This window comes from Quercus robur, chromosome 2 (assembly GCF_932294415.1).
Source record: "Quercus robur chromosome 2, dhQueRobu3.1, whole genome shotgun sequence".
NCBI classification, from domain to species: Eukaryota; Viridiplantae; Streptophyta; class Magnoliopsida; order Fagales; family Fagaceae; genus Quercus; species Quercus robur.
The window spans coordinates 55,494,302-55,566,390 of NC_065535.1; the positions used below are offsets into that span (position 1 = coordinate 55,494,302).

At 35.4% G+C, this 72,089-nt stretch overlaps 2 protein-coding genes across 2 annotated transcripts; both read left to right on the forward strand.

The window, feature by feature from the left end:
* Positions 1–19,496: 19,496 nt before the first annotated feature.
* On the forward strand, positions 19,497–41,152 carry LOC126714079 (uncharacterized). The gene is made up of 12 exons (XM_050414076.1): positions 19,497–19,662; positions 19,791–20,052; positions 20,193–20,247; positions 23,475–23,998; positions 24,310–24,343; positions 29,725–30,398; positions 30,498–30,546; positions 30,620–30,745; positions 38,193–38,297; positions 38,444–38,535; positions 38,928–39,081; positions 40,740–41,152. Exons 2-12 carry the CDS (start codon positions 19,871–19,873, stop codon positions 41,004–41,006), a joined length of 2,262 nt encoding a protein of 753 aa, XP_050270033.1. The 5' UTR covers positions 19,497–19,662; positions 19,791–19,870; the 3' UTR covers positions 41,007–41,152.
* A 5,510-nt stretch (positions 41,153–46,662) lies between these two features.
* LOC126700796 (protein RADIALIS-like 4) lies at positions 46,663–46,950 on the forward strand. Its single transcript, XM_050398984.1, has one exon. The coding sequence runs from the start codon at positions 46,663–46,665 to the stop codon at positions 46,948–46,950; it is 288 nt and encodes a 95-aa protein (XP_050254941.1).
* The last annotated feature ends 25,139 nt before the right edge of the window (positions 46,951–72,089 follow it).

A 72,089-nucleotide genomic window follows, 5' to 3' on the forward strand; every position in this document is an offset into this window, starting at 1 on the left:
AAAATTTTCCTAAAATGATTTATTAATTAAATTCCTTTATGCAATATAGTTCAAGGAATGTCTTTAAAACATTTATTAATAAACTATTTAAAAAAAAGTTTTGATATAATAAATAAATAAAATTATATAAAATAAAAAATAGTCACTTTTTTTAGTAAAATTTAAAAAAAAAAAATTCTTAAAATTAATGTCATTAGGACATCTATTAACTTTATGCTTAAAATAAATTTTTTTTTTAAAATTTGAAATACACTATTATCCTCAATTTTATCCATTTTTAGTACCTGAAAATGTTGAAATTCAAAATTTTAAATGATCTCTTTTAATTCTTAAAGTTTTTAAAATAAGAGCCATCAGTCCATATGTTCACCTCCATAATTTTCTTGCTTATTTGCCTATGAACAATGATTTGACATTTCTTCAATGATGTGGTAACTTATTTTTCATTAAAAATTATACATATGCAAATCCTAGGATCTCCCTGTCTTGTCAATTTGAAATGTGTATATTCAAGTCCAAAACCAAAACTCGTGATTAGCTCAAGAAAAAGAAGTGTTTATAAGCTCCACACACTACTAGATTGATAGAGTGGTGCCCACGGGAAATAAAAAATTTGCTATTAAGAGAGAAAACCGTAACCTTCACCTATTCACCCTTAAGCTGAGAAGCAAACAGAGAGTCATCATCCACAATGTTATTACTACCATAGTATAGATCTAGGTTGAAGCCACAGAGCTATCTTTGGTTTTGTGAGAGAATCAATCTTCAAGAGGTTCTTTTTGGAGTCATAGATGTAAGTCATATGGAGAATTCTATATAAAATAGTCTAAGAAGTTTAGAGCGTTGTGAAATTACATATGTAAGTACTATTGGAGTTAGTAATTAGGACCTTGGATATGTTTAAAATATAAAATTTTGATTTTAATAGTGGAATTTTCCTTCAAGTTTGTTGATACCCGTTTTTGATAAAACAAGCCCAACAACAGAAAGCCCCAATAGCAAGCAAAAATGAAGAAGAAGAGGTAAAAGCAAAGCAAAATAGAAACAATTGGGCCATAAAAGCCCAAAGAGAAAAGAAGGAAAGGAATAAAGCCTAGTGGGCCAGCATTGCAGGAAATAGCAGCAAGTAGGCCCACATGCACAATAAGAGATAAAAGCAAAGCAAGATAGAAGCAAATAGGCCATAAAAGCCCAAAGAAAGAAAGAAAGAAAGAGAGGAATGAAAGAGATGAATGAAAGCCCAAAAGGTCGATTTGGCAATCATGCCAAGCAAACTCACGAATCCAAGAAGGGACGAAAGAAAACAAGGTAAGCCCAAAGAAAGAAGCCCACGTCATTCTCCATAGAAGATAAACATAGGCAGAGGGGACATGCCGCAAGACGAAACAAAATTATCCAGCAATGACAAAAATGGTGTGGGAATGAAAGAAAACAAAAGCAAAGAGTAGTGGAGCAAGCACACAACAACCGAAGCACCACCAACTTGTACCCAGCCAAATACAAGAGAAATGGGCTCACGTTTAAGGAATTCAGAGGGTATGGTTTGGTGAAAGGGGGAAAAAAGCTTATTTTTAGTTTCCAGCCAGGACCTCTTTTAGGAAAATACTTTGCTAGGATGACATTTTGCCCAATAGAGGTGGTAGACGGCTGAGACCACTTAATGCATGCTAGAGAGGTAGGTAGCGAGATACTTAAAAGCCTTATCCATTCAAACAAAAGGGAGGGCTTATAGCAAGATAAAAAATAAAAAATAAAAAGGGAAATTTGTCAAAAAATGGATAGTGGAAGAAAGAGAATGCACTGGGCATACCCGGTAGTGGTAGTGGATGGGCAACCAATGGGTTGGTGGGCAGCCTTGAAGAGGTGTCCACCGCAGACCAGAAACAGTTGGTAAAATCCTAGGGGTAAAAAAGAGAAATCTCATAAGATCTGCCCATTATAAACAGGGGCAATGACCAAAAATAAGGAGGAACCCAAGGAAAGAAAGCATAAAGAACTAAGAGAGAAATAACAGAGAGAAAGAAAAGGAAAAGTGATAAGAAAAGAAAGAAAACACGGTAGAAAGGGCATGTATCAGTAGGAAATTTTTTCCCTCCTTCTTCAGCAAACCCATTTTTTGAAATCTCAAAAGCAGTGAGAAGTAGAAATTTAGGCCCATTCTTCAAAATGCACAACTTTAATGGCATAGTCCAACAGTAAGATTGCTTAGGTTTGGGTTCGGGCTCTTTTTAGTTCACTTCTGGCGGGAAGATTCCATATCTCACTCTCATTACAAACTTTTGCACACATAACCTTACCTACTAGAAACTTATTATGTTTGCTGTACAGTTGTTCTGCTGTAGCATCTTTATTATATTTGTTGTACCAATTGTTTTGTTAACTTAACCTGTCCGATGTAACTAATCCATTTGCTACGGATAACTTTCTACTATAAGGCATTTACTTTTAAGTCCATAAAACGTGTGTTAATGCTTGCGGAGTAAAATGCATGTGTATTTGTTTATCTTTGTTGTCTCTATTCTTGGATGCTAGGCTTGTGCACAAACTCGCTCATAGTGCAGTCCTGCTAGAATATTGGGCCAGACCCAACTTTCTAACCCACAGCAGAACGAGTTTAGGCATAGCAAAACAGGCTTCAGCCTGTTGACACAAAAAAACCACCTACAAGGTTATTGGTTAACACTCGCAATGGTTTTTCCCGTAAGTGTCTCCTTACTTAATAGGTTTTCTACTTTGTTATTTTAAAAACTCTATGGACTAAAAACTCTATGGACTAAAACCACTTATTTGAAACTTCATGGACTAAAAATGCTTAAGATATCAACTTTAAGAACTAACAGTATATTTCAGTCTTTTTTTTAAATCACTTTAGTTCGGGCACAACTATTTTTACACATAATAATTATAGATATCTGAACTTTGTTAAACCTATGGAAGGGGCGGAAGCTTGCTTCTGTAATTGACCTCATCAAGCATGGCAATGTGGAAATAAACACGTGTGCACTTGAAGGTGACATGTACATATACTTGTATGCATTGGGCGATTTCTTCTTTAAAAAACATGGAATCCCTATCAATCATTAGTATTTGAGGTGTTATTGGTCACCTATGCCTAATTGATTTTATTTTTAAATTAAAAAAATATGTATTAAAATCAAAGCTAAATTTGAGGATTTGATTATGTGCAGGGAAGGTGTTAGGAACCTCATAACAACCGTTCGTAGATGATTTACCTTTCTAAAATCATCTTCCATATGGTTTTGAAATTTGTTAGTTTTTTAAATAGGGGCAACTGTCCCAATATTGTTACACAAGTCAAGGATGGCATATGTTGATTGACTCCATTGGTTTTGCTTGTGTTGAGGTACAAATTTTCATATCTATCACGTGTCCTATTCCCATTTGATATTATCTACCCATTCATCAAAAGAAATTGGACCTCTATAATTATTTCTCATCTTATTACCAAAATTTGGCCACAATATAATCATCACAAAAAAGCCCAAAAGACTTATATCCAATTTTATATCACAATTAGGCAAAGCCCAAAAAACCAGCCCTATAAACCCAATACATACATCCCATTTTGTCCAAGCCCATACCTAAAGAGAACCATGGCAATATCTATCAAAACCCAATAACTACTTGGCAATATCTGTCAAAGCCTAAGCTAATTAATTTGCAACATCAGTATCATAGTTCAAGCTAACTATTTGGCAACATCAAAACCCAAGATAACTACTTGACAATATCAAAAGCCCAAAACAATTTCTTAGCAATATCAAAAAGCCCAAGATGATCACTGCTTGGCAATCAAATATTTTAAGCCCAGGACTATTATTGCTGGACACGTGATTATTTTGAAGCTCAATGTCACTTGGCAAATACTATGATCTCAAAAGTCCAAGACGAATAATGTTTGGCAAAACATATTATTTTATGTGAATATTTTACTTAAAGCTAAATACTAATAATTCTTGACAAATAAAATTACCTAGCAATTATATCATAAGCCGATAAAGATTATAAACCCATGGTTATTCATTTTATACCCTGTTACAAGCCCATGGAACTTATCTTAAAAATCCATTATAATAATTTGTCACAATATTTTATTTCACTAATATTTAAGCCCATGGAAGTTATATTTATTTCCAAAACTCATGACAAACATTATAAACCCATGGTGAATACTATTTACAAGGTAATCCATGACAAATATTATTTATCAAATGCTATAAAATAATTAAACCTATGTCAAATATTATTTATGAGAAACCATACAAATTACTGCCTAAAGTCCATAGAAATTAATTGTTAAGTTATAGATTGACCCCAATTAATTAATTCAATTACCCAAGTTGATTAATTAGGTCAAATTAAATGTAAAATCATGGAGGCACGAACAAATCACCAAATAAACTAAAGTACAGTAGAAATTAAATTGAAACGGTGATTTGTTGACTAATGGGAAAAACCTCTCACAATTAGTTTGATCTTGATTTGGTAGAGACTTCTTTCCTTTGCACAAATCTTAGTACGTGACTAACACATTTGCAACGAATCCTAGTACGTGACTAACTCCACGACAACACTTTTGATTGTTGTAGTTGATTTGCAGCAAGTTCACATAAAAACACCAATAAGATTTTCAATTGTTGGTGCCAAAGACTTTCCTTGGTACAGAACCCAAAGGCGCACAAGAATCGCAACAAGATCTCTTTCTTGTATAGGAAAATCTTATAAAGCTCTCTATGGTTAGGGTTTTCTTTCTCTACCACCTTGTTTATATAAGAGCTTAATGGACCTATTAAATGGGCTCTCCTATTCCTATTAGGTTTACTCAAACCATGAGAACAATAGCCAATTAGAATCCAAATGTTGTAGGCTATATTCTGAAATCTCGTAACTCGATAGATCAAGAGGTATCAAGATAGGTATCGAGCTTCATTAAATCTCGATAGATCGATAGGTATCGAGGAGGTATCGGAACTTGCAGATTCAGCTTTTCTTCACTTCTTTCTTGTTGCAGTCTTTATGTCATCAATAATACCACTTGATAAAGTCCTAAGACATACATTCTAGAAACTACTTAGAACTACCGAAATACAAGTAAAGTGCATTTTGTCAAAGGATATGCTAACATATGAAAAATATGACCCTAACAATCCCCCCTTTGACAATATGTGACAAAACCACAAGAATACATTGAATGTCCTTAAATACACTCTACTCATGATTACAAAAAAAAAAAAAAAAAAGTCTAATCTAAAAGATCTAAACCTTGGAAGTTGCTGCAAGAAGAATGCTCAGAATACTGACTTGGCTTTAACCTATCTTTCCTGAATGGAACTAAACAAGACGCATCAAGCTACTATGTGAAAAACATTGACAAGTTAAAAAAAAAAAAAAAAAAAAAAACTCTAGAAGGGAACCATAGACCTACATGAAAAATATGAAAACAAGATTCTATGGTCACAAAGGGATAAAAAAAAAATCAAAACATGAAACACACATGAAAACCATGCAAAAGAAGCTCAATCTATCGGAAGGTATCGAGCGAGGTGTTGAGGAAGACTTCGATAGATCGACATAGGTATCGAGCAAATAGAACCTTAGAAAAGGATTCTCGATGGATCGAAGATGTATCAAGAAATAACTTGATGTATTGGTAGGTATCGAGATGTAAAAGATTAAGATTTTTCAAGCATAAAGCAAATGCAAACATGAAAAAATCAACGCCATGAACCAATTTAGATTAAAAAGAGTTAAACATATGAATGAAAAACTTAGAGCTTAAAAACTCCAAAAATAATTTTCAAGAAAAAACACAAATTTAAAAAAAAAAAAATATATATATATATATATATATATATATATACTCACACTAGTACAAGAGTAATTTTAGATGGTCAAATTACATTGTACTTGTAAATTGTATCAAGAGTAGCAAAGATTACGAGTGTGTTTCTGTTTTAAAACATTTTCAAGTAAGCATGTGTCTCAAAATGAAAAATAAAATATAAGAGAATCATGAAAACTCACACACAATCATAACGATTTGATGGAGACCATCACCTTCGAGGTACATTCTATAACTCTCACACTTCTTAAAAACACGCTTGCAATCATATTACAAAGCATTTTAATTCTTTTTTCCTCTTCCTTTTTTTTTTTATCACATTTTTGCATATTTTTCCTTCAAGCACAATTTAGCATATCATGCATGGGTATATAAGAGAGAGAAAAGAAAATATCCTTTTTATTAATACACATTTTTCTTGTTGTGCAAGTGCTACACCTTACCGAGCACTTATTATAACCCCTTATATTGTTATTAAAATAAACGACATTGTCAAAAATCTGAATTAGAAACTAAAAAAATCTAGAGGGTGTTATGATTGATGTTGCTACATTGGGCGATAATGAGCTAATGATATGTTACCATGTGGCCAAAGAAGAAAAAAATAAAGACTGAATAGAGAACCAAGAGCTAATTTTGTGTTTAATATCTTCTAAAAAAATTGTGTTTAATAAGTTTCCTTGAAAAATATTTATTGTGGGGGTGAAAGGCCAGGGAGCCCATATCTATGTATATGTTGGGCCAAGGGCCCAATTCAAGGGAGAACCCCTCCTCGGCTAGGCTAGGCCAATGACAAAGGGAATGGTTTGCCATTAAGAGCGACACTCCGGATCATTCCATGGAAGAGGATAAGTATTAAGAAAGAAAAGGGAGAAAGGAAGGCATGGAGATATCTAAGAGAAAGCTGCTACAGACGCATTAAATGCTTTGCAACTAACTGAACCATGCTTATCAGCCTTTACAACCACTCCCAAAGACTTTAGGGAGGGGCTGATGGGACAAGTATCAGCACTATTAATCTAAATCTACATGTGGATGGTGGAAATGAAGGGAAGATAGTATAAAATGGAGGAGAAGGGAAAAAAGAAAGGCCCCGGGAGCAATCTGGGTACCAGACTTGTAACAAAATCTTAAGAGCAATATTTAAGAACCAACCTCCTTGGGTAGAATCCGAGGACGTCCTTCCTTAGTAAACTTTTGTTATCTTTCTTTCTTTATCATCAAAACCTATTGGTCGATCATCTAATTCGCAAAAGTCCAGGTTTCCAACCCATTCTCTACAAATTTATTGTTTGGAACTTTTTTGGGTTTAAGTCCATATCTCTGTTATGCTAGAAGCCCAAAATTATGACCTTACAATTGGCGCCGTCTGTGGGAACCTGGTGTTTTAACGCTTAACATACCGAGGCGATGCAGCGAGATATCAACCATTGGGGAAAGAGACCATTTTGGCCGTGACACATGCTACACAAAGGATTGCTCCATGCGGAACAATATTGGGGGCTTTTAATACCAAATACATACCTCGTGCCTCCACCAAGGGCCAGGTTCTCACGAACCTAGTGGCCGAGATCGCTGAACCCTCGTCAGATGAAATGACAGAAGCACAGCACATGGATGGAAAACCAATTGGCACAGTCTTGCTGCATAAGATCCTTTGTCCAAAATGGTACATGTTGATGGCACTACAAATCAAAGATGATCCGAAGTGGGGCTAGCTCGAACATCTTTTTAAAGTGCTTAAACAGAACCTAAGGCATGCCTGGGTCCTCGGACCAGACGCTTAGGGGAAATTAACGCTATGACATCTCTTTAAAGTGCTTAAACAAAACCTAAGGCATATTTGGGTCCTCAGACCAGATGCTTAGGGGAAATTAACGCTATGTCATCTCTTTAAAGTGCTTAAACAGAATCTAAGGCATGCCTGAGTCCTCGGACCAGATGCTTAGGGGAAATCAACGCTATGACATCTCTTTAAAGTGCTTAAACAGAACCTAAGGCATGCCTGAGTCCTCGAACCAGATGCTTAGGGGAAATTAACGCTGTGACATCTCTTTAAAGTGCTTAAACAAAACCTAAGGCATGTCTGGGTCCTCAGACCAGATGCTTAGGGGAAATTAACGCTATGTCATCTCTTTAAAGTGCTTAAACACAACCTAAGGCATGCCTGGGTCCTCGGACCAGATGCTTAGGGGAAATTAACGCTATGACATCTCTTTAAAGTGCTTAAACAAAACCTAAGGCATGCCTGGGTCCTCAGACCAGATGTTTAGGGGAAATTAACGCTATGACATCTCTTTAAAGTGCTTAAATAGAACTTAAGGCATGCCTGGGTCCTCGGACCAGACACTTAGGGGAAATTAACGCTATGACATCTCTTTAAAGTGCTTAAACAGAACCTAAGGCATGCTTGGGTCCTCGGACCAAACGCTTAGGTGAAATTAACACTATGACATCTCTTTAAAGTGCTTAAACAGAACCTAAGGCATGTCTAGGTCCTCGGACCAGATGCTTAGGGGAAATTAACGCTAATGACATCTCTTTAAAGTGCTTAAACAGAACCTAAGGCATACCTGGGTCCTCGAACTAGATGCTTAGGGGAAATTAACGCTATGACATCTTTTTAAAGTGCTTAAACAGAACCTAAGGCATGCTTGGGTCCTCAGACCAGACACTTAGGGAAAATTAACGCTATAACATCTCTTTAAAGTGTTTAAACAGAACCTAAGGCATGTCTGGGTCCTCGGACTAGATGTTTAGGGGAAATTAACGCTATGTCATCTCTTTAAAGTGCTTAAACAAAACCTAAGGCATGCCTGGGTCCTCGGACCAGATGCTTAGAGGAAATTAACGCTATGACATCTCTTTAAAGTGCTTAAACAGAACCTAAGGCATGCCTGGGTCCTCGAACCAAACGCTTGGGGGAAATTAACGCTATGACATCTTTTTAAAGTACTTAAACAGAACCTAAGGCATGCCTGGGCCCTCAGACCACACACTTGGGGGAAATTAACGCTATGACATCATTATAAATGTTGAACAGAACCTTAGTACACGATGGTCCCCTCGGATCACTTGCTTTAAATTCAACATTCTTTGATGGTTGCACAATTTGCAATATAGAGCACACGGTTATTTTCCTGATTATTTCTACATAGTTAACTTATTTAAAGTTAGCGGCCGGGTGCTATTGCTGATTTTGATAAAGTCAGGGTGACAACTTTTCGTTACCGTCAACAGCATCAATTCTAAGTCCCATTGGAGGGAAAAATAGCAACACACCCATTCATGAAATAATAATTGCAAAAAAAGGAAAGATTCATAAAGTAAAAAGTGCGGCACTTTTTATTAAATAAAGGAAAGGTACATCATATACAAAGCGGTTTAGGCAGGCTTGTTTTAAAGCTAACTATAATAAGAGAAAGCTCATAGGAATGGTAGATTCACAATCTTGTTCTAGCAGCAATCGAGCCAGTATGGATGGTACTAGTGATGAGAAAGAAGAAGAGGCAGAAACGCTTGATGGACCCCTTTTCTCCTAACTACAGGATGTTCTACTATCAAGGCTGAAAAATAGCAAACCTGTCTATCCTTGTCCTTGTTGATTTGCTTGATCAACCTTGGGTCGTTTTCACATCTGTGCACACATGATATATGTCGCCGGGTGAGACCCAAACTTTGTCGTACCAAAAATCTGATGCGATCTACACCTGCTTTGGGTCTTGGTTGAAGGAAGAGGGTCTTCTTTCTTGCTCGGTTGAAAGGTAGGAACGTCTTTGGCCTCCATTTCCTTTGCCTTAACTGCGTCATCCTGGATCTTGGCGGCATCATTGGTTTCTAAGGAGGGTTTGGTTTCCTTGCCCTTGCCTTTATCCTTGGCCACCCCATTCCCTAGGCTTTGATCACCATCTTGGCAGGGTCCTTGGGAATGCCTGAAGGGTTAATAATTTGAGATTCTTGCAGATTTCAAAGATCTGCAAATGAGGAAGAACGATTCCCCCAGGATGTCTTATATAGAAGGCGAAATCTAGTGGAAATTAATTCGCCCGAAATTCAAAGAAAGAGTTACCAGCGACATAAATCTCGCCCAATTTCCAAAGAAATCCTCAACCATTGGATCTGCATCACTTCGTACAGATATTAATGAAGGCACGCCTCGTGTACCGAAACGTCAGGAATGCGACTTGAATAGTTAAAAGACACCTCGCAATCAGAAGTGGTGTAAAATGGGCGCGAAGAGGCTACTATCACATCGAGATCCTTCTTTCCTCCCATAGAGTATGAAAGAAGAATCTCGAGGGGCTATTGTGGGGGTGAAAGGCCAGAGAGCCCATATCTATGTATATGTTGGGCCAAAGGCCCAATCCAAGGGAGAACCCCTCCTCGGCTAGGCTAGGCCAATGACAAAGGGAATGGTCTACTATTAAGAGCGACACTCCGGACCATTCCATGGAAGAGGATAAGTATTAAGAAAGAAAAGGGACAAAGGAAGGCATGGAAATATCTAAGAGAAAGCTGCTACTAACGCATTAAATGCTTTGCAACTAACTGATCCATGCTTGTCAGCCTTTACAACCACTCCCAAAGACTTTAGGGAGGGGCTGATGGGACAAGTATCAGCACTATTAATCTAAATCTACACGTGGACGGTGGAAATGAAGGGAAAATAGTATAAAATGGAGAAGAAGGGAAAAAAGAAGGGCCCCGGGAGCAATCTGGGTGCTAGACTTGTAACAAAGTCTTAAGAGCAATATTTAAGAACCAACTTCCTCGGGTAGAATCCGAGGACGTCATTCCCTAGTAAACTTTTGTTGTCTTTCTTTCTTTATCATCAAAATCTATTGGTCGATCATCTAATTCGCAAAAGTCCAGGTTTCCAACCCATTCTCTACAAATTTATTGTTTGGAACTTTTTTGGGCTTAAGTTCGTATCTCTGTTATGCTAGAAGCCCAAAATTATGACCTTACATTTATCATTTTTGAATGTTTATTCGATAATTAGATTGTTTATTACTTTCTTAAAAAAAAAAAAAAAAGATTGTTTATTACAAAACATTTGAGTATTTGTCAATCATACATAAAATCACAAAGTCACCGTTATTGCAAAAAAAAAAAAGGTACCAACAATTCTATTATTGATCAATAATGAAATAATAAAAGAAGAATATATATATATATATATATATTTATTTATTTATTTATTTATCTATGCTACTATTTAAGTAAGGGGCTTCCCCATTTGGATTCCTCATTTTTTTGGTTAAAAAATGCCATTACACCTCTATGTTTAAGTAAAGACAAAACTAAAGGACAATTCGGTAAAAATACAACTCTAACTCCCATTAAAACATTGCCTAAAAAATATGGTCACTCTCCTATTGATTTTAAATTGCTTTATCCACTTATAAAGTAGATTCTCAAAATAAAAATTATATATATAAAATAAAAGCACATTTTTTTTTTTGGCTAAAAGAAAAGCCTTATCGCACGCACAAAGCGTGTGTGATGAGACTAGTATATATATATATATATATATATATATATATATAAGAGGCTTCCCTTGTTTAAGAATCTTATTTTTTTTGTTCAAAAATGCTCATACACTCTTATGTTTAAATAAAGACAAAATTAAAGGACAATCCTGTAAAAACACAATTCTAACTCCACTAAAACATTGCCTAAAAAATAGGGTCACTCTCTTGTTGATTTTCAAATTATTTTATCCACTTTTAAATTAGATTCTTAAAATAAAAATTGTATATAAAAAATAAATATACAGTTTTTTTTTTTGGCTATCAAATAGGACCACTAAGTCCAATGTTTTGTCCTACAAATTAGGCTAATGAATTGGGTTTTAGGCAGATATTGAGGGTGTGCAATTCAACCCACAAATTTGATGAATTTAATCCGATGCAACCCAATTTGATGTCTTTGGTTTGCTTTTTGGTGGGTTGATGGGTTTGTAGTAATTTAATTTTGAAGCTTGGGTTGGGTTTGGATTAATGAAAGTTTCTACTAAAAAAAATATTATCAAAAACCACTTTATTAATTTTTTTTTAAATATATGCATTTTAAATTTGTTAATTTTATTTATTTAGACTTTAAGATTTAGTTTAAATTTGTTAATATGATTTATTTTAGTGATTAGGGGTTATCCTGGTCAAGGATCTATGCAACCCTGTCGAGATGAAAAGGGAGAAGGTCCAGATCCATCAACTTAGGGTGGGACCTAGTTGGATGGATTCTATTGTCCTATTCCTTAAGGACGACATCTTATCCTAGAAGAAGGGGGAGGCTGACAAAGTGCGAAGAAAGGCTCCCTGATTTTGGCTGTCCGAGGACCAAAAGTTGTACAAGCACTCTTTTTCTGGGCCATATTTGTTGTGCATCCATCCTAAAGCAATGGAGCCACTCTTGGAAGAGTTGCATGAAGATATATGTGGAAGCCATATAGGAGGCAGATCTTTGTCTCACCGAGCCCTTACTCAGAGATATTGGTGGCCCAATATGCAAAGCGAAGCACATGAATACGTGAAGAAGTGTGACCAATGTCAGAGATTCGCTCAGTGGGGTCTGGACATTGTGGGGCTCTTCCTCAAAGCAGCAGGAAACAGGAGATGGCTTTTGGTTGATACTGATTACTTTACCAAGTGGGTTAAAGCTAAGCCACTGGCGAACATTATGGACGTGGATGCCAAAAGGTTTGTTTGGAAGAACATTGTCACTCAGTTTGAGATTCCTCATACCCTCATCTCAGACAACAGACTTCAGTTTTATAACAAAGCCTTCAGAAGATACTGTTGTAAATTGAGTATCACGAATAGGCATTCCACTTCAGCTTATCCCTAAGAGAATGAGCAAGCTAATGGTGTCAATAAGGTCATAATGAATGGACTCAAGAAGAGGTTGGATTATGCAAAGGGCAAATGGGTGGATGAGTTTCCACATGTCCTTTGGACATATCGGACTACCCTTTGTAAGTCAACAGGGGAGACACCTTTCTCAATGACTTATGGGGCCGAGGCTGTGATTCCTTTGGAGACTGGATTCCCAACGCTAAGGACTTGCTTGTTCGCTCTAGACAACAACAACCACCTACTAGAAAAGAGCCTAGATCTAGTTGAGGAGCGGAGAGAAAATGTCATGGTTCAATTAGCATACTATCAATAGAGGCTTAAACAGATATATGATTCAAATGTAAAGATGAGACCATTAGCCCCTGGGGACTTGGTATTAAGAAAGGTTGTGGGTACTGCAAAAAACCCAGTATGGGGGAAGTTAGGGCCCAAATGGGAAGGGTCATACCAGATCACCTCAGTAACAGGCATAGGAGCATACTTCTTAGAAGATCTAGATGAAAAAGTTGTATTGCGACCATGGAATGTAAACAACTTGCGAAGGTACTATTATTAATGAAAGGGTAGCTCTGCCATGTTTTCATTTATGGCATTATGTGTTGCATTAATTACTTGTGTGGATATTAAACAGAATCTTAGTCATGTCTGTTTCCTCGGATCAAATACCTTGAGTAACTTAATATTCTTGATTATTTGTGTGGATATTAAACAGAATCTTGGTTATGCTTGGCCCTTCGGACCACATGCCTTGGGTAAATTAATATATTGCATCATTTCTCTAAGTATTAAACAAAACCTTGGTTATACCTGGCCCTTTGGACCACATGCCTTAGGTAATTTAATATTTCACATTATTTCTCTAAGTGTTAAATAAAACCTTGGTAATGTTGGGCCCCCTCAGACCATATGCTTTGAGTAAATTAACACTTATGATTATACAAGCCTACTGTGGAATGGGGTGCTAGGTGAAATTCAAAGTATGGTGGCCTTCTAGGGTTATATACCCTGGATAGGCATGAACTTCACTATCATTTGAGGATAAGAAGAAAATCCAAACGTGCACTTCATCCTTTGAGCTACTTACCTGAAGTATACAGTCTGTTTTTTGTTTAGGTTAAGTTACTAGGTGCCGAGTGCCCCGAATAAGGTAAAGTTATCCAGCTACATTGCTAACTACATAAAAGGTAATAGCTGGATTATTGGTTGCATGAGTAACTGTTAACTTTAGGGGTTAGAATATATCCTAATCAAGGTGACAACCACTTTTCTCATTGTTTACATGGGAGTAATTTATTTGAATTAGCAGCAATTCATTGGTATTAGCTTTTGTTAAAGTATGGGTGTTCACCCTTAGAAGCATCATCAATCTAAAGTCCCAGCAGGGGGTAAAGCAATAACTACAGCCAACTAGATACAGATATTGCAAGAAAAACAAAGTCTCACAAAAACAAAAGTCTGTCTTTTCATTGATTAAGAAAAGAGATACATCTTAAGCATGGCAATTTGCCATAACAAGAAGGAAATTACATACCAAGGAAAAAATATAATGACAATAAGTAAAAGAAAAAAAAAATCCTAAACTATGCCTTGGCTGGGGAAGGGTCATCCTTGCTACCTGGCTGGGAGACAGGAGGGTTGTTGGCCTTGGGATCAGCCTCCTTGGATTTGGGATCAGCCTCCTTTGCGTTGGAAGCAGCATCCCTGGCCTTGGAAGCGGCATCCTTGAGCTTAAGAGTAGCCTCTGGACCCTTGGCCTCTGGCAGGGGCTTGACCTCCTTGCCCTTGCCCTTATTCTTTAGCCAAGAACCACCCTGACCAGCCACCTTACCCTTAGCCACCTTAGCCCCTTAGCCTTGGTCACTAGCCTTGCTAGGCCCTTTGGGAACTTCAGCAGGAGGAAGAGAGGCCTGGGTGATGAAAGGCTACTCAGAGGAGATTGGTGCAGGGGCAACAAGAGGAGGGAGTGCAGCTGGAACTTCACGGATGTCTGTAGGGTAGTACATATTCTCAGCCTTCCTTCACTTGGAATCAGCAGGGACTCTTGCCCAGTTGAGTGCCTCTGCCCATACTTCCTAACAGTAGTCCCTACAAACCTTCGCCAGCTCCTCTACTAGACGGACCTCGGTCTCCTGCACCCTGAGAAAAGTGGATGCCTGCTTCGAGGCCTTTGTCGCTTCCTTGGCCGTTCGAGTAACCTCCTTAGCCTTCCCAAGTTCTGCCTTCAAGTCCATGACCTGTTGCTTGGCTGCGGCTAGCTCTATTTTAGCATAATGGAGTTTCTTGCGTTGCTCCTCAGCCTGGTCTTGGGCGTTCTTAAGGCTGGCCTCAGTGCTCCTTCTCTCCCTTTCCTTCGTCGTTAGCTTCGCGGACAACTTTTGGTTCTTTTGTTTCATTACACCCGGGGCTTTGCTGGTCTCGACGCGGAGGTTAGCCTTGACCTTGGTTTCATTACGGGCATCTTTCACCCATTCCTCAGCCATGAATACCTCCTGGACGGCCTACGCAAAAACAACAAGGGAATTCTATGTTAAAAAAAAAAAATTAAAAAAAAAAAAAAAAGAGGGGAGAAGAGGGGAGAAGGACAAACTATCATGACAACCTAGCATGGCAAAGAGCTTGCTAAGGCTAAGTCCCTCATTCATAAACATCTCAGACCTTAGTACTTTGTTGAGGTCTGCGACGTTGACGAAGTTGATGTAAGGGCCACGTATCTTTTATCTGCAAAAATAGCCGAGAAGCAAAACCACAGTCAAAACAATGAAGCCCTCCATCATAAAGAAACGAAATACTAAAGAAAAGGAGGGAGCAGCAAAACTAAGAAACTAGTGCCCATGTTAAAAAACCTAAACCTAGGGTACCCCATCTGGCTCTCATTCCCAAGTTAGGTAGTGAAGACCATCGTGCCATTCACTAGAGGCGATCAGGTAGTCATCCTTCATGCCCTTGTTAGACTTGGGGAGACGCAAGATGAGCCTAACCACTAAAGACCTAGACCTAAGTTAGTACTCTGAGTCTGCCAGCAAATGGCATTCGTACTTCTAAACGATGTCATGCTAGGTGAGGTTCAACCCTATTTGCTCATTGAGAGCGTTTACGCTACCCAAGACTCTAAACAGATTGGGCGCGCACTGGTGAGGGTAGATTCTATGGGCTATCAGGAAGTCCCTAGTCACCCTCTCCATGGGTAGCCTTATCCCCCTTTCTATGAAGGCAATCATGGGAATAACGACCTCCCTTTCCCTTTTGTGGGTAAGCCACTTGCCCAGAGGGTAGTACCACAAGGAAACGTCCTAGGGAATGTGATACAAGGCTCTAAACCCCTTCATACCAGTGGGGGATCTACTAAATGAGCGAACCTACCCATCTAGGCGGGCAAAGGAGAAAAGAGAGAAACTTATGTGAAGGCAGAAATAGAAAATAGACTGGCTGAGGAGAAAATATCCTAAGAACAAAGAAACTTATGAGAATAAGGACAAGAGTCACTTCAGAAGCTTCTTGAAAGCTTAAAGATCTAGGAAGTCTTGAGAGTTTGGAGATTTAGGAAGTCTTGACAGTTTGGAGATTTCAAAAGTCTTGGGAGTTTGAAGATTGGTAAAGTGAGAGAAATGAATCCCCCATGTGCCTTATATAGGAGGTGGAATTAGGTGGGAGTTATCCCGCCCAAAATTTGAGGAGAAATGCTAGCTGTAGGATCTTTATCTCACCGTAGGACGTGGAGAACAAAGCACCGCCTAGAGTAGTTAATGAGACGTTGCGGACTCCGAAGCGCCAGAATGGTTGCGAGGCACACGAAGTGACATTTTCATGTGTGGAAATCAAAGAAACGTGTAGAATTGATTATATAAGGTTAAAACCCCATTTTCCTCCTCGGATAAGAGAAGAAAAACCGGAGTTTTGAAGGGTTATTATGGGGTACAAGAATTCAAATAAGGTATTGGCGCCACGTGTCATACCTATGGCTGAGGAGGCCATCATTGCATTGAGGAGGTCACACGCTTGGACAATAAGGCCACGTCAATGGCACGTTACCAAAGGAGGTCATATTGTAGAGAAAGTGTTTCGGGGAGGGGGTTAGCCCTGACATGATTGAAGGGATGGTGGCTACCACCATATTTAATGCATCCCACCAAATTTCCTAGCTACATTTATGTGGAGAATACCCCTGAACAGTGCTGTCTTGGCTGCCCCAACTTACAAGGGGCTTGGGAAGGTGTCTAATGGGGCAGACACTCAAGTAGTGGTCTGGACGATCAACAAATGAAGGGTCAAGATCATCTAAAGGGAGTATATAATGGAAGAGACCCTCTAGGGGGAGGAGATCGAAAAATTTGGAGAGAACACATTGTAGCAACAAGAACTGAAATTGCATCTAAGTCCAAAAGAACTATATTCAAGAATCATTCTCATTGGACTTCACCGAGGAAGGATTTCCTTACTTAGAACTTGTCTTTCTTTGCTTTCTTAGTATCTTCAATCCACCATGCGTGTTACTAGATCCATTGAAACCTAGCTTTTAAGCCCACTCTCTACAAATTTATTGTGTTGGACTTTTTGGGCCTAAATCCTTCTACCCTTTAGGCTCAGGAACCAAAACCACACCCTTACATATACATATAAAATTATAATACAACTAGCCTCTAAGCACACACATTGTGCGTGCTTAGAGGCTCTTCAATTTTTTTGAGTAAATGTTAATAATTTGTATCTATTATAATTTAGAAATATATATTTTTATTTTTCAGAAAAATGAAAATGATAAACTTTAGAGATAAACAGTAAATGTAATTTTTTTTAAACGTAAAGAGAAAAAAATCCTAAATTTTAGGAGTTCTTTTTTTGAATTCAAAATGAAATTTATTATTTGACATTTATGACCCTCTTTTTAAATGAAGTTAATTTTCATTAATGAGAGTATTTTTGAATCATATAAAAGTCTAGGTGAAAGAGGGAAATCCTCTTATATATGGTATAGATATATAGTTATATCGAGTCTGCATGTTTACGAACACATTATTATGTTTGAGCTAGATTGTTTAAAAGTTGAGCCTAAACTTGTGGTTGAGCTTAACTTTTTTTTTTTTTTTTTTTGAGAAACAAACACACACACATACACAAGAGAGAGGGAACGAGGTTCTAACACAAAGACACACCACAACTCCACACAAAGGCACACCACAAGGGAGAGGGAACAAGCTTAACTTGTTTGTTAAACAAACGAACATGAATTTTTTTTCCCCTAGCCTAACTTGAGTCGTTTATAAATAACTTGGTTAATTTACAGTTTTACCTACCACTAACAATATATCGAGTTAACAAAATGTGAAATTTGTTATTAAATTTGATGTGTGGCGACATAGGTGGCTGCCTGACCTTAATCACAGCAAGATCATCTCCCCAAGAGTTGATTTATCAGTGCATCGAGTGTGTGATCTGTTCTATCTAGATACTCGAGTTTGGGACCCGGGTCGTCTTGAGAATTGTTTGATTCCATGGGAGGCAGATTTGGTGCGAAGGATACAGGTGTGTGAAGCTGAGGCAGAGGATACTTTAGTTTGGCCGTTGACGAATGATGGGGATTATAGTGTGCGGAGTGCATACCGCTTGCTGGTTTCAGTCGAATCAAATCTTCAGCCAAGTTCATCAGTTTTGGGTAGTAACGGGTTGGTTTGGAAGAAAATTTGGAAGATGAAGGTGCCTCCGAAGATTTGACACTTTATTTGGCGTGCTGCGAAGGATGCTCTGCCCACAAAACAGAATTTACATGCTCGGCACATCCCGGTTGGAGGAGAGTGTGATGGCTGTGGAGATCACACGGAGTCGATAATTCATTGTTTATGGTTGTACGATCAGGCGAGGTCGGTGTGGATGTCGCTCCTGGAGTTTCGCTCACTAGTGCAGAAGAAATGTCGGTCGTTCTGTGACTTATTGGAGGAAGTCTTCAGTGCTGGGCCAGCTAGGAAGGTGTCGTTGTTCGCTACTGTGGCATGGTGCATATGGCAGCGGCGTAACTGGTTAAGGGAAAACCAGTCAACGTGGAAGCTGCATGAACTTGGTGACAACGCCCAGCGATTGGTGGATGAATTTTGGAGCGTGAATTCTCAGGAGTGTGGCGCGCCTATTCCTCGGCACAGGGTGCGCTGGTCTCCTCTGCCAGTGGACTGCTTCAAAGTTAATTTTGATGCTGCGTTTTGTGAGAATTCAGGACTGGCTGGTATCGGAGTGGTTTGCCGGGATAATTATGGTCAAGTTATCGCGGCTCTTAGACAGAATCTGGGTCAGGTGCAGTCAGTAGAGATGGCTGAAGCTCTGGCGGCGCGAAGGGCTGTGGTCTTCGCCGGGGAACTGAGTTTATTTAGTGTCATTGTTGAAGGTGATTGCCTGGCAGTTATTCAGGCCTTGCGTCGAAGTGGTCTTTGTCCTCTGCTATTTGGTCACATTGTGGATGAGACAAAGCGTCTGGGAGCTGTCTTTAGAAGCTGTGAGTTTCAACATGTTAGGCGGGAGGGGAATAGATTAGCTCATAGCTTAGCTAAAAAAGCAGTTCTATCTGCAGATTTTGAGGTTTGGGTAGAAGAATTACCCGATTACGTGGATGGTGTTTTCCAGTCGGATCTACCTTGAGTTAGTTTTTTGTTTTTGCGTTGTAGTTCGTTTGTTTTTCTTTAATAAAATTTCGCTTACCTTTTTCTCAAAAAAATTTATTGTGTCCATTTTTCAAAAAAATTCAAACCCCAAATTTCACCCTAAAATTTACCCGTAGTATATCAATCACTTCAAAACAAAGATACTAGAGTAAAAAAAAAAACAAAAAGAGAATAAAGAATTGGGGTACAGCCTAAACGAAAGGAGCGAAGCTTGAATTAAGCTTCGGTCGCGCCATAAACCGTGACACTCTCTCAACACCAACAGTAACGCTTCACGCGCATCCCTCTCAATCCCAAGGTTCTCTCTCTCTTCCTTCTCTTACACTATTTCCCTGATGTTTCTCCAAACCCTAGCTCTCTGTTCCTTTGTAACAATTCTGCATTTAAAAATCCCTAAAAATTAATCAGACTTACTTTTGTTTGCAGATTTTAAGAATTTAATCTTATTTACATGCGGCGGAATTGGTTATTATGGCCGTTAATCCGCGAAACTGAGAGCTCCGAAAATGGTTCAATTGAATGCAAATTTGTTTGATTCCTCCGAGGTTAAGGCCGAGGCTGAGGATGGAATTTTTGAGCTTGAGCATGTTCCATTGTCACAAAGGCGAAAGCTTTTGAGGGCTTCAACTAAGCGCCATAAGGGTTTTGGTGGCATTATCCAAAATGGAAGCGAAACAGATAAATCTATGTCAGTTCTCTCTTTTATTTTGTGTTTTCTGATTAGTTATTGTTTGTTTTTAATGTCATTATAGATTTTATAAGTGTGGGTTTAGTGCTAGAAAAGCATTGTTTTTTTTTGTTTTTTTGGTGTTTTTGGATTTTATGCAGGCCTTGCATTGATGTCGTCGTGAAAAAAGAAGATTTGAACTGTGATTCATCACAGGTAATTTAGCATTGAGCAATGGATTTTTTTATTATTTTTTTTTCTGTGAATGAGGTCTGGTTCAAATGACACTTCCTAGTTTGTGGGTTTAAAACATATTGGATGCATGTGTGTAACCTACTGATAAATTTTAAAAAAGAGGGCTTAAAGTGTTTAAATACACTATTTGTCCCTTAAGTGTAGGCCATAGGAACTAAAATGCATCATTTTAAGTTTGTTAGGGACCAAAGCGATCACTTTTAATTTTTAAAGGACTTAAATAACTTTCAATTTCAAGGATTCAAATCACTCATGAGATAAATTTTAGGGACTAACAATATATATATATATATATATATATATATTTTTTATAAGTGGCTTCTCTAGAGGCACTTCAGCTTTTAAAAAGAAGAACCTACCCTATTAGCTTGTTTTGTAATGGGATTTTTGCTTATTTGTGAAGTAGCATGAGCTGTTCTAGACAGCCCCATGAAAATCTATCCAAGGTTAGCTTCTAAAAGCTGATACAGCTTTTTGTATTTTGGAAAGCTGCAGCCCTTCCAAACTTGCCTTTATTGTTTGAAGGTTTGAATTTTTTCATGTATTAGGAAATTCAATGAATGCTTTACTTGCTCCAGAATAAAATTTTGCTTTCCAATTAGTAACTATTGATTCTAAAGTGCTTGAATATCAAATAAAAGTCATCTTTTAAACCTTTTATAAATGGAGCCTCTTTTATGGTGGCATATTTTGTCATCTAAATTTTGCAGAGTGTAGAGAACTTTTGGTATTGAGGTTTTCATTTAATATATATTAGGGGTGGCAATATTTAACATGACCTGAGAACTGACATGGATCTTTTGTGGGTTAGTGTTTAGTGTAAATGCCTAAATGGGTTTGTGTCAAAGCGGGTCGACCTGCTTTGACATGATTAATAAATGGGTCAATTCTGTGTGGACTTGCTTAACCTGCAATCAACCCAAAATGACTCAATTCACATAAATAAATGTCATTTTATCCAACATAAATTTAAATTTAAAATATAGAATTGAGAAATTAAAAGAATTTAACTGATTATATTGATAAATTCTTAATTTTCTTATAAAAATTTTTTTTTTTGGGTCATTTTTTTAAATGAGTTAGAAATGGGTTGTGTATGTGTCAACCTAACAAGACTTGTATGTAGATCGTATTATGTGGGTTATATCGTGTCAACCCGCTTAATAAATGGGTTGTATTAGGGTTGAGGAGTTTTGACACGACTATTAAATGGGTCGGGTTAGGGTTGACCCATCTAGTTGAATATGAGACGAACATGACTTGCTAACTTGAATTGCCACCCCTATATATTGGGTGCTCTAAGACTTGATGGTCAAGAGATACTAAATAGTGAAAGCTTTCGATATCTTGGATTAATAATTCATAAAAATCGAGAGATTGAAGACTATGTGAATCATATGATAAGAGCATGGTGGATGAAGTGGAGAAGCACATTATGAGTATTGTGTGATTGTAGAATACTTATTAAGTTAAAGGGCGAATTTTATAAGATTGCTATAAGATCAACTATATTCTATAGTACTGAATGTTGGCTATTAAGAATCAACATATTCATAAAATGAGTGTAGTTGAAATAAGAATTTTTATTTTTATTTTTATTTTTTATTTTTTTATAAGTAGTTGAAATAAGAATGTTAAGATGGATAAGTGAAAATGCATGAAAATATATGATTCCAAAGATAGGGGTGACCTCTATTGATGAAAAGATGAGGCAGAGTCATGTGAGATGGTAATAAATGGTATGCCTTTAGATAGAATAGAAATGGGGGAAAAGAATACATCCGGCTGATTTCGACTAATCTGTTGAGGATTTATAGTCGATATCAAAAAATTGGGATTCAGGTGATAGCCTAATGGTAAGGACTTCCTTTGTGGTGCCTCATGTTGGTGGTTTGGACCCCACCTCCCTCTCCCCCACTATTCACCTATCAGAAAATAGCTGACCCCAACAAATCTGGGGCTAAGGTTTTGTTGTTGTTGTTTGCTATATAATGTTTTATTATTTTAGAATATGACAAATAATCAATCCTAGGAAAAGAAACAAAATGGTCATCAGTATACATTATGTTGTCTATAATCTTTTGTAATTGTTTATATGCTTCCTAGCCATTTAATTTTGTTTTCATGATTATAGGAACCACACAAATTAGGATAGGACTGTAATGGAAGTTGTTTACATTGATCCCGTGGTCAGTATATAACACCTCTCCCATTTGCATCAAGATTGGATATGGAGTTATGTATGCATGACCTATGTTCAGTGATTCATATAAAAGGTCTTGAAACTAAAATTTATATTCTGTTAGGCATTGCAAAGTAAAGTGAATATTTGTTTCAAGAATTTATTATATGATGATTGTGCCAGGTACTTTGGTTTGAACAATTTACTTGCAGTTGTTATAATTGGGTTTAGAAATATTAGAGCACAATAACATTGAAATGGTATAGAGGTCTTAGACATTGGTGAGAAGATAATTTAAGGCATTAAAGCATAGGATTGATTACGGCTACTTTAGTTGGAATAGAAGTTGAGCCATATTAATTAAAAAAGAAAAAGAATTTGTTGAGTACTCCGTTGATGAAATGAACCTTTAGTTTCTTTCTATTCCCTTTTCCTTTTTCCATGCATTGATAATATATTATTAAGTAGGTTTAAAAGGTAGAGCTTTTTGTTTCTGATAAGTAAACACAAAACAAATTTTATTCTAGTAAAAATAATAGGTTGGCTAATACTTTAGAGAGTTAAGAGTAGATTTATCCTTTATATTGTGGAAATTTATAAAAAAAGATCAATTGACCATGGGAGACAATGGAGACACACGGTCAACAAAAAGAGCGGATACCACATCTCTTGTCTAATTAAATTAATTAAACTGCTGAGAGAATTTTATGAACTCTAGAAGTCTTGGTAAATCATATAAAGAGCAGTTAAGAAATAAATGGATTGCTGATGAATTGAGGATTGAGGACAGATTTAGGGATGAATTCACTTTGTGAAGTTTGAGTTTGTTATCTATCGTCTCATACATGTGTTTTACTTACCCAAAAAAAGTCTCCTACATGTGGCTCCTGTCTCTCTCTCTCTCTCTCTATTTATCTATATTGTTTTTTCAGTTAATAGAATATCCCTTACTTATCAAAAAAAGAAAAAAAAAAAAAAAAGTAAATAGAATATCCTTGTTCTGCAGGGTGTTCTTCCTTTCCCTTCTGCTTGCTCTGCCAGAGTAGGAGATCAGCAATTGTCAAAGAAACAAAATTATGATAGTAAAGTTCCCAGCGGAGTTTCTTCTGAAGACCCAGGCTGCAGAATTCTGCTTGACTCTGCAATTGATCATTGTCTACAAAGTTCTACTTGCGGAAAATATGTGGGTTTGCCTGGAGATGGCAACCACCATGATACTCAAGTAAATGCATATCCTTATTCTGAGCAGGGAAGATGTAGTGGAGTTAACACTGATGATGTTGGAGAAGAGAAAAAACATGATGTCGATGATTTCACTTTGCACAAAAGTCAGACATTGCTGGTGGTTCCTGCCAAAATTAAGGTTGAACATTCTGGCAACTTGCTAAATTCATTGGGTAATGGTGTAAATGGCTTTGCTGGTGATGACATGTCAGCAGTTGCGGTAAAAACTGAAATCCCCAGTGACTTTCCTGATGATGATCTTGATCACATTGTGCTGAAAGAGCGGCGAAGGATGCTGCTATCAAGGTGCCATTTTGTTATTTACCATTATTATGTAGTGGTGCCTGTTTCTTTAGATACGTTATGAACTAATGATGTGTCCTTGTTGTCAATATGTCTGGTTTTCTAAGCACGTGTCTTTTCAATTACCTGCCACACAAAAACACAGGCATATATATATATATATATACACGCACATACATACATACATATGAAAATATGGTGTGTACATATATAGATGTATGTGTGTGCTTACGTATGTGTATATCTGTGTATTTGCATATGCATGTATGTAATGTAGAACTAATCAAATATGGTCTTTCTATGTTATTTTGCAGGAAACTGTTGGAGCTTGCTAACCCACTTCAAGAGGTAATTTATTTTTCTGCTATTTGATTGGTTGAAGATATTTGTAATTTGTGAGAAGTAATAGGGTATTTTTTCAATATCCTATTATGCAATTTTATAGTAAAACCATTGTTCTTTTTTTTTTGGTTGGAAAACAGGCTTTTTTTCCAGTATTTGTTTGCAACATCAAAAATAAGCTGGAAAACATTTTCCGATGTTTGGTACACATAGATAATCAATAATACTTTCTATAATTCCAACCCAAAACTTTCATTTATATCATGAATATAATATAGAGCAAGTGCATGAGTATATAACAATTAAGTTGCTAGAAATGGTTTGTAACACGTAGTCAACTCAAATTTGGGTTTCATGAAACCAATCTTAGAAACCAACAAATCATTTGCACCAATGAAATCAAGCACAAGCAGAATCAGAAACTATTTGAAAAGGTTGTTCACTGTGGGGAAGACTGGTCAATTTCTTTAGGAAGGAGGTGTGGGAATCGTAGTCCCTGCTGTCACCTGATACGCGAAATCACTGTCATCGGCTCATATCCTCTTACCTTTACAACATTAATTAATTGATTAATATATTTTTAATGTTTGGGGAAAAAAAGTAAAGGAGGACCAAAAAGTTGACCTGATCCCATGAAGACCCATCATGGTTCTAAAAAAATAGTGACCCATTCAAATCATGTAATTTTTCTCTGAACCTGAGTGTGTCAAACACTCAAACCCAAACATTAACCAACCCGACCCATTGCTAGGTCTACCTATATCTCAACGATGAATTTGAAGGAGCTAAATCTAGGTGGGAGGTTGGTAGTCAATTAACTTATGAAACCCCTGCTTCTCTCCCTTGTTGGCTTTGAGTTCCTTATTGACAACTTGAAATATGAAAAGGCCTGAACCCTAGCTTATTTGGGAAACCCTAATTTTATGGCTTTGAGGTGAAAGTGTAAGGTATGCATAAATATAAGTTTGGATTATGTTTTGATTGCTAATGTGTTGATAGCAGATTAACTAATGGTATACAGGTTTTACTATGTAAACTGGAGTTGGAAAAGGCATACGATCTTGTAAATTGAAACTTTCTGTTACATATGTTGGTGAAATGTGGCTTTAGCAAGCAGTGGAGGAAATGAATTATTTATGTCCACAGTTGGATTCTCTGTCCTGGTAAATGGGAGCCCTAGTGACCTTTTTGAAAGCTCCATGGGTTGAGACAAGGTGATCCAATTTCGCCTCTTTTATTTTTAGTGGTGATGGACGCTTTAGATAAACAGTATATAAGGGTTTTACAGTGGGAGGTCAAACAATGAGCCATTGATGATCTCACATCTTTTGTTTGCAGATGAAACTTTGATCTTATGTGGTTCTGATCCTGAGCAACTTGGGTATCTGAAGTATGTGCTGTTGTGTTTTGATATGGTGTCTGGCCTAAAATTCAATTTAAGCAAATTTGAGATGGTGAGCTCCCAAACATATCAGTTTTGGCTGAGATTCTGGACTGCAAAGTTTCTACCTTGCCTATGAAATATTTGGGGTTACCTTCGGGGGCTAGTTATAAATCTAAGGTTAAAAGAACTGATTTTGGAGAAGATGGAGAGAAGGTTAGCAGGCTGAAAGAAGTTATGTTTATCAAAGAGAGGCAGAATCACTTTGATAAAGAGCACTCTATCTAGCTTACCTACCTATTTTCTTTCCTTATTCCCTATTCCAGTAAGTGTTGCTCATTCTCCTGAGAAGTTACAATGGGGTTTTGTGCATGGAAGGGTTAGGGGATGATGTCAAATTTATTTAATAAACTGGAAGGCTGTATGACAGCCGGTCTGATATGGTAGTTTGGGTATTGAAAGCCTTGTACTTTTAATAATGCGCTGTTGGGGAAATGGCTTTGGGACAGCCAGTCTGCCATTGATACTAATTCTTTATGGAGAAATGTAGCAGCTACGAAGTGTGGGTGTATTTTGGGCTATTGGACTTCCGGCGTGCTTAAGGAACCCTACGGTGTGTTCCTTTGTGAACCTATCTGTAGAGGATGGGGGAGGTTTTCACAATATGTTGAATTTGGGGTGGGTAATGGACTCAAGAGTTTGTTTTTGGCTTGAGTTATGGTGTGGAGACTGGAGATGCAATCCTAGAGGATGCTTCTTTGATGTTGTATTACATTGTTAGAAATAAGGAGGTGTTTGTGGCGGATAATATGAATTGGAATTCTGGGGTACTTCACTGGGATATTTCGTTTACTAGATCTGTTAATGATTGGGAGGTAGGGATTTTGCAGTCAGTTCTTGGTCTTCTCTATTCATTTAAAGTTATTAGGGTCGAGGAAGACTGGATGTGTTGGACCCATACTAGGATGGTATTTTTCAGGTTTAAGTCCTATTATCGGGCTCTTACTACAGGTTTCCCTGGAAAAGCATTTGGAAGGCTAAGATTCCTTTAAATTAGCGTTTTACACATACAGCAGCTTGGGACAAATTCTTACCATGGAGAATCTTTGGGGCAGAATATGTGCCTTGTCGATTGGTGTTGCATGTGTAAGCAGTGGGGAGACCACTGGCCATGTGTTACTTCATTGCGACCATGTGCATGATCTTTGGTCTATGGTGTTTTGTCTTTTTGGAGTGCATTTGTTATGCCAAAGAGTGTGGTAGAGCAGTTGGAGTGCTGGAAGGGGGGCTTTGGTAACCATCATACTGCCGATGTATGGTCCTCATGCCTCATTGTGTTATGTGTACCATTTAGAGAGATGGATCTTTGTACTTTTGATGGGATTGAGAGTTTTTCTGTGGATAAGGCTCTCCAGTGGGTGTAAAGGAAAATCTTTGAGGGAGAGTCTCAAGAGGCTCTCTGGTCATGAAGCCACATTGAGAATCTAGAGAGAGTCTTGAGAGGAGAAGTAGAAAACAGAGAACACACACATGAATACATAACAAACTTTTCCTCTCTAAAAATTTCAACTTTCATTCTGAGTCCATTTGTTTTTCTTGTTTTTGATTTCCCTTTCTTTGAATTTGAAACACTATTTTGAGAGACAGATTGACCAAAATATTTTGAGAGAACAAACCCAATCCTGAGAGGGGCAACCCACAATCTGTACAGCTCCATCCATAACCCCAAGTACAAAAACCCACACACAGAACCAACAACAAATACATATCAAAAAAAGAAAAAAATAGAGTGTTTTTCTGTGGAGATAAAATTGTCTCCTTTATGATCTGTGTTTGATTGGTTGGCTGCCTTAAATGGCCATTTTTGTCTACCTTGGAGGATTCTATATTTATGTAATTTTAGTTGATGCTTTGTTGCATCCTATTACACTGCCTGTGTGGGGACCACTTTCGTTTAACTTTCAATAGAACATTATTACTTATATAAAAAAAGTATAAGGTATGCATAGACAGTTAATGCAAGGTATAATATGAGGGATGCAAGTGTGTTGGGCACCTTGTACTTATTAAAAAAAAAGGTTGTGTTGGGCACTTTGTAGGTTGATGCCTGGATCCTTGAGTCTAACACCTGCCTGGGCACTTGTGATGTGTTGGTTGGTGCTAAATTATAATTTTTTGGCTATGATACTTTGATGTTGCATGTTTTGCTTGGAAAAGAAGGAATGTTTTACTTACGGTACTTAATTGATTTTTTGTTTACAGAATTTTTAAAATTCACTAACTTTTGTACAAATGTGATAGCCAAATTGGAGACTGAATTTTTTAAATTTTGGAACTTTGTAAAATTGGAGACTGAATTTTTTTATTTTTGGAACTTTGTCTGCTCACATGATATTCATTTTAATGAAACAAAATAAACACAACAGTGTTACTTAAATGCCCTGAGATGGACCAAAGATGGTGGGTTCAAATTTAAGGTAATATGGGAAGTTAAATGGATTAATGCTTTAATTTTTTGAAACTCGCAACTGTTTTTGACATTTCTTGGAACGGAGCACCTCACCTATTTTGTGGCTGAGTGAGTATTATTTAGGCATTTATGGACAGAGAGGAATTTGCTTTGGAGAATTTGTTTCTATGCACATTTTACGTGTTGATGATGGAGTGACAACCCTGTACATTACTTAGTTTTTTGGATTTCTTTGATTCCATGTGTTTAGTTGTTTTCTTTTGTGTGTGTGTACATATGCATATACATACATACATACATACATACATACATATATGTGTGTGTGTGTATTCTTTTATTTTTCCATTATCTCTCTTTTTGTGCCATTAGTTCTCTCTTGTATAACTTTGATTAACCTGTATGGAGTGCCTTCGCTATTCTTTTATTTACTGAATTCACTTATCAAATAGTGTAAAAAGCTAAATTCTGCCTTTTTGTTACAAAAACTGTTTTAAAATGAATAAACTTGCCATAAAATTCTTCAATTCCTCCACACACTAGAGAGTGTTGGAAAAAATCTGAAGTATCTTAATGCTCACGAATTCTATGCTGTAGATTGTAATGCAAAACACTTATTCATATCCAGAAATTAGTAAATTATAGATAGTTTGTATATTGTTGCTTTCTTGAAGAATTAGTGTCCCTTCTTTATGCTTGGGTAAAGTTTCATTTGCAGAAGAGGATTTTATAATAAAGGGTCATTATGAAATTCACCTTTGACCTCAGTCGGCCTATATTCTTCTCTGCTGCTGTGGAGAAAGAGTTCTTGCTCAGCATGAACTTAGCTCAGAAGGTAGAGAAGAGGACTATATATCTCTATATTGCCGGTTACAATCACTATGATTGAGTAGGGTGACCTCTTGGGAAGTCCTTGTGTTGCACCCCTTTCTTCTAACTTATCCAAAAAAAAAAAAAAAAGATTGAGTGGCATGGCTTGCTTTAAAAGAATTATAAGACATGTGTTTTATAGTTTGTTCCTTTTAGTTCATGTAATTTTTCTTGCATATAGTATTGTCCTTTTTAAGATTCAAAAGATATATTGCATTTGTTTACTCAGTAAATGTGATCTTACTGCAGTGTGCAATCTTTCATTTTGCTAAATGAGCTCAGTCATACCTTTCCCATATATATAAATCTGTGTGTGTGCCCTTGCGCACACATGCTTGTGTTTGTCTCCCTTCCTTGGCTAATTAATTGCTTCTGTAATCAATATAAATTTATTATGTAATCCCCCTTCCCCCACTCCTTTCAAAAAAAAAAAAAAAAAAGAAAAAAAAAGAAAAAGAAAAGAAAAGAAAAGAAAAAAAGAATGGAAACAAAAATTTGGAGATAATATTATTTCTATATCTATGTGTGCATTGGTTATTACCTTGTTTGATTTTTTTTTTTTTGCTTGCTTTCTGTTTTCCATGCAATGCACACCAGGAAATATGTAGCTTGCAAATGTGGTATTACTCTTTGAAATCTTGTGTTTGCTACTGACTTTAAATTACACAGGGTACTTCTGGAGGCTTATCAGAATTCCTTAAACAACAGTATGCTGAAAAAGGGAAGGAAGACATTCATGTTGGAGAGTTAGTGCCTGGAAATCAGCTTGACGACAAGCCTGAAGTAACTGCTTTTGTTTCCTGCAGAACTTTGGTAACTGGTTCGTCAGATGACATTATTGCAGAAACGTCTTCTGTAATCAATCAATATTCAAGCGAATCAACTAAATCAGGTGATGATATGGAAATTCATGTAAGTGACAAGAACTCTTCAGAGAGAATGATGGTGGAGTTGAATTCATCTGAGGGGCAGGGTTATGTGCCTGCTAACACAAGTAGTGCATGTACTTCACTTTCATCAACCTTTGTTAAGGTCAAGGATGAACCTGGGGATAACAATAACTTACCTGACCCTGACAAGAGTGCTATACGTGACTTTTCCTTTAACAAGCAGCCATTGAAGAGTGAATTGGGAGTCTCTGATAAACTATATGGAGATGATGTAGACCATATGCCACTGCGAGACCGGATGAAGATGCCAACGTTGGTGGAAAATAACATATCGAGGAACAATGAATACTTGAAGAAAAGTGTGCTGTCTTCTGTTGGATGCAGCATTATTGCTTCAGAATCTGCTGATCCAATACGCATCAGCCGTCCACGGAAGAGAAAAAAGACTGTCACGTAGTTTCTGTTTTTGACGTATTTATATTAATTATATTTTCTTGTTCTAGCATTATTCCACTTTTCTTAGGGTTTTCCTGCTTGTTAATTCAATTGCAGTGATTCGGTTGAGTCAGCATTGGAGGAAGATGCTCCTGGACTCCTGAAGGTATATATAGCCATGTTATTGTTGCAGTTCCTGTGACATTTGGACGAGGATTAATGGAAATGTCAATTGGCAGGTGTTGATTGACAAAGGGGTCTCAGTTGATGAAATTAAGCTTTATGGGGAGATGGAGAGCGATGAAGCTCTTGATGAGTCATTTATTGAAGAGAGTTTTTCTGAGCTTGAAGCTGTGATTACAAAGGTGTGCCAACAGTTCTGAGATTTAGATGTATTTCTCGTCTTTGCCTTGCAGTTGCTCTGATAATATGATGTGGTTTTCTTTTACTTTTGTGGTTTCTCTGTTTTAAACCATATAGGTAAACTATATATGAAATCATCTTAAGGTTATTGTTGCTCTGAGGATGAAAGACATAAGTGACCAATTAAAAACTGAACTTGGTTGAAAGAAAAGAATTGACATGGATATGCAGATTTTTGTTAAGAAGAGATAGAATCATTGATGTTTTATTTTGGTGAGTATCATGTTTGCTAGAGATGGCAAATTTTTCTTTTGTCTATTCTAAGTTAAAATGAATTGGATTTATGGGCGAAATGTAATTTTGGCTTGTTTACCTTTGTTATGAAGTATATGCAATATTTTATGGAATCAATTTAATGAAATGAAAGAAAATTTGGGAGGGGCAGTCTCTAATTCATGTTGCATCTTTTTAATTTTTTGTCTACAAGATTAACAATCTATTTAAATGTGTTGAATAATAGGGTCAACTGTCTCTGGTGTTATTATAGTTGGAGTTCATTGTTCAAGTTCCTTTGCGATATAAGATCATTGTACGTATATCTTGATTATGCTCAGTCATCATATTGGCAAAAATGCCCTTTATTAGGTGCCCAACATTATATTAGTTATAAGGCAACTGTCCATAGCTTTCATTAAATCGTGGGTAGAAAGAGCAATTTTAAGTTTTCCATCATTGTTGTAGTGATAGCTCTCACTAACAGTCAGTTATTGTATATACTACTCCCTCTAACCCATATTGTTTGTCTACTATTTCATTTTGAGATGTCCCAAAATATTGTCTATTTTGAAAAGACAATGAACAACGTTTTTATTAATGTTTTTAACTTGGCTTTTATTTATTACTGATGCTCTTTTGCCTGTTACTATGCTTCATTGGCTGTCAAATTTGATGCCTCATATTTTGCAAGAAAGGACAAAGCTTCAACTATTTCATATATCATCTATTTTGTCTCTGGACTCCCTTTGTTAAGAATCGTTTTTAAAATAAATATAGTGCAATTCGCAGTGGTTTATGTTTCCACTCTAATGGGAGTATTGTTAGAGAATAACAAAAACAACCTAAACATTGTTAGGATATCTATGGTACTCCAAGAATTTATAAATTAACTGTCATGTAGAGCTTGTATTCAGAGAGATCACTCTAAGATGTAACACCATCTTGACTGACCTGGTGTACCACACATTTGTTCTTGGTCTTTCATGTTGCTTGATATCCATTTGATTTCATCCATTTTCCTAGCTTTATGTAAAAGATCCAAGGCATACTCCCTGTTGGATGTGAAATTGTTTCCCTTGTATGAGAAACAGAATGGAAAAAACATATTGCTTCGGTTGTTTATGTGATATAGACATGAATGTAGAACATTTTTATTTAATACATAGACATGGAACATAGATGTGACATGCCATAGACACATTGATGTAGAAAATATCGAATAGACACTCTCCCAGGGAATAGTATTTGTTATAAGAAAAATAATCTTTACTTGTATAAAAGCAATATAAGAGTTGGGCATTTTCTGTAAACAAAAAATTGGTTTATACAGTTGTCTTAAAGCACGTGGTTGGTGTTAAAAGGAAAGAGTTATATGTAGTTTGATTATCCAGTTCTACTTAGGGTTCTGGGTGTAGCAGGAAAATAAGCTATATGTGAAACAGTGCTCATACGAAAATGCTCTTTCTTGGCCATTAGATCAGCAAGGGTGTGATTCAGATGGAACAAGAGAAGATAAGGTCTGTTGTTGATTGGGAAGTGCTAAAGGAGAGAACAGGCGGCAGCGGTGAAGCCGGATGCTTGAAGCGATTTTAGATATTCCCAATACATTAGAAAATCATCGCCCATAGATAAAGACTGTTTCAACATAAAAATATGACTGTAATAGTGAACTTGAAATTGTAACCTTCCATTGCTCTGTCTTTGATAGCATGCAGTTGATAATGAAGACAAATATTTAGAAAGTGAAGTGAGGGATCTTTATAGGTAGTCAGTCTTTAGTTAACTCTGCCCATGCAATGCCCAAAGACTTCCATGCCTTTCCTTGTTGGACTTACCCAACTGGAGATTTCGGACAAGTTTTTCTTCATATTTAGAGCAAGGAGTGAAACTACAAGAAAATTTTCTTTATCTTTATGGATAACCAACTCATTTTCTAATATAGTTGGAGCCTCTTCCCAAGAAATGGGTAAAACAAATGGAAAAATTGGAACATGGGAATAGATTTGATTCCAATGCAGATTACCCATCACAGACTCGCTTAGACAAATCATCTGATCTATTCCATCAACATTGATTCTTTCCTTCCTGAGGAAATTGCATAAGTGATGATTGAGATCACCAATTCTTTCCTCCTGGTTTTAGAAAGCAACATAAACCTCTGACCTGCAGGTCATGTTATGGGGAACTCACCATTCCTGCTCTTGTCTGGTAACTTTGGCGAATGAAACCAAAAATATCATGGAATTTTGAGTGGGGCACAAGCTTTCTTTGAAGACCTAATCTGTTGAATGTAATGCATAAAAAGAAGGTGAAAGGTTACAAGTCCTGAGGACTTGCAGCGAGCTTCCTAGATAGTCGATAGAGAGAGGAAGCATTCTACCGGGCCTTAGGTGACAAGAAGGAAGTCGTTAACTCACTTCAAGATGGGGTTTCCATGCTGCAAATTATGAGTATGTTGTAATTAAATTTTGTTTTCTCTAAGTGAAACTCTACTTCCAAAATTTAAAGAATTTTAAAAATACTATTGTGATTAAAAAAGTTTCTAGAAATTTAATGAAATTTTATAATTTCTATTATATTATTTTAATTATTCTAAAAATATATATATTATTTTAATAATCTACCATACTTTTTTTTTTAATAAGGGTCGGGTCTTATACGTGATTGCATTGTGTGTTTCAAGCAAGTATTAACATTGTTTATTCTCTATGAAACTCTACTACTTATAAAAAAAAAAAGAAAAAAAAAATGAAACTCTACTACCTAAGTTTTAAAATATTATGATTAAAACTCAATTATCAAAACTTTCAAGAAATTTAAAATGCATTTTCTTATTCATTTTTTGAATTATTTTTGTAATCTATTATAATTTTTTGTTTTGATAAAAAATTGGTTTATACAATGTGCTCTTGCTACTTTTTTTTATTTTTGTTTTTTTTAAATCTTATTTATCTATCTATTTCAATTATATTATTGAAGGTTTTTTTTGGTGTATATGTGATTTTTGATTAATCTGTGCATTGGACAGACACACGTTGTGCTTGCATTGTGTGGTTCACCATAGGTATTACATGTACAAAGTGCTTTTACCATGTGATGCATTCTAACTGTTTATTTGGATTAGCTTATTTTGGGCAACTTATTTTTAAAAGTGGAGCTTGTTTTATATATATAGAAAAAAAGGAAAAGAAAAAGTGGAGCTTGTTTTAATTAGGGAAAATAATATTGCCAATAAGCCCTAACAACTAAATAAAAATTATTAAAATAGTATTTACTCTAAGTGAAACTGTTTTACCAATGCTTTAAGAAGTTCAAATTAATTTTATGACTAAAACTAAATTACCAAAAGTTTCAAGAAATTTAAAATAAATTTCATTATTATTTTAATAATAGCTTGGGTCTTACATTATTTATTTTTTCCATGTAAATTAATTTTTGTTCTTTCATTTATATAGTCTATTTTATTGTTAAATTTAAGTTATATTCTTGAAATATTTTATTTTGAGAGAGAGAGAGAGAGAGAGATTGATTTTAATTTAGTTTTATCTAATTCTAGAACTCAACTGTTTTTTTATTGGTCAGTTGAAATTTGTTTTAGGTTTTCTTAGTTAATTATTTTCATTACTATTTTAATTAATTTCTTAGACTCGAGCATTTTTGTAATTCAATAATTTGGTATTCTGAATTCAATTAGAATTAGGTTTTATTTCTCTATATAAGCAAGTTAATGTGTTCCTAAAATATTTCCAATGGTTTGATGGGGTGGCTTCATTTTTCTATCTATTAGAATCTCATATTCCCATTAGGGAGTGGAATGATGGAATGAGATGGAAGTTGAAGAGAAATGGGGATTTCACTATGTGATCTTTTTATGAGACATTACAGTGCTCATCTTCTATGCCTTTCTTTCATTTTTTGTATGGATAGTGGCTTGGGTGAAAATTCTCACTTGTGAGAACCTAATCAAGAGGGGTTATTCAATAGTGAGTTGGTGTTGTATGTGTCATCGTAGTGGGGAGACTGTGGATTACCTTTTGTTACATTGTAGTGTAGCTTTTTGGGTTGTGGAGTTTCATATTCAGGTTGTTTGGGAGTTTTACTGGAGAAGGTTCTTGATTTATTATGTGGGTGGTGGAGTAGGGGACCAAATATCTGGAATCTCATTCCTTCATGTTTGATGTGGACTATTTGGAGGGAAAGAAATCAACATATTTTTGAGGATGTGGAATGCATGTCTACTCAATTGCAAGCATCATTCATTAGCTCTTTCTATGAGTGGTCTTTTGTATCGGGTCTCACATATATTAACTTTGTTCAATTCTTCATAGAGTTGATTCACATGTAGATATTTTTTCAATTGTAATTCTTTAGGCTAATTTGTGTATTTTTCCAAGGAGTCTCTTTTCAATAAAATTATTCTTACCTATCACAAAAATAATACAAAATATTTCCAATGGTTTGGTTCTTACTCCAGCTAACCCTAGGTACTAACTCGTAGATTTATTCTCTCTTGCTTGGTGCTGATTTCTAGGTTGTCTATCTTTTTTATTTTACCGTTCTTTAATTTTGTTTGTTGTTGCATCCGTTTTGGTTTTTTCCTACGTTAAGTTTTGGTATCGGAGCTGCTTTGTTCTACATCAATTTTGGTGTTAGTCCAACATATCAAACCAGCCCAGCTGATTTATAATAAAAAATTCATGCCCACTCTGGGCCAACTCAACATACGACCAGTTTTGATTAGGCTACTATGGAACAAACCCTAAAGAATATCGTGAAAACTGTCCAAAATCTATTTGCAAAGTTAGATAAGCATGTTAGAATATATGACCAATGGAATGCCTGATTAGATAGAATGATGGATGGATAATGATAGCATCCATCCAAAGGCTGACCAATAATCTTGAAGTTAATGCTTCACACACTAGATAATAATGTTGAGCCACCAAAAATTTGTGTTGAAATGGTAGTTTTGATGCTAGCAGATATTGCTACTATAAAAGCATACTACAGAGCCTAAACAGTATGATGGAATGTCTGAACCATGTGCAATAGACTTTACTATAGCCTGTGCAAGGAAAACTCTATTCTAATTTTGTTTATTTATTTCTAGAAGTCAGTTGCATTCTTATTGGTCATTTGGATTTTATTTTAGGTTTTATTAGTTAATTAGTAATTTGTTTAATTTCTTAGAATTAAGGCTATTTTTGTAATTTAATAATTTGGTTTTACCAAGTTAATTAGAAGTAGGATTTAGTTCTAATAATCTATATAAGATACTATTTTACTCTTGTGGAGACAATTTGGTTGATTAATAAAATCCCTCTTGTGATTTTTTCAATGGAGTGTTGTTGACTCCAGTCAACCTTAGGTGCTGATTCTTGGGTTTGTTCTCTCTTGTTTGGTGTTGAGTGTTGACTCTAAGCATGCCTAGGTGTTGACTCCTAGGTTATCTTTCTTCTTTTTTTTTTTTTTGCATCTAGCGGTAGATAGGGTTCAAGTTACACTTGAGGTAAATCATGGTGTGGAGAGATTTAATCCCCACGTCATTTGATTTCCCAAAATGTGGTAAATTGAGGAAGGATCCAAATAAGAGCCAGGAAATTGAACAATGTAATACTTTATTGAATAGATCAAATACGTGTTCAATCTCAATGTTTGTTGATTTGGTGTGGTAAGACGTTGCAAGATTGAGTAATGAAAGTCCTACTAATCACAATGGTGTAAGAAACTATGTCAGAAATGCAAGCTCTCATTCTTTTGTGACAAAATGAAGAAGACCAAAAATAAAGGCAAAACGACAAGGGGTTTTGATTTGATGAATGTATGGGGCTACCTAGTGAGCTCATATTGAATGGTTTGCAGTTTCTTAGCAAGATATCCTTGATGAGTGGAATTGTGAAGTATTTGTTAAGGTTTTAAAGTTGGTCGATTCTTTATGGACCTACGTTTTGGATTCTGCTTGTTGTAATGAAAAGGCAACTTTCCTAATGGGATTATGGGGGTGGGAACTAACAATTGTAGTTCATGTCTGTGTTTAGCATGGTTGAATATAATCATGAAGGCAAATTTTTTTTTTTTTTTTTCCTTTCCTTGTTCGAAGCAGTAAAAAATAACAAAGAGCTGTTCCAATCAAAGAGACAAAGAAGAAGAGTTTTGAGAAAGTAAGAGACGTGGATAATAATGATTCTCATTGCCAATAGATCTAATGGAAATCAACAGTGTTGAAAGCTTGTAAAATGTGAGAAGTTATACCAAGTGTAACTTTAACTTATCTCGTATATGCATACATCCATACGTATATACATGGTGGCCGTTTTTTGTAAATATACTTGAGGCGGGTAGCGCAGCCAAAATCCACCCCCATCCTCACTGGGTTCATAATTTCTCTCCCTATTCAAATCCTCCCTGATCAGGGTATGTTAGAGTGGGGTAAATTGCCGCTCTACATATGATCTTCCCTCCTAGGATTTGTCTAAGTGGGATCAGTACTATGTGACAGTCTTATCATGTGAGATTGTTAAATTTATTTGTACCTGTATTTGATTCATATGAAGGACATACATTGGGTGCATGTGTAACTTACAAATACTTTTTTAAAGAAAAAGTTGAAGGGCTTGCCTTAAAGTTTAAGGATTGTGGGTTCAAATTTGGGTACTGGGTAATCATCACAAAATTTTCTCCTATGAAACACTCAATTTTTTAAATCTAATGACAGTGGTTAAACAAAAAGAAATAGGAACGCTAACTTATTCAAAATCTCATAATTCTTGTTTTAGTACACTATAAAAATTTGTCATTTTGATTCCAAAGCAAAGCACCTTGATAATACCTGAGTAACATTAGTTCCTCCTCTAACTTTTCAATCTTTTTTTCCTTATGATGTAATCTACATTTACAACATATTTGAGGGTATAGGTTGAGACAATTAAATTGTAGTTTCTGCATTCTATTGCTGATGTAATAATTCCTGCCTAATTGGTGGATTGTCTGTAAGAATGACTTCGGAGTGTCATCTGGTGTGTGGTAGTAATGAGTGAAGGAATAGAGTTAAGCACTTCTGGTGGTCAAAGTCTCTAAAATATGATATTATTGATTTATTTTTTTTCCATGTGGCAGTTTGCACCTTTCGACGAATTCAGTTCCTTATCTTAGTTTCTTGATTCATGTGGACAGCTTTTCTCTCAGCGGGAATCCTTTATAAAATTTGCTTCTGTACGATGCACAAAGGGTGCTAGAGCTACTTATTGCTTGGCCTGTCTATTTTCACTTGTGGAGCAGGTAACAAATTTCTTAAACCTGATTATCTGAATATAGTGGATGTCATACTCATTTGTCCATTAGCTAACCATCTATTTGTATTGGGTGACAAGTTTTAATTTTTTTAGTCATTCTTTTCTGATTTAAGTTATTTCGTTTTTTTATAGGCCCGATATTTGCAGTTTCGACAATGGCCTGTTGAATGGGGGTGGTGCCGAGACCTCCAATCATTTATATTTGTCTTTAAAAGACATAACAGGTGCATGATTTTCATCATAAAATTGCTAGTGTTTGTATGTTTGTCAACTTGACATTGTTGGCATACTGCCTAATATAGCTTCAGCATTTGAAAGTTGGGATTGATTGTTTTAACATTGTATTAAAGCCGTATATTTTTAAAGGATCCTTGTTTTATAAGTCTCAATGATCCAAAACTTATTAGTTTCATGTGTTCTGAAAATATTAGGCCTGCTGTTGGTTCGGTATTATTTGGAAAGTGCACACATTAGGGGATGTGTTAGTGTTAGCGTTTTGCTGATATAGACCTAATTCTTAATAGCCTAAGCTTTTGGGATTGATGCTTTCTTACCCAAATGATGTCTGATGTCTATCTTTTTGTCTAGTTGTCTAATGTTAGAGTTCCTGATCCAGGATAGTGCTGGAACGTCCTGAATATGGCTATGCAACGTACTTTTTTGAGATAGTGGATTCCTTACCCGTTGACTGGCAGATCAAGCGTTTGGTGACTGCAATGAGGCTTAGTAGCTGTGGCAGGGTTTCTCTAATTGAGAACAAAGCATTAGTGGTAATGGCTTTAGTGCATCTTTCAAGATGACAGGTCAATTATATCATTTTCTTATGGTTATTACTGACTTTGTTATATTAATTGGCCTGCTGGACTGTATGTATATAATAAATGTCTATGTTAGATGTGCCATGGGGCCATGTATGACTGGGTAGGAAACTACATTGACCTCAACCTTCTGTTCCTAGATTAGGAAATTTGGTTTTAAAATTTTTTATGTCATTGTTCAATCTGATGCTTGGGACACTTGACTGGATTCTAAACTCTGTTAGGTTAACTTCTAACATCATGTGTAGGTTGTTACCATTTTTTTAAAAATATTCCTAGGATTTTGAAAAGTCCAAGGTATATACTAATGCTTATTGCTAACATTGTTTCCAGACTATTTTCATACAAAAATTGGTATAGTAGCCCGAAGGAGGTGTGTTTGTGTGTTGTCTGTACTCTGCATTACGTAACTTTAACTGTTTCATTTCTCTGATTATCAAATGTCAGTTTTTCATATGCGTGCTCATGGTAATAAAAATTTGAGTAGCTTCTCATTACATTTAGAATTTGTACACATAACTAGCTTCTCATGTCATTGATCCCAATAGGAAAAAAAAAAGAAAAGTTACTTCTAGTGTTAGTCTGTTTGCAATCTAATTTCTTTTAGCTATGGCCTGTATTCATAGCTGGCAGTTAATGTAAATCCATCAATTTGCTTTAAAAGTAGACTGGTTTGGGTGGTTCTGTTACTAAGCAGGTGGTTGGTTTTGGGTATCCTAAAGTTGATCCCACCATTAAAAATGGGTCTCTTTGGGCTCTTGACCTGCCAATCCAAGTTCTACAGATCAGTTGTAGTTAGGGATTTTTTTTTTCCTATTTTGGTGCAAGAAGAGTCCAGTAGAAGATGAACAAATGCATTTCATTAGTATGGGCCAAAGGCTACCTTAAAAAAAGTTTTCTATCAGGGGTAGTCGATTGTTTGATTTTATTAAATTACCTTTTTTTTTAGAGTAACTTTTTAAAAATGTTAAATTCTGAGAATAATACTGGCTTGATGGTTCTGGTTTGGAGTTGACCTTATTAATCATGTTGGATTTGGGTTGAGCGTTTTAGGAACCACCCAGAATTATGACATAGATTTCTCCAACTGGATTTACGGTTAAGATTATTTGGTTCTTATATTTCTTTGCTTTTATCATCAACTGTCTTCTTGACTCTGTGTGATTACCTGCTGTATAGTAATGTATTTTGAGGTCCATATATGTTTAGTAAAGATGAATGTTGAGCTTAATATAATTGAGGTAGAATGTGCAAATGTTGAAGAACTCTAGGTAATACATATGCTTGGCATGGCTTGAATTTTTTAATATTGCATACAATGCAAATGATTTGGGGAAGAAGCAGCTGAAATTAAAGTCTTTATCATGCTAGACTGGTGACTAGTAGAAAATGCAATGTGGTTTGAGTATCCATATTGTGTTTAGCTAATTATGAAGGGGATAGACACAAAATTTGTAATGCTAAATGCTGGTTAAATGAAATCTCCTACTAACTATTTTTAAACAAATTCATGATGCTTCTGTAATAATCTATAAACATGAAATTGATGCTATTGGCCTATATAAGTCTTTTGCTGTTTAATTGTGTCTTGTGCCTGGGAATCTGTTAAGGTTGGAGAAGACTTGACTGAAGGGGAAGCGAAGGTTTTAATGGAATACGGTTGGGTACCAAATAGCGGCTTGGGATCAATGCTTAACTATTGTGACAGAGTTGTGCATGATAGGAAGAATGAGAGAGACAGCTCAGAATGGAGATCCAAGATAGCAAAGATGCTGATGGATGGTTACAACGGTGGAATTAAGGTTGCAACCAACATTCCAAAGAAGTTTGAGAACAACGTAGGTTCTCAAAACCCAGAAATTAAGTTGGAGTTTTAACTTGTGATTCGCTTGTTTTGAAACGTGTAAATAATTACATAGAAAAATATTGAGCTTTAGGACAATTGCTAACAGTTTATTGTACTGGTGTATTTGTCTCGTTGTACATGAATAAAATTTTCCTTTTATTTACTTTTATTTTTAAATTTTTGTTTATAAATTTTAATTGTTCTAAGTGTAAGACATTTCCTTTTGTGTCAATTAATAAAGAATTGTCGTAGGATTTGAGAATGGTGAAATTGTTCCTTTTGTTTCACTTTCATTGGCTGTGGACAAAAAGTGATTGTCTGTGGTGTATGTGATCTATTTTAATAAAACAATCATTTAAAATTATTAAAAAATGGATAAAGTTTCCCTTCAAACTAGACTCCCATCTCTCACTTAAAAATTAACATCACTTTATATTTTGAAAATTTAACAATTTAATTGCATGTTCTTTATGTTTTTAACATGTATGTTAAATTTGAAATTTTGTTCAAATCGGATGTTAATTACTTTTAAATCCATAAACATATTAATGTGCATAATTTAAGATTACAAAAACTTGAAACTTAAGAATTTGTTTGATGACATGGTTATTGATTTTTTATATTCTTGAAATCTTACAAGTATAAAGGATGATAAGAAATTCAATTTATTAGTGGATTTGTCAAAATTCATATTCAATAAAAAATGTTCAAAAAAATTTGGCTAAAGTGCAATTGTAAATTACACTTCTTAAGTTTTTGGGTATTTGGATTTTATACCTTGAAATTTTAGAATTTGAATTTTATCCATTGAAGTTATATTCTGCTTGCAATAACAACCATTCTATCTATAATTTTTGTTAAGTATTACATAAGATCAAATAAAATAATATCATGTCATTTTTATTTTTTCATGTCAATTATTAAAATGAAATTTGTAAAATCTAAAAATTATAAGAAACTAACAACAAAAAAAAACTTAATTTAACATTTTCTTTTATAGGCATCCAAACAAAATTTCAGCTACCAAACCCCACTACCACATCATGGCATCACCGCAGTGAGAATTTTTCCAGAATCCAAACAAAATAACAGCCACAACCCCACACTTGCACGTATGGTGGTCCTTTGCCTAACAAAAGATCCTCCACCCAATCTCGAAACTCATGTCACGGCAGAGAGAGGTGTTGGAGTTCAATGTGAGCAAGCCCTTTGAATTGTGGATATGTCACGCACTCATGCCCACCAATTGTTCGAGGAAATTCCTTGTTAAATTAAGGGAATAAAAAAGAAACAAATGCTTGTGATTCTATTCAAATGTAAACTAAAGTTTCAAACAACAAATATACAAAAATCATATCATACACCCCACAAAAAAAATTGGAATCAAAATCATCTGTAAAGGGAGCACACGTTAGAAAGATTTCTAACTAGTTCCAAAAAAAAAAAAAAGGGTGGGAAGAGTATTGTAGCATTCTGTAGGTTTTTTTTTCCTATTCAATCTCTCTCTCTCTCTCTCTCTCTCATTTTTTTCATGTGCAACCATGTGGGTAGCCTCGTATTAGAAAATTCCTAACTCTAGGGTTTAGTGTAATAGGTTATTGAAGCAAGTTTTTTAGATCAAGAAAGGTGGTGAGACAATGAGGTGACCTCCTTCATAACTTGTCACCCATAAGGAGGAAACTCTAGCCTTCTTTTTCTCTCTTCCTTGTACTTTCCTTCCCTTTTAGGGTTCCATCACTGAAAAACCGTGGGATCTGGTATGTGGACTATTGTAGGTGCTCGTATCTCATGGTTCCTACGTACCAACAAGTCCCTAGAGTCTGTAAAGGTCATGTTCATTGCTCATTGCTGAAATCATAGAAAGATGTTGTGGTTCAACATTCTTCTTTTGTTGTGCATGTGTGGATCTAAATGTTTGTGTCAAAACCTAGAGGTATGTTCTCATATCTCTTAGATATGAGTCATATGACCATAGGTGGGTTTCTTTATTTCCTTCATTGGTATTAGTTATTGGGATCTTCCTTGAAGTGTTGAAGCTTATAAAAGATTGTAGACATCTCATTTTGTACCCATTACAACTCGAACCCCCCATTCCCTGATGACGACATTACTTTGAGGCCCAAGATTGATTTGGGGCCTAATCTCGTAAATATCAACTTGAGGATTTATTTATGGAAGATTTTTTTTTTTTTTTGGAAGAATAAACTTATTTTTGGAAAAGAAAGGCTGTTGGAAACCTTAAGTGTGCGTACACATACATGTATATGCACACACATACACGTGTATGCGCACGCACACTCAAACTATGTGTACGCATTCTTAGGGTATGCGCATGCATATCTCAAGTATAGGAATGACAATTTTGCTCCGCCTCGCTTGACCCGCCCCTTCCTGCATCGCCCCACGCTGGTTTTCTCCGCCTCGCAAAGGTGATGGGGTGGGGATGGGGCAAGATTTTAGCCCTGCACCACGGGGCGGAACGGGGATGGGTTTAGACTTTTTAGACCCAACCCGCCCTGCCCCACCCCATCCCTGCCCCACCCTGCCCTACATTGATAAGGACTAAATTGTAAATTTTTTATACACTAAAACCCTATTATTTAAAAAACATATCATTAACTTATTTTATTCTACTCAACAAGGCTTTTTGTCTCTTTTTTTTTTTTTTCTCTAGCAAGGTTGGAAATAAGGTACCAATTTTAACATTTTCTTTTGTCTTTATTATAAACAAATTTATATACTATTGAATCATTGATTTTGTATTTTGAGATTTTTGTTTTTATTGTGATATTGTCTTGTTAAATATTTTAATAATATTATTCAATTTTTGCTAAAAATTAGTTTGATTTGATGGGATAAATTTATTTGTAATTTCAAGTATATTTTTATAAACGAAACATGTTTTGTTAAAAACAATTGTAATAGTTGTGAGCAAGTTAACAAGAAGTAGAGTTTTACGGGATGGGATGAGGTTTTGTAGGGTCCTAAGGGGTGGGGATGAGACAAGAAAATTTTCCCTGTCATGTGGGGCGGGGTGCGGATGGGGTAAGACAAAACCATACGAGGTGGGGGCAAAAACCCCATCCTTTGGACCCGCCCCGCCCTATTGTCATCCCTACTCGAGTATGCACATGCATCTAAGGTTCTGAAACTATGAAAGAAAAGCTTTTTGCACATAATTCCGTGTATAATGAATCCCATATCGTCTAGAAGCCATAAAATGCACTTTTTTCAAGAGGAGGCGAAACAGAGAAGATTCACTAGAAAATAGTGAATCAAAGAGGGAGTTTTTTACAAAACATCCTCAAGTAAATTTTTTACTTGGTTGGGACCTATTTTGTTCTTGACTTTTGAGTTCTAAAGCTTACTAACCTGCTGGTTTTGTTGTTGATTAGATTGACTGAGGGGAACGGTCAAATCAAGCTCTAGAGAGTTCTTGTGTTGAGGTCAATGTTTCAACTTTGGCTCTTCACTTTTCTTTGTTTTATTGTTGGTTTATATGTTTTTATTACTTTAATATGTTTAGCTAGTTTAGGTTTGCTTTGTGTTTGTGTTAGAAGCATATTAGGTTGCTAGTTTTTCTTGTTTTGTTTAGTTTCCTTTTCTATTTTGTAGGGTTTAGATTTTTGGGCGTGTATACCTGCGCATACTTTATGCATGCGTACGCATATTTAGTTGGGATGCGCACGCATACCCTACGTATGCACATGCACACTTATGTCTAGAAACCCAGATCCATTTTTCCTGCCTTCTTGTTTTCTTTCACATGTTTAGGTTCTATTTAACTTGTTTTTACATGTTTAAGTCCTGGGTCAATAGGTTAATTTGTTTTGTTTGTTTATTAAATAATTGATTAGGGTTTGTGTTTTTGATTGAATACCATGAACATGCATATAAACATGAACATGCATTGATACATAGGTGCTTTGATGCAGTGAAGTAAGTAAGGTAAGTTATACATAAACCGTATGAACATGCATTCGAGTGATTGAACATAAGTTTTTTGACAATATGCTTGGTTGAATACCATGAAGTTTTGGATTGATGCTTGGCTTTATCTTGTTGATTTTTAACATATGCATGAACTAATGTCCTTAGCATGTGAAAAAGAGATGTTGCTCAGACAAATAGAATTTGGGTTGTGCATAATTATCAAATAAAGAAAACAAACAAATGATATTGTGATTATTAAATGTTGTTTATTTTTGTTAATAAAAAATTTCATAATTCGAGTATCATTTCACCCCCAAACCTAGTGATTGTTTAGATTGTCCTTGGGTAAATGAAAATTATTTTAATGGGAACCACGGTGAAGTATATTAGATTAATTCTCTCACGAAGATTTTACGTGTTATAAAATTTTTAATCTCACGGAAATTGTATAAATTACTATTATCTAATTTTTTTTATGCGGAAAAATATGATTAAGGAAAATGCTAGAGTTATAAATTTTATTATAAAAACTTTTACAAATTGTTGATATGGTGAGTGATTATTGGTAAATAAAAAAGTAATGTTATTAGTGGGCTCAGATGAGAACCAGTAAGAAGTACACGCGCTTTGTCCCTACTTCAACTATGAAGGGGATGCTTGACACTTCTGCCACCTTGTCGTGTACACCACCATGGACTTTGATATCACTTGTTGGGAAGTGAAAACCTTGGGGAGTCTCTAATAATGAAATAGTTAATAGACTTATAAGCTCATGAGTTTGGGCCAATTATGTTATATTGAACACTGACACTTCTTTTTATTATTCCATGTGATACTTCACATGCACATGTATACCAAACAAAAATACAAAATTTAAAACTTTGATATTATAAATGTGTCAAGTTAACGGATGCTCTTAGGACAATTGGCCCTGTCATGCTCTTAGGACAATTGTTAATAAACTATTTAAGGAAAGTTTTGACATTACTTTAATAGGAAATATAAAAAGCTGTAAAAAACTAATTTTTTATTTATTATTTTTCTATAAAAAGTTTCTAAAAATATTTTATAAACTAATGCTTTTAGCGTATTCATTAACCTTTTCCATTAAAAATTTATTTATTTATTTTTGGGTTTGGTGTATTCCACAAGTTATTGATGACTTGTAAATTTCTTATTTAATAGTTTGAAAATAGTCTCACTAAGTTTACTCAATATTTTAGTCACTCTTGTGAGATACCACAATATTCAACCCTTCATATGATAGGAGATTTATGGTCCATTTGATTGAGGAGGAGAAGAGTAGAATTGGTCGGAAATAAGTTTATTTTTGACCAACTCTACTCTACTCCTCCCTCCCTTACCCTCGATCCAATCTAGCTTTTACATAAAATCATTATTGACGCACTAGAGTGTGTTATGTGATCAAAGGTTGTCTCTTTTAAAATTGATGAATAACTGAATAATAGAAAGTTACACTTGCAGTCAATTATATATCACGAGGTCTTAGTTTGGTTAAGACTAGGTTTAATATGTGCCACTTAATTCCTTTTGCAGTAAGTAACAACTATTGTAAGAATCTTTTCGATTTATTCGTGGAACTTTTGCATACGTTATGTCGGCGGATTCTAGTTTGAATTCGTAGTGCAGTATATATTTCAACTTCAAAGTTCAAAGCATAATTTTAACCTAAAACATCGCTGCCTCTATTGATTGTTTTGCTTCATTACCGTCATGGTTCTTGTTCTGAAACCATGTCAGGGCCGAGTGAATGGAGCTGGGAAGAAAATAAAGTGTTCGAGAATGCTCTTGCAATGCACTATGAATACTTTGAAAAAGGAGAGTGGGAGAAGATTGTTGTGTTGATTCCTACCAAAACCCCTACTCAAATAAGCATACACTACGCACATCTACTGGAGGATATAGAGTCAATTGAATCTGGTCTGGTACCACCCCCAAGATTTCAAGAGAAAATCAGTGATGACAAAGGTGGTGACATTGATCTTGAAGAAGGAGAGGGATCATCAACAGAACTTGAGTGATGAGCCAGTTCATGTTTGTGGACTGTGGTAGTTATAGGTTAGCTATAGCCGCGTTTTTTGTAAACATGGCTAAAAAAAGCTTTTTTTGTAGTGTATAGCTACTGCTACTAAAAACTTTTTTTGTAGTGTATAGCTACTGCTACTAAGGAGTTTTTGATGATTCTTAGTTGATATTGCATGTGCAAACTAGGAACGTAGGTTTTAGAATTAGTATGGAATAACAATATAAATTTTTTTCTGGTCTTTCTAACAAGATGTAAGAATTACATTGATTTGATATTAAAATTTTTCTGTGTTTTGATATAAGTGCAAGAATTGAAGTACTATTTGTTTGTTTATTTTTCTGATATTATTTGATACGGAACTAGGCTTGAGCAACAATCACACCAAACATATAATCGACATCTCATATTCGAGTTGCAATATTGGAGAGACAATAAATAATGTGAATTAGGGTTTCGAACTTCTAAGAATGGTAAAATTTACTTCTCGACCCCAATTAAATAGGTAGTCAATTTCTTCACCCTATTTCATTTAAAAAAAAAAAAAAAAAAAAATTCAAGTATCATAAAATCATTTTATATTTATTAAACTCACAACAATTACTTCTTTTAACAAATAATAGATTTTTTTACACATTAAGAAAATCCAAATAGATAACCAAGGCAAAATAGTAATTTGAGCCAATTAACTTGTAAAACTTATTTATGACTTGCTTGTACTAAACCCAAACCACATAACAAGGAGCAATACAAAGTCTAAAGCAACATTGACTTAATGAATGCTCATTGTAACCCGACTTCACAAGACCTTAACTCCAATATGAGATATAGATTAATATTTCTAGTGCGATTGTTGCTCAAGCAAAGATCCTTAGCTTAGCATATATTCACCTTCGTATCAACTAATATCAGAAAACAAACAAACAAACAAACAGTACTTCAATTCTTACACTTATGTCATAACAGAAAAGTAATTTCCAATATCCAATTAATAAAAGTAATTCTTATTACTTCCTCGAAGGAAGAAAAAGAAAAAGAAAAAGAAAAAAAAAACCTACATTAATGTCCCATAATAATACGTTCATTCCTAGTTTGCCCATGCAATATCAACTAAGAATTAATCACCAAAAAAAAAAAAAACCCTCGGTGTAGCAGTAACTGCCACAGTGACAGACATGAACTTAGTCATCACTCAAAGTTCTGTAGAAGATCCCTCTCCTTCTTCAAGATCACTGCCACCACCATTGTCATCACTCCTTTTCTCTTGAAATCGTGGGGGTGGTGTCAGACCAGATTCAATTGACTCTATATCCTCCAGTAGATGTGTGTAGTGTGAGCTTATTTGAGTAGGGGTTTTGGTAGCGATCAACACAGCAAGTTTCTCCCACTCACCTTTTTCGAAGAAATCATAGTGCATTGCAAGAGCATACTCGAACACTTTATTTTCTTCCCAAGTCCATTCACTCGGCCCTGACATGGTTTTAGAACAAGAACTATGACGGTAATTACTGAAGCAAAACAATCAATGGGGGCAGCGATGTTTTAGGTTAAAACTATGCTTTGAAGTTGAAATATATAGAGCATCCACGAATTTAAACTAGAATCCACCGACTGAACTTCGGCTAAAGTACCACGAATAGAAAATTTTAAATCAAAAAGATTTTTACAAGATTTGATACTTACCGCAGAAGTAATTAAGTTCCACATTAAACCAAGTCTTAAAACTATGACCTCGTGATATGCAATTGGCTGCCTGTACAATAAAATTAATAGAAAGAGGGGATTTAAAAGAGGGCATGCTTTGATCGTTTGATGTATATGTTACTGAAAGTAATTAAGTTCCACATTCTTACAAGGTTTTGATTTGAACTTGGACCAAGTTTTAGGAACGAAAATTGTATTTCACATCTCTTTTAACCGTTTGATGTATATGTTACTGAGTCTTTATTGAAATTCAAAACTAATTGTAAATTACAGAGCTAAATGGTTTTTTTTTTAAACCTATTTTTCTTAAAAGAAAAATTAATTTACATATGCTTGTGATGAATTGAATTGCAGAGATTGGGATTGTGAGTCCTAGTTGCCAATATCCATTAATTATTTGTTTTGGATCTTTTGATGTTTTTGTTTATGTTTTGCCAATGAGTTTCTTTGTTCAAATTGATAGGCTTTAATTTGTCTATAAGATTGACGTCTTGAAAGATTGCCTTTAAATTGTTTGTAAAAATGCTTGATTGGTTGACATTTTTCTCTTGTTGAAGAGATTGGATATTTTTTTCTTTGATAAGTCTAAATAGTCTTTAGATTACTACTAAAATTTTTAAAGCTTGGATTTTGACTATATCATTTTTGATCAATCAAACAAACCTTCAATCAAACAAACTTGAATGTAGGGGATTTGTGTAAATTACCAGCTTATTGAAATAATGTATAAAAATTGTGTAACTTAATTTATTTTTGGTTAAAAAGGAAGAAGTTGAATTGGAGGTACTGCACTACCATATGTGCTATGTTTCTAGTAACTGCGCATAAGAACCTGACTATGTTTTGTTTATAAGGTAATTAATTGGCATTTTTTTATTACAAATATATATATATATATATATATATTTTTTGTGTCTATAAGGTAATTACAATTTATTTATTTATTTATTTTTGTATCTAAGGCTTAGATGCATGACCCTGCCTAGCTTATAGTTTCTTGTCTCTAGTATCTTGTTGGGAACCTAACTTGTTCTTTTGCCCATACTTTTGTCTTTTATAGCCAAATATTGCACTTGGCGTGTTATAGCTCTTAAGGATGGATCTAGGTCAGAATCTATGAAAAAGCCAGTGTTGAGGCATGTTTTTTGAAACTTAATTTTTTATGCAATTCATTATATCTTTATGTTGTCCTGTTTGTTGTGTATGGCTCTCCTATGATAGGTTAATGCTCAAGTCCATGGCATAAGGTGTTGGAGATGATTGTCATTTAACATATATAGATTACGCATAATTTTCTTCTTGCCTAAATTGAATCTGAATTTGTTTTTTCTGCATAAATTATGCACAATTTAAAAGCAACTAGATTTGGAACCTTTTTTTGCCTACCATTGTCAGTTTCTATTCCTTTTCTCCCTAGAAAAATAGCTGATGGTAATGCTAGTTCACCTGGTTATCCTTTCAATTTTAAGATATTTACTTCTTTAATGAAAGTAAATTTGTGTTTGTAATTTGTTGATGGAAGCGATGAATCTCACAAATGGGCCATCATTTTACAGCAGCCCTATTGGCATAGCTTAGAGATTGGATCATCTCCATACAGTATTTTAGAAGCTCATAATCCATGAAAATTTGAAGTAAAAAAATGTACTTTTGGGTAGTAATTACTAATTACCAACCATGTCTTAGATTTTGGCCCATTTCTTTTGTTGAATACTACTGTTGGCCAAGAAATGAAACTTTAGTACTACAAAGCACTTGAGTGATCAAAATGAAAGATGCAAGTGAAGAAACTATTTTATATTGCTATGTTTGAAGGTGGGAAAGACTTGTTTGAAGGGTGGAGTGGATTAGCAAGGAGATTGCATGAGATGCTTAGCATATGAGGATAGTTGTTGCATTTGAATATCCATATTTGAATTGCTGATGATTAGATATAGTTGTATTTGAATTTGTCTTTGAATTTCCTTAGTATTTGAATTTCTTTAAGATTATTTGTATTTAAACACTAGAGGAATAATAAGCAATAGAAAAATTGTCCTAAACCGTTTTCTATCTTTAGGAAAATCCCAGCCATATCATATTTAGACTTGAGGTTATATTACTTGAACAGTGTATGAGAAAGCCAAAATAAATGATGTCATTACATGAACTTTGGGAAATCAAACTTGATATTTCTAGTAGTTCAACGTGGCGATTGATTTTTGGAAACTTATTCATATGTCAATTATCCAAAATCAACATGACCAATGATAATGGCGATAAAGATGATATCATCAACATATTCATAGACTTGTCATCCTTTCGTAATTCTTTGCTGCCAAACATCAGTTGTTTAAGATTGTGGAGTTTATCTGAAATAAAACCTGCCATGATTCAGAACACAAAAAGAGGACCATAGGATTATAAATACATTTGAAATAAAATTTGTAACGCATTTTTTTTTTTTAATAAAAGTTTCTAATTGAGAATACATTCACATGAAATAAAACCTGTCACAGTCCAATATACAAAAAATCATATGACTGAAAATATATATTGAAATAAAATTTGTTACAATTTTTTATGGAAGTTTCTAATTGAAAATATATTCATCTATAATAAAACCTATCACAGTTTAATATACAAAAAAGAGGATTGTATGATTGTGAATACACCTATCACAGTTTGTACATCAACTTTCTTGGAATTGTTGTAATAGATTCTACATAAAAGAACATACAACCAAATATAAAAAAAGAAAAGAATGAGCATAGTTTAAAAAAATTCAATATATTCTAATTAAACAATAAGTGGTCATACTGTAAAAAATGATTGGTTGGGATGTATATGCACAGTAGATGATGATGTAGAAGGATATGTCATAGTTGGCAAAGAGTCATAATTAAAGATGATTGACAAATACAAAAAGAATAAAAAAAAAAAAAATCTATTATAGAACAATTTATACTAAGTAAAAAAAAAAAAAACATCATATACCTATACAAAACTTGTAGAGTACAATGTATTTGCTTTGACTAATAGTTCAACCTTGCTATCGAAGATTCCTAATTTAAAAAATTAAAAATTTATTTTTGAAAGTATCATTAAAGATATGTATTATCTTGAAATTGAATATAGGCGTAAATGCACTTTTGGTCCCTACATCTTGCACTTTTTCCATTTTGGTCCTTACATTTTATTTTTACCACTTTTAGTCCCTAAATCAATTAACGTATGACATTTAAGTTCTTACCATCAGCCAACTAACTGAAAAAGCTGAGGTGACAGATAGAATACCTTATTAGCTGACGTGGCTCTGATGTGGCATTGATGTGGCGATTAAAATATTATTAAAAAATATTATTTGGCATTTTTATATGCCACGTCAGCATTTTAATTTTTAAAAAAGCCACATCAGAAAATCTATAAAAAAAGAAATTAAATTAAATAAACCTTAAATCTAATTTAATTAAAATTATTTCTTAAAAAAACAAAAATCATTATCTCTTTAATTCTTTTTCTTTTTCTTTAGCCTTAATTCTTTTTTCTTTTTCTTTAACCTCATCAGTCATCAGATTTTGAAACATCTCTAAACTTTCCCTATCTCTAACTCTCTCTCTCTCTCTCTTCACCCTCGATGGTATCTCTCTCAAACCCAAACTCTCTCCAATCTCAAAATCTCATCTCCATCGCTGTTGAACTTGCTCAAAACTTAGTGATGAGGTCGCTACTGCCGTCAAAGAAAGAAAACCCATCGAGAAGGTTCACCACAAAGATGAGGTCTCCGCCACCGTCAAATTTGACGATAACTCACCATAGTCATCGATTTAGTAGTTTTGTTTCTGTGTAGTTATGGCTCTATTGTACGAAACCTTTGTCACTGATTCAGTACTGGAGCCCAGATCAATGGTTGTGAAGCCGAGCTCAGTGGTTCTCACACCTCTTTCTACCTCACCGTCTCTCTTTTCCTCTCTTTAAGGTTGATTTGGAAGTTTTTAGCTTTGAATTTTTGTAGATTCGATGTTAAGGCTTTGGTGGTTGTTGGGAAATTTTGGAAGATTTGATTCGATGGTGTTGCTTTACTAGTTGTTGGGTTTTTATTCTTTTGCTTGGATTTGATGTTCATGTTCTTTGATTCGGTGGTGGTGATTTGGGTTTTTTTTTTTTGTTTGTTTTTTTTTTGTTTTTTTTTTTTGTTTGTGTTTGTGTTTGTGTTTGTTTGCCAAGAAAATATATGGGTTTGAAGGCCAAAGTTTGCTTTGCTGGAGATATGGGTTTGGGGTTTGGTTCTTTGGTAGAGATTGATAATGGGGAAGAACATAGAGAACATGAACATGTTCTTCTGAAAAAATAATGAAAGCAATAAAAATAAAAGACAAGAAATACGCTTAGTTAATTTAAGTTTTGTTTTTTAATTAATTTTTTTTTTGTTTAAATTTTCTGACATGGCATTTTATAAAAAATTAAAATGCTGATGTGGCATATAAAAATGCCAAATAATATTTTAATCACCACATCAGCGCCACATCAGCTATTAGGGTGTTCTGTCTGTCACCTCAGCTTTTCTCATTAGTTAGCTAACAGTAAGGACTTAAATACCACGCGTTAATTGGTTTAAAGACTAAAAGTGGTAAAAATAAAACGTAGGGACCAAAATGGAAAAAGTGCAAAATGTAAGGATTAAAAGTGCATTTACGCCTTGAATATATTATAATTAAATAATCTTAGTTTGACTTTGTTGATGCATTGACTCTCAGTGTGGTGTTAAGCTTGTATTTGCAACATCCTTACAAGAAGTAATTTTATAAACCAAAAATTTAAATAATAAATTAATATAATAAATCAATAATTTTATATAATTAATTGGAATGCTTATGTGACAAAAAATTACTTCTCACATGGCCTGTTTGTTTGCAAATGGTACATCTTCTTTTCTTCTTCGATTGTTTTTCTTTTGGATGCTTTTGTCTCAAAGCTTTAGGCCTTCCTTTCAAAGGCACATGTGGAGCATCTTGCAAAGTAATTAGACGATTTGATAATACTTGATTGTTTAATGAAGTATTATTAGGACTTCCTAAATCATCAACATCACAAACATCTTGCATGGCTAGAAGCTCCTCATGAACTTTTCATAAAGTTTGTCCAAGATGTTTTTATTCTTCTCTGACTATGACCCTGCCTTTGCAACTTCCAAAAATTGAAGCATCAAACTATTTCTCATCAAGGTAGAAGAAATTTGTGGCTCCACCTATATGACATCACCAGATATGTCATGTACAATGTGTTTCTTGGCATTAATTGTCCATCTTTCTAAAATATAATGTGAGGGAAGAAAGAGCACAAGAGATTTCTTCACAAAAAGGGCAAGGATATGCTTTCAAATGATTCCAACAAACTCAAACATATGGCGTGTACAAATAGTTTTTGTCTCAACAATATCAAGTGACACTTCATAAAATGAACTTTCTTTCCCATGAGCTACCACCTCATATATCTTCTTCATGATATTTGGATGCTTTGTATTTTTTATTACAAAATGACTTTTCTTGAAATTTCATAAACATCTTTCTTGTAAAAAATTTTGCCGCCTCTGCTTCCATCTTGTAACTTGTTTTCAAAATTGGCATTGAATCTTTTTTGTTTTTACATATTGTTCTTTCTCCTTAAGATAATGTGCGTTCAAAACTTGCTCATATTGATACACAAAGTTACTTATAATTGAACTTGAGCAAACATAATCTTTAAAAAATTTATTCATGCTTTCACTCCTTTGAATTGTAGATATCCCAGCACAAAAGTTCCTTCATAAGTAAGCTGGAATCCATTTTTCATGTCGCATATAAAAATTTCCCAACCAATCGTTATCCCCCAATCCATAGTTCTTCATAATCTCACTCCATTCTAAGTCAAACATTTCAATGGTGATTTTATCATGGATGCAATGGTGAAATTCTTCCTAAAAATGTGGATATTTATTATACATATGGGACAACTAATCTGGAACTTTCTATAAAATATGTCATATACACAATCTATGAGTTGTATTAGGAAATTCATTTAAAATTGCCTTAGTGATAACCTTGTTATCATCTGTGATAATTGTAGAAGGAGGATTTCCAAGCATTGCGTTAAGCCAAGTTTTCAACAACCATGTATAATATTTTGTTGTTTCATTTACAAGCAAAGTACATCCAAACATCACAAATTGATGATGGTGGTTAATCTAGTGAAAAGGAACAAAAGGCGTCTTATAGCAATTTGTTTGGTATGTAGTGTCAAAAGAAATGACAGCTTCAAAATATTGGTGTGCAATTCTTGACCTAGCATTTGCCCAAAAGCAATTACCCATGCACCCATTTTCATAAACTTAAATCGCATAAACAAAACCTAGATTTTTATATTGACTCTCAATAAAATATTTGTACATTCCCTGGGCATCTTCATCTTGAAGCAACTTTCTTCTTTTATTATCCAAATAATTTTGAATATTGACCAGAATATATCCAACATTATAATCACTACCGGATTCTTTACTTAACACAAACATTATCTTGCTTGGAGGTATACTTGATTCATTGAGTGTGTCTATAAGATTCTTTGGGCACTTGTTATCACTCTATGCCCAAAAAACAAACTTGTACTCTTAGGAGTAAGAAGCTCATGATTATAATCCTCCATAAACTTGCATACAATCCATGTATCTTCAATTTTCTTTAAAACCATCGATGCTTTGCATCCCACTCTTGTTTCTGCATGCTTTGGACCTATTCTTTCTTTGTCATGATTTCATTTACGACAAAACCCTTCGAACAAACATATTCAATTCCAACCAATAATTTATCTTTTTTAGTCTTTCGAGTATGATTTACCTGAATGTCAAAAACCTTTCTCCTTGCATATGCATTATAACATGCTTGAACAACATCTAAGTTATCAAATACCATATCAAGACATGGTTCCAAATGCCTATTGCATGCAAAATGTTCATTTGAATAATCGAATGACTAGTCTATATTATTTTGATCTTTGTTTATTTTGACCCATCATGTACTAAGTCTTCCATCATATCATAAAGTGATATTGTTTCAAGTTCTTCGTTGTTTGCACTCACTCATATTTTTAATTCAAGTAATTTTAAATTTCAATATAGCCTATAAAAAACAAAAGAGAAGAAAAATTCATAAGCAACAATTGGGAATAAATTCAAACTTTCTGCCATTACAATACCGAAATCTAAAACAATGCAAACTTGCCCAATTTGGAAAACTTGTTTTATTACAAAATTAAAATTTAATTGGAAAATTTTATGCTATTATTAAAATTATTAAAGAAAAAGGGTAAATTTTCAACTAAATTTAGGATACAATTAAAGAGGAAATACAATCACTTAATACAAAACCAAACAAACAATTCAAATATTTAGAAATTCAAATTAATTCCACACAAGTACAACAAAGGCAGGGTACATTTGAACACCTTGCTCAACAACTCAATTAACTCTATTACGTAAAACAGCTCCAACTACATCCTTAATTGTACTCTGGTACGTATAGAGAGCAAATTGACATTACAAGTAGGAGAAAATTATATTTGAAGCTAAAAATATTATAATAGCTATCAAATAAATGACATTGACTGTGTCCCAGAGGCCTAAGTTGATAGTGGAGAATTCTACAACCACAGTGAGAAAACTTGTGTAGGTTTTTTTTTTCTTGACAGCGCACAGGTCCAAGCAGAAACAAGGATCCTAGGCCTTATGCTTAAGTTTAGTGGACTGGACTTGGTTCACTGCAGCTAAGTTGGCTGATTACAAACCAAGTTATTCACAAGACATGGATCCTACAATACATACACAATAACACATAGAAAATATACCCGTATTGCACAGTAAAGAATGATGCAAGTAAATGGAAAATGAATGCAAAACGTTAGGGATCCTTAGGATAATAAAAAATGCTTCATAATTTTCTTAAGTTTTCAATACATTATACTTTCATTTCACTAGGATATATTACAAGGTCCAAATAAGTTCAAAAATCATAGACTTAGATAGCTCTTTTAGGTTTCCAAGATTTGTGAGGTTTGAATCCCTTTGAATCTAAGTGTATTTTCTAGTGTCTATCTCAGGATCCTGAACGGTGTTTTCCCTCTCTTTTCTCCTTTTGAACTCTGAAAAAGTTTTCTAAAGGATCTTTTCTCTCTAATTCACTATTGCTGAATGGTTTTTGCTGATGGCTTTTCCCCCTTTTATAGCACCTTCCCAGGGTTTTTGGTGTACTACTAATTCCCTCTATTTGCTACCCTGGGTACTAGAATCAATGTTGTGTCAGCAACATTGGTGGCTGATCCCTTCCTTATTTTCTCAGTATTTTCTCATTTTGAGGTTTCCCTCCAAAAAGTCCTTACCTGACTTTCTGATAGGCCAAAAATGTATTGACCCCTTGTGATTAATCAATTGATTAATTAGCCAAGTTTATTAATTAATCAAATTAACACACAAAGCGCGTGGTAGCACAAATAAATCACCAATCAAATTAAGTGCAGCGGAAATTAAATTGACACGGTGATTTGTTTACGAATGGGGAAAACTAACACGACAAAAACTCCATTGGGTGATTTTAAGGTCACCACTCCCGAGAATCCACTATTATTAAAACAAGCAGTTACAAGTAAAGGAATCCTAGTACCTTATACTAACTTACAGTTGAACCTTTACCCCAATACACAATTGTACTTATTTTGTAGTGACAATCTCTTCTTGTAATGCATGGCTCCCAGTACGTGACTAACCAATTGCACGGATCCCAGTATGCGACTTTAATCATCAACTAGAGAAGGTTGTTGGTTGCAAAGTTCTTCAATTCATCACATGATGAAGATCGAGAAGATGCTTGGACATAAAACCCTACGATGTACAAACACAGTAACTTCTTCACAAGAAAGATGAACTAGGGCAAATTTTGTCTTCGGTCACAATTCGCTTGAACAAACTTTGCTCAACACTTGTGCAACTTGTTCCACTTTTGACGACCCTTAAAATAATCCTTTTATATGTTTAGGGCTGTGAGAAAAGATAGCCCAAATATATAATCACGGATTGGAGTCAAAATAGAACTGAAATTCAATTTTTCATAAACCTCGGCAGATGCCCTATCTGTCGAGATGTTGTCGAGCCACGGGGCTGGAACAGCTCTTCAAGCTCGATAGATGGCTAGCTGTTGAGCTTTAATGACAGACACTTTCTCAGCTTGAATCTTGGACAGACTTGCATGACTTTAACACTTGAATTTGAAATAAGGTTTCTTGAAGTATTAAACACATCCTAGATCTACCTAAATACAAGTAAAGTGTGTTTTGTCAAAAGATTAGTCAATTACATAAAATAGTGACATATGTTCCTAACAAGTGAATCACATATGTCCTAACAATCTCCCCTTTGGCAATCCGTGACAAAACCATAACAAACAAATAAGATATGAGAAAAGTCATAAATCACTCAATTTATATTCACTTGTTGAATACAATAAAATCTATCTTAACACAAACTCTTGAAAAACTTTGCAAGAAGAGAGTTTATGGTAAGAAGACTTTGACAACCTATATTTCTGAAACACTTTAAACAAAACTCATCAAGGTATCTTTGTGTGAAACAGAAATAATAGATTGCATACAAGTATACAAAACATATGTATAAAGAAAGAAAAGAAACAACACATGGAGAGATAGGTGAAAGAAAAACATACATCAACATATAAAGAAAATAAGTACAATGTATGTCAATAATGGTCACAAGACCTAAGGTACAAGAATAAATGTATTTAAAAAGGAGAAAAGAAAAAGATACAAGTAATCCTCATTACATCCCTCAAATATCAACACTCCCTCTAACAAAATGGTCCTATACTAACTCTCCCCCTAAGTATGACTACTCTCATATCTAAAACTACTCCCCCTTTTTGTCATGAGTGACAAAGGGTAAGAGTATTAAGTAGACATCTCATCTGTACAAGAAGAGCTAGCATCTCCATCATCATCATCCGTAGAGGCCACAAGAGTGGAAGGCATGGTGTAACCGCCCATCTCAGCCTAGCGTCGAGCAATGTGGCCAACACGAGTGTTCACCTGACATAACTCATCACTGAGAGTGTCAAGGTGAGCATCCATACGCTGAAGCTGCGTCATGATGTCCTCGAGTGTCACTCCACTCGTAGAAGAGGAGGGAGCGGACATGGATGGAGTAGGAGTGGGAGAAGCTGCTGTACCGGACCGCCTTGATCGAAACTGCGCCTCGCTTCATTTAATGGTAACGTAGTCAATGGCACACATAATGGAGAAGTGCTCGAACTAGGGAAAAGGAACAGAAAAATGGCATAAAATCTATGTGATAGCTGAAGGGAAGATGATCTTATCACGGGTCGCCATATCTTATAGACATCTATAATAGAAAGAATAAAATGTGAAGGAAAATCTATAGTGAGATGCTCAAGAAGGGAAAGCAAAAATCGAGCACGAGGCTTTGTGATAGAGTTATAGTGAGAAAGAGGGTGCAAAACAAAATTCATCACCATGTTCATGAATCTAGGACCCAATTAGCTAGACGCTAGTAGAAAGTAAAGATCATCTCGTCTTTGTACACAGTCCTCAGACTCTTACAACCGGGGTAGTCAAGATGCTCTACCCTTGGGACACAGAGCACATCGGATACCAACTCCTGTGTGAAAACTATGTGCATACCTCGAACGAGAGTATGAAAGAGAGGTACTGAAGAATCAAGTCCATGCATGTTGGAGTAAAACATTTGGATTAGCACGGATGGACAGGTGACCGGGACGTCACATAGTGACTTCTAACCTTGACTGTGAATGACAATGGGTAGGTCAATGTCAGAGAAGTTCGACAAAATGACTTGGTGTTTCGAATGAACACCTCGTCAAGAAAAGTTCTCTGAGAAGTCGTTTCGGGCATCCTTATCACGGAATTGAATAGAGGAAGGGGTAGGATCAAAAGAAGACGATACCCTGAAACGAAGAGGGTTCCGGGATGGAGCAGACTTACGTTTAGGTGCCATTGATGCATTAACGTAAACTAGAGAGAGGGGGAAGAAAGAAAAACACTCAGAAAAGTTCCAAACAGTTCAAATATATAGAAATATATTGAATGTAAGGTACGTATGCAAGAAAATGCATGAGCATATGACATGCAATAGTAATATCATCATAGGCTTAGCCCAATTCAAACCTACCAGCATACAAACAATTTAACATATATAACACACATCTAAATGCATGAAAATATAGTTATAATGCATATGGAATGCAATGCATGAAGTTTTTAAGATCAAATCTTCAAAACCCATCCTTTTTATTTAACAAAAACCTCTTTGATTTTTGAAAAACCCCAAATTTTGCAAAAATCCCAAAAACTTAGGTTACAAAACATGAAATGCATGAAAAAGAGGGATTAGAGACTTACCAAGTAAGGAAAAACTTGATTAAGCTTGAAAAAAAATCCTTGAGGAAGAGGTTTAGAGAGAGAAGTGAGAGTTTGGGAGATGAATAGCCAGAGATAGATCGAGAAAAAGAAGTCCAGATCACGTATGAACCTATATATAGAACCTCAGTAAATTGCGACAGATAGAGGTGACAAGAGGTATCGAGACAGGTGTCGAGCTTTAAAAGCTTTGATAGATGTAGCTATCGAGAGGTGTCCAGGTGTCCATAGCAAAGCAGGCTCGATGGATCGAAGAGCTATTGAGGGGACATGAGATTTCTCGATTGATCCACCTAGCTATCGGGAGGTATCGAGATTGCGATAAGAATCAACTGAAGAGCTCGAAAGGTAAGCCAGTTGTCGAGAGGTGTCGAGATTGCTTAAAAATAGTTTTTTAAGAAGGGAAAAACACAGATATAAACGCAATCAAACATACAACTCAACCAATGATCCAAACAACATTTTGAACTCTCAAAAACATCTCTCAACAAATTTTTTTTTAAGCACATAGATCCCAAAAACACACACACACACACAACAAGTCTAACCAATTTTATTTTTCAAAAACAAGTTAAGACAGTTTAGTGAGCATACATTAACACATGTAAACCTTGTGATGGCCAAATCACATTGTACCTGCACATGTATCAAGAGTAGTAAAGAATATTGCATGTTTTGTGTGAAAAACATCGTAAGATTGCATAAGTGTATACATGTTATGTTGATTTGAGATATGAGAAAATCACTTTAACTCACACACAATCATAACTGTTTGATGGGGACTATCACCTTCGAGGTACATCCTATAACTCTCACATCTCCTAGAATACACACTTGCAATTATATTTAAAACCACTTTGATCTTTTTGCTTTTTATTTTTCTTTGCATATTTTTCCTTTTAATAAGCATATCATGCATGGGCATATAAGAGAAAGAAAAGAAATACCCAATGATGTTAAGCATTTGACATTCTAATTTTGCTATGCCGAAGCATATAGATGTCATTTCATGATTGGCGGGCAATAGTGGTGAGATGGTTATTTATGCATTTCTCTTAGGATTTTCTAGTCCTTCCTGTCAAAAAAGGTGATATGAGTGTTAAGTACAAGAGATAACTTAATCTTACTCATCACAAACACGAGCCACAAAGCTCACTTGCTTTGTTGTGCATAGAGATGTTCATTTAAGTTACAAACGATACAAAGTTTAGAAAACTTTGTTTCAATGACCATCCAAAGTACATAAGTACCAATGTACACAAAACACATACTGTTTTTGTATTTTTCAAATTTTATTTATTTTTTATATGAAAAACAAAATAAAAAAAATTGAAAACAAACAAAAACATGTTAAATAAAGCAAAGTATAAAAACTAGACTGACTCAAAAAGTAAAGTAGAACACACAAGTAATGCAAACAAAAACAAGAAGGGAGAGAGAGAAGAAGTGACAAAATCACTTGGAGCCATTTTCCTTCCATAACTTGGAAGAACCTTTTCGTCTAGAAAACCTTTGATCCGGCGGTGAGGGGGAAGAATTAAAACCGTTCAAGTTTGAAAAAAACATAAGGGCTTTGAGAAGATCTCCAAGAGGAGCAAAATAGGATGGAAACTGATTCTGGTTTCCCAATGCGATCATGCCGTGGCTCTGTTGAGTGGCTAGCCACTTATAGCAATTAGGTCGAGTATGACCGGTTGCTCCACAGTGATGACAGAGATGCTACTTCTTATGTTTAGACTTTTGAGAGTTAGCCTTCTTAGCCCTAGGGTTTTTAACGTCTTTCTTATCCTGCTTAGGGGGTGCTCCTAAGATAGATTTGCCCTTGTCTATGTTCTCACTAGCTAAATCAGTTTTGACATTATTGCTCTCAATTTCAACATTATTAGTAGGAGGAACAAAAACAGTGGAACTAGTAAAAGCAATACTAGGAGAAGAGAAATCATACCCTAAACCGGTTCGATCAGAAGCAGATTTATGAAGATTGAGCATTTCATCGAACTTAGCACTTGAAGTCCTTTCCAGTTGAGCTTTGACTTGGAATAGCTCCGCTTCAAGCTTCTTGGTCTTCTCAGCCAAGAAATTATTCTCAAATCTCAGTGCTCCAATAGTCTGATTGGCTTCATCAAACTTTGTGGAAAGCTTTTCTTGCTTAAGCTCCACATCACTAAGCTTCTTGGAGGCCAACCTATACATCCTCTCATGCTTCTTTGAGACCTTGTATAACTTTGCATAGGCTGTGTGGATGTCATCTTGTTCATCCATCTTCTCAAACTTGGACTCCACCAATTCCTCTTCTTCATCCACATCTTCAACAATCCCCTCAGTAGGATTGACTGTGGCAGTGAAGGCATTCAGGATTCCGTCATCCTTATTGTCAGAATCATCCTCAGGCTCAGTGTCGCTCAAAGTAGCAGCAAGTGCCTTGCTTTTCCCAATGCTCTTCAGATATGTAGGACATTCCTGTTTCATATGTCCAAAGCCTTGACACCTGAAACACTTTTGTCCTGAGGGAATAGTATACTAACCGCCATCCCTAGCATCCTTCTTCCCTTTATCTTGACTCTTGAACTATGAGGAGCTAGATTGCCTACGGTCCTTATCGAAGCTCTTCCCCATTGGCATTCTTCACGAACTTCTTGAATTGCCTTGTAATGTAGGACTTCATCTTATAATCTTCATCGTCTGAAGACTCATCTGTGTCACTGCTCTTGGCCTTTAATGCCATGCTCTTGCTCTTACCCGACTTACCAATCCTCATTAACCCTAGCTCGTAGGTTTGAAGATTACCAACCAGCTCTGTCAAAGGGATCTTGTCAATATTCTTTGATTCCTCGATTGCCATGATTTTGGCATGGAATCTCTCAAGTAGAAATCTGAGCACCTTTCTCACAATCTTGGGTTCAGGAATGGTTTTCCCAAGATTGAAGGCTAAGTTCACTATGTCCTTGAGCTTGGCATAGAACTCATCAAACGACTCATCCTCCTCTATCTTGATTTCTTTAAAGCTTGTAGTGAGCCTCTGAAGTTTTGAATTCTTGATAGCCTTGGTTCCCTCATAAGTTGTCTGGAGAATGGTCCATGCCTCCTTAGCAGTTTCAGTAGAAGATATCTTCTTGAACTCCTCATTAGTGACCGTATTGAATAAGGCATTCAATGCCCTGTTATTGAAGTTTGCCGCCTTAATCTTGGCATCATCCCAATCGGCCGGTGCTTCCTTCGGCTTAGTCCAGCCTATCTCAACAACTTGCCACACTTTTTCATCTAAAGACTGCAAGAAAGCTCTCATGCGTATTTTCTAGTATGCACAGTTAGTGCCATTAAATAAAGGAGGTATAATTAAAGACTATCCTCTATCCATGACAAACAGGGGTCAATGGATCAACACAACAAAGATTAAAACCCAATTAGAGTGTACCTGCTCTGATACCACTTGATAGGCCAAAAATGTATTGACCTCTTGTGATTAATCGAATGATTAATTAGCCAAGTTTATTAATTAATCAAATTAACACACAAAGCGTGTGGTAGCACAAACAAATCACCAATTAAACTAAGTGCAACGAAAATTAAATTGACATAGTGATTTGTTTATGAATGGGGAAAACCAACATGGCAAAAACCCCATCGGGTTATTTTAAGGTCATCACTCTCAAGAATTCACTATTTTCAAAACAAGCAGTTACAAGTAAATGAATCATAGTACCTTATACCAACCTATAGTTGAACCCTTACCCTAATACACAATTGAACTTGTTCTGTAGTGACAATCTCTCCTTGTAATGCATAGCTCCCAGTATGTGACTAACCAATTGCGCGAATCCCAGTACACGATTTCAATCACCAACTAGAGAAAGTTGTTGGCTACAAAGTTCTTCAGTTTATCACATGATGAAGATCGAGAAGATGCTTGGTCACAAAACCCTACGGTGTATAAACACAGCAACTTCTTCATAAGAAAGATGAACTAGGTCAAATTTTGTCTCCAATCACAATTTGCTTGAACAAACTTTGCTCAATACTTGTGCAACTTGTTCCACCTTTGACGGCCCTTAAAATAATCCTTTTATATGTCTAGGGTTGTGAGAAAAAAAAGCCCAAACATACAATCAAGGATTGGAGTTAAAACAGAACTGAAATTCTATTTTTCATAAACCTCAATAGATGCCCTATTTGTCGAGATGCTGTCGAGCCACGTGGCTGGAATAGCTTTTCAAGCTCGATAGATGGCTAGCTATCGAGTTTCAATGACAGGCACTTTCTCAACTTGAATCTTGGACAAACTTGCATGGTTTTAACACTTGAACTTGAAACAAGGTTTCTTGAAGTATTAAACACATCCTAGATCTACCCAAATACAAGTAAAGTGAGTTTTGTCAAAGGATTAGCCAATTATATAAAATAGTGACATATGTTCCTAACAAGTGAATCACATATGTCCTAACATTTTCCCCTTTTGGGGGTCCTAGGGATTGACTTTTAATCTCTTTTTCCAAGGTTTCTAGAGAGACTTTTTAGAACCTCCCTTTTAGCTATCTCATCCTTTGTCTTTTTTCTCTAAATAGGCAAATTCCCCCTTGCCAGGTTGAAAGATCTCCAACCACCTTACTTTATGGTTCACCTTGTTGCTCTGCTCGAGGTACTGGGCTTCCCTTCATAGGTGCTGGTTCCTAAGTCATTATTTGTTTCCAAAGCCTTTTTTTCTAGGTTGCAGGCAGCTGATGGGACATGTCTTTTCTTCATTCCTTGTGCCCATAAGCATGCTTCTCTGAGTTGTCTATCTCCCAGCTGATTCTTTCTTGCACTTTCTGAGGATCCCCTCCCTGGTTCTGGTAGCTCCTTAGTATCCTAATCCAGTCTTTTTCTGGGCTCCTTAGGGGTTCTTCTCACAGAAGTTGAGTGAAGCTTCCTTTGCTTTTTTCTTCCTTCTCTAAGGCCCAAGGCTTACCTATTCATGAGCTTGGGCTTCCTTTTACCTATTTTAAATGGGCCTTGGCTTATGGATTGGGACTTTCTATCATTAAGGGCTCATTAGTTTTGGATTTCAATGCTTGTAATATTTTGGACCTCAACAACTTGTTGAAAAGGCAACTATAAGAAAAAACAAAATTCTCATTCAATTAAATTCATTTCGGGGTTGAACTAATATAGAGACTAAAAGAATAGAACTTTTCAGTATTGGATTCCTAATTGAACAAGATCCCAAGAAAAGCAAATCCAAAAATTTAGGTCAAGGTTTAAAGAAAAAAGGAAACATACGCTCTGTTTGTTTCGTTGGAAAACCTTCTGTAAAGATTGTTTTCCACATTTTTCAGTGTTTGGTAGCACAAAAAAAACCTAGTCAATGGAAAATTATCTTTGATCAACAGAAAACTCTAATAAAAATAAGGCTTATTTTCTATAAGTTGTTTTCCAAAATTTTTTTTTGGAAAACAATCTCTCTCTCACGCGTTGCATCTCCTATAAATATTATCTTCATCTATAGCCGTGAGAAACATAATTTTTTGGCGCCTTCTCTCTCTCATAGTAAGTTTTCTCACTTTTTCTCTCTTCCCTTTACTTTTTCTCTCCTCACACCCTCACTATCACTAACTCTGGTCTCTCCTTTTCCCATAGATCTCTCTATTTAACTGGTCCCTCTTCTCTCTTTTCTCCATATTTCTCTTCCCCTCTGTAACACAATTCTCTGATTAGATTTTTTTTTTCCTTCACTAATCGGTCAATAGCTCCGACTTGCAAAAAAAAACAAATTTGCAGTGGTAATTATTTCATTCATTTCTACCAAAATCCCAATTCTTTGCTTTGAATTTCAAGCTCGATTTTCTTTTTTCTCTAAGAAATTTTCGGTTTGATAAATTCCAAGCAGAAGTTACTTCTTTTTCATACATAAAGTGCAAAAAAATAAAAAAATAAAAAATAAAAGAAGAAGAAGAAGAAAGAATGAATGAAGTAAAAGATGAAAATTTTAAACATAGTACCTATATTGCTCTAAATTGCTTTTACATGAGACAATCTTTACCGTGGACTAATAATATTGTTATATAATTAATGATAATTGTTTAGGAGAATTGCATTTATTGGCAAATACTTTTTTTGTTGCCAAATACTATGCAGTGATGATATATTATGTAGTACATTATGTAAATACATAATTTAGAGTAATATTGAACACTTGTAGTTGGCCATAGTAGACAAATGGTTGATATGTGTGTATGTGTTTATGTGTGTATGTACATTACTGTTTATATATATGAGCAAGATGAGTGGTAGAGATCATGAAAATTTGACAACTAATTAATTTTGATTGTATCTATTGTCAAAATTTTAGATTAATTAGTATAAAAACCAAATTCATTCTTGGTTTTTTTTATTTATAATGATTACATTAGTTAGTTTACATAATATACATGTTTTAAATTATACAATAAATATTTTAAAAAATTGCATACCAAACACTAGAAAACATTCTCAAGCTCATTTTTAAGGTCGTTACCAAACATTGGAAAATAAGACAGTTTTCTAGAAAATGCTTTTTGGAAAATGAACCATTTTCCAGAAAACATTAATGCTGAAACAAACAGAGCGATAAACTGAAAATTAAAGAAATATGAAAAATAGAAAGGAAAATATATAGGATATATTTTACTTCCATTCGCTTTCTCTAATAAAAATTAGAAGCAATTTAAAAAAAAAAAAATCAAACAATTCCAAAATCCTGTCATACAAGAAATAATATTGTTCTGAATCTTCTAAAAGTGGGTTAGATACCTTCTCTTTGCCTCTATCTAAAAGTACCAACCCATCCTCCTTCCCATTACTTCCGATCATTAAAGAACCACAATAAGATTTAGATAGGACTAATTTTAGGATCATTAAATTTTTTATACCAAAGTTTCAGTGCAGTTTACTTTGGCCTTTGTAACTAAGCAGTGAAATATAATCAAGCAACTTCTAGGCATAATACAAATCTAGAACAAGATTTTGTAATAAAAAATGCCAATTAATTGCCTTATAGACACAAAACATAGTCAGGTTCTTATGCACATTTACTAGAAACATAGCATATGTGGTAGTGCAAGACCTCCAAGTCAACTTCTTCCTTTTTAACCAAAAATAGAATTACACAATTTTTATACGTTTTTTCAATAGGCTGATAGTTTACACAAATCCCCTGCATTCAAGTTTGTTTGATTGAAGGTTTGTTTGATTGATCATAAATGTTATAGTCAAAATGTCAACCAAACAAGCATTTTCATAAACAACTTAAAGGCAATCTTTCAAGACGTCAATCTTTTAGACAAAGCCTATCAATTTGAACAAATAAACTCATTGGCAAACATAAACAACAACATCAAAAGATCCAAAACAGAAAATGAATGGACATTTGCAACTAGGACTCACAATCCCAATCTCTACAATTCAATTCATCACAAGAATATGTAAATTAATTTAACTTTTAGGAGAAACAGGAAAAAAAAAAAGAAAAAAAAAGATTTAGCTCTGTAATTTACATTTAGTTCTGAATTCCAATAAACGCTCAGTAACATATACATTAAATGATCAAAGGAGAGGTGAAATACAATTTTCATTACTAAAATTTGGTCCAAGTTCAAATCAAAACCAAGATTTAGTTTAGGTGTTGTACCCTAGCAATTGAGAATCTAATTAAAACCCATAAATATACCAAAATACAACAAAATACAACAAAACCCATACCAAATCAAGTGATTGGTGTCCAAAAAACCCAAACCCAATAATATTTCAAAATTAAAATAGGGGAAAAATACCAAATCATGAGAAAACAAACCTTGAGATCGTGACACTAGACTCATGGTGGATTCGACATCTTTTCCATTCTCCAGAAACAACTTCGGTGATGATGGTGGCGGAATAGAGCTCCAATTGCTTATGCCTTATGAGAGTAGGAAACTGAATGAGGCAGAACAGAAATGTTCAGCACATGAGAAAGAGATGATTGCAGTGGTGCATTGTTTGCTAGCATGGATAGTGTATCTGCTAGGGCCTAAGTTTGTGGTGCAAACTAATTATGTGGCTAAAACCTTCTTAAACACACAAAAGAAACTGTCCTGTAAGCAAGCTAGATGACAAGAGTTGTTGTAGGAGTATGATTTTGTGTGGGAGCATAAACCTGGAAAGCACAACCAAGTAGCAGATGCACTTAGCTGCAAACAAGTGCAAGAGTATGTTGCTGCTTTGACTAGAGTTAAGTAAGATTTTGTGGAAAGGATCAAGGGGAGTTCAAAGCTTGATGCTACCTACCAGAAATTGGTGCAGGATGTGACTGCAGGCCTAGTGCGTTGCTATTGGCTTGAGGATGGGTTGCTGTATGCAAAGGGTGGCAAGTTGTATGTTCGTAGTGGGAAGATCCGTAGAGAGTTGCTGAAAGAGGCTTATGATCCACAATGGGCAAGACATTCTGGTAAGCAGGGATGGCGTTATTGTTGGTTGTTGGGGGGGGGGGGGGGGGTGGGGGGGGCCAAGATTTTTAAAATTTTTTTTTTAGTATATATATAATATAATATTTTTAGCAATTTGTTTCAATAAAATTGCACTTTTTCCCTCTTAACAGTATTATTGATATTTTTAAAAGTTATAAAAAAAAAATTAGCCCAGCAACAAAAATTCAGCCCAAATAACACCCTAAAACACACAAGCAAAAAAAAAAAAAAAAAAAAATCAAAGCCGATTCTAACTAGTGGTAGGAGAACACCCAATGACAAGACACACATATAAAATTGAAAAAGAAGGGGATTTCTAAGCTACTAAAAAAGAAATTACATTCTTAAAAAAAAAAGAAAAAAAGAAAAAGAAAATAAAACCTAACTTAGGGCAGAAAGCAGAAGACCTCAAATTGAGGAGTTGGACAATGGCAAGCAGAATAGCGGTAGTAGAGGCTGACTAGTGGTGGTTGGTGGTGTCAGGCATGGTATGCTAGTCAGCCTTTACCACGCACTGCCCAAACCTAATAATTTTTTTAGATGAGAATATTGTATCCCTCTCATATCTGAATCTCTAATGCTTGTTTGATAAACTTAGATTGTGATTTGTGAAGAAAATTTAAAGAGAGGCATAGATGAGAGACAGAATAGAGTCATGAGACTAGATGGCACTAGAGAGAAAGACTGAAAGAGAAAGATAAAATTTATATTTTTTTATGAATAAAAAAGTTGTCTAGTGACTCCATCTCCAGTCCTCTCTTTTGATAATCAAAAAGCTAAACACGCAACATCTAATGCCTAGCAATTCAACACGTCAACACCCATTCACTTAATGCCCAGCAATTCAACTTCAACATGTCAACACCTAATCCTAATGCCCAACGGCCCATGTGATGTGATGTTTTGTTCATTTTATGTAGTGCTTTTCTTTTGTCTGTTAGTGTCTTTGTAATTGTATATTAGTTTAGTATCTTTTAAAAAATTAAAGAGATGGTTTTTTGGTAAATAATTAAAGAGATTATTTGCAACTATAAAATTTATTGATTAATTGTTGAGTGCTTGTGTACATAGTGTTTGTCGATTGTGTATAATAATTTCATTGTAATATCTTAAAAACAATAATTTTGTGTATTTTTTTTTTTGTTGATGGTTTATTAAATGAATGTTTATTTGGAGTTTCAATTTTTTTTTTTTTTTTTTGGTTTATACTTTTGCCCCTTTAACTTTAAGTCTTGGCTTTGTCCCTGCTAGTAAGGAAAGAATGAATGCATTGTTGTCCCATTCTTACCATTGACCTAAAATGGAGTTAGACATTGAGTTGTATGTCAAAACTTGCCTTATTTGTCAACAAGATAAGGGATTAACTCAAAAGGAAGCTAGTTTGCTACAACCTCTTCCAATTCAAGAAAATCCATGGGTTTCTATTTGAATGGATTTCATTACTGGTTTGCCTAAAGTGAAGGGGATGGGTTCAGTCTTTGTAGTGGTTGATCAGTTTTCAAAGTATGCAGTATTTATTGTTGCACAAAGTACTTGCACTGCAGAGGTAGCTGCTGATCTGTTTTATAGAAATGTGGTGTAGTACTTTGGATTGATTGAAGATATTGTGAGTGATAGAAACTAGTTCCACTAGTCAGTTTTGGATAGTTTTGTTTGGATTGCTGGGTTCATAATTTAAGTTTTCTACTAGTAATCACCTACAAACAAATGGTCAAACTAAGAGGATCAATGCTGTGTTTGAAGATTACTTGAGGTACTATGTGACTACAAGTCAGAAAAATTGGTTGGACTTGTTGGATTTAGCACAGTTTGCTTATAATTTGCACAAGTCTTCTTTGATAGGAATGAGTCCATTCGAGTTGGTAATGGGGCAATAGCCCTTGACCCCTCATGAGATCGCAAAATAGCATTCAGGGGCTAGATGTCCTGCAACATACAGATTTGCTATGGCTAAGCAAGAGCTGATGCAAGAAGCACAAGACAATTTTTTGAAAGCAGAACAGAGAATGAAGAAGTATACTGATAAAGGGAGGAGGCCTCTTGAGTTCCAGGTTAGGGACAAAGTGTTGTTAAAGCTAACTCATAGATTTGGAGGAAGTTTAGAAGTGAGAGTGTGCATCGAGGCTTGATTCTAAAGTGTGATGGTCCTTTTGAAATTGTGAAAAGAGTTGGTAATGTTGCTTACAAGTTGAAACTGCTAGAAAGATTATAGATTCACCCAACGATTCATGTGAGTTTTCTAAAGCCTTACCACGAGGATAGTGAGGATCCTGTAAGGAATGAGATAACGCGTGCTCCACCTATTATCATGGTGCAGTTTGACCATGAAGTAGACTGAATTCTTGACAAGAAAGTGATAGGTTATCGAAGGAGAGGAAACATGATAACTTATTACTTAGTGAAGTGGAAAGGGAGTACTGAATTAGAAGCAAGTTGGGAAAAGGCATTGACACTATGGTAGTTTGAAATGGAAGTAAAGGCATTTGAAGCTACCTTATTGACAAGGACCTCGGCTTCTTTTGGTGGGGGTGATTTGTTAGGAGCTTTACTTGTTGCAGATGATGGCATGGGGTATGAGGGTGCTTTGACAACATTAGGCTAGTCACTTGGTTTCATGTTTTCTCAACACATTGATGGCTCTTTGTGCCAGATTAGTAATACTTCTAAGGGCTCTTTAAGGGGACATGCCCAGTCTCCCTACTTGAGTTGGATCGATGAGCAGGATGAGGGAGTAACATGTGGAGGCACCTTGCTCCACATGATACCTCAAGGCCATGGTAGAAGAGGACCATGGTGGGCAGAGTTGGATTTTATGATTGGCAACAGCAGGTGGTATTGACCCTATGTTGTGGTGCATGGCATTGGTGGCTTAGTTGCTGATTACTTGTGTGTGGGCTTGGTGGCTTGTGTGCAAGATAGGTTTGGGCTACTATGATGATCAGATGCTGTGTGCAAGGCATTGGGCTAATGAGTGCTGGCTAAATGCATGGACATATGCTAGTGGGTTGATGTCAGTTACTTGGTGTGCTGCATCTAGGTATGTTGTGTAGGCTGTGTTGCTGATGGGGGAGGGCTTAGGCATGGGCCAAGCCTCCCAAGATGTGGGGAAACATGTTGTGCGGGCTGCTAGTTGATGGGTAGAAGCCCCATGATTTGCTGAGACATGGGCTGTGCAGTGGCAGTTACAAGTAGTTACTGGTTTTCTTAATGTTCAGACTTGCTGTGTAGGGGTTGAAAACGTGGAGAGCAGACCAAGACAACATTAGTTGAAGGTGTCCTAAGTCAAAACACAATTGGCAGATTGTCCAAGACCTTGGTAGTTACTAGGTAGTAATTGTCATAGTAGTTAATTCTGTGCATATGACTCTAATGCTGTTGGGGGGTGTCAACAGTAGAGTGTATTTAGCCTTTGGGAAAATTCTATGTATTTCTCTAGGCTTGTAAAGGGTTTCCTTTGTACTTGAGATTAAGTAATAAATGTTGGGGATGAGTTCCCTGTAAACATAGT

What these genes read in the sequence shown, in the direction of transcription:
- LOC126714079 (XM_050414076.1), top strand. Translation starts at nt 19,871, where the DNA reads ATGGTTCAATTGAATGCAAATTTGTTTGATTCCTCCGAGGTTAAGGCC. An exon ending in CGAAGGATGCTGCTATCAAG is followed by an intron (nt 23,999 to 24,309) that starts GTGCCATTTTGT and finishes GTTATTTTGCAG; the next exon opens with GAAACTGTTGGAGCTTGCTA. An exon ending in ATGCTCCTGGACTCCTGAAG is followed by an intron (nt 30,547 to 30,619) that starts GTATATATAGCC and finishes GTCAATTGGCAG; the next exon opens with GTGTTGATTGACAAAGGGGT.
- LOC126700796 (XM_050398984.1), top strand. Translation starts at nt 46,663, where the DNA reads ATGTCAGGGCCGAGTGAATGGAGCTGGGAAGAAAATAAAGTGTTCGAG.